At 43.2% G+C, this 72089-nt stretch overlaps 1 protein-coding gene across 1 annotated transcript; it reads left to right on the forward strand.

Annotated features, from left to right (window-relative positions):
- Positions 1–29233: 29233 nt before the first annotated feature.
- LOC121280904 (stanniocalcin-2-like) lies at positions 29234–36714 on the forward strand. Its single transcript, XM_041193289.1, has 4 exons — positions 29234–29598; positions 30870–31012; positions 31295–31506; positions 35385–36714. The coding sequence occupies exons 1-4, from the start codon at positions 29439–29441 to the stop codon at positions 35794–35796; spliced, it is 927 nt and encodes a 308-aa protein (XP_041049223.1). The 5' UTR covers positions 29234–29438; the 3' UTR covers positions 35797–36714.
- The last annotated feature ends 35375 nt before the right edge of the window (positions 36715–72089 follow it).

Below are 72089 nucleotides of genomic sequence, written 5' to 3' on the forward strand. Positions count from 1 at the left end.
CCATTGAAATAAAGGCCAACATTCCATTTGCCTTCCTATTACCTGCTGAACTTGTGTGCTAGCTTTTTGGGATTCGTACACGAGGACCCTCAAATCCCTCTGTGCTGCAGCTTTCTGCAATTTTTCTCCATTTAAATTATATTCAGCTCCTCTATTCTTCCTGCCAAAGTGCATAACCTCACACTTTCCCATCTGACACTTTTCTGCCCACTCATTTAATCTGCCTATATCGCTCTGTTGACTCTTTGTGTCATCTTCACCACTTGCCTTCCCATCTATTTTTGTGTCATCCTAAAACTGGGCAATAGTAGATTCATTTCCCTCATACAAGTCATTAATATATATTGTAAATAATTATGGCTCGAGCACTGATCCCTGTGGCACTCCACTAGTTACAGGTTGCCATCCTGAAAATGCCCCCCCCATATCCCAATTCTCTGTCATCTATTAGCTAGACAGTCCTCCAGCCATGCTAATATACTACCCCTAACACCATGGGCTCTTATCCTATTAAGTGGCCTTATGTGTGGTACCTTATCAAACGCAGTTTGGAAATCCAAATACATTACATCTACTGGCTCCCCTTTATCTAATATGCTTGTTATCTGCTCAAAGAATTCTAATAAATTTGTAAGGCATGATTTCCCCTTCATGAGATCATGCTGTCTCTGCTTGATTAGATTATGCATTTCTAAATGCTCTGCTATTACATCCTTTATAATAGACTCCAACATTTTCCCAATGACAGGTGTTAAGCTAACTGGCCTATAGTTACCTGTTATTTGCCTCTGTCCTTTTTTGAGTAAGGGTGTTACATTGGCAGTTTTCCAATCTTTCTGGGACTTTTCCAGAGTCTAAGGACTCTTGGAAAATTACTGCCAGTGCATCCACTATCTCTGCAGCTATTTCCTATAATATCCTAGGATGCAACCCATCAGGTCCAGGTGACTTATTGGCCTTTAGCCTCATTAGTTTCCCTAGTACTTTTTCTCTAGTGATAGTGATAGTTATTGTATTTATTTCCTCCCCCCATTCTTTTGCCTCATGATTATTTAGTATTTTTGGTATGCTATTAGTGCCTTCTATCGTGAAGACTGATACATAGTATTTATTCAACTCCTCTACCATTTCCTGGTTCCCCATTATTTTTTCCCCAGCCTCATTCTCTAAGGGGCCGATATTCACTTTGGCCTCTCTCTTCCTTTTTATATAGTTTTATACTACATTCTAGTTTACCCTCAAAGTTTATTTTCTCCCACTTTATTTTTTTTGGTCAGCTTCTGTTGGTTTTTAAAACTTTCCCAATCCTTTGGCTTACCACTAACCTTTGCCACGTTGGATGTTTTTTCTTTCACTTTGATTCTATCCTTAACTTCCTTGGTTAACCACAGTTGGTTGATCCTCTTCTTACGATCCTTCTTCTTCACTGAGATATAGCTTTGTTGTAAGTCATGAACTATTTTCTTAGACATCTGAAATTGTTCATCGACCATCTTTTCTGCTAAACTCCTTTCCCAGTCCACTCCAGCCAACTGTCCCTTCATTTCTTTGTAATTACCCTTATTTAAGTTTAGCACAGATGTTTCCGAACTAAGTTTCTCACTCTCAAACTGAATGCTAAACTCCACCATGTTATAGTCACTATTTCCTAAGGGATCTTTTACTCTGAGATCATTAATTAAACCTGCCTCATTACACATTACCAGATCCAAAATAGCCTGATTCCTGGTTGGATCCACAACATATTGTTCTGGTAAACTGTCTCGAATACATTCTATGAATTCTTGCTTGTGGCTACCTCTTCCAATTTGATTTTCCCAATCTACATGGAGATTAAAGTCACCCATGATTAATATACTGCCTTTTTTACATTCCCTCATTATTTCCTAAGTTATTCACTGTCCGACAGCATAGCTACTGTTAGGGGGCCTAAAGACTACTCCCACCAATGTCTTCTTCCCCTTGTAATTTCTTACCTCCGCCCATATGGATCCTACATCTCCCGATCCAAGATCCTTTCTTGCTATCAAACATATTCCGTCTTGTACTAACAAAGCTACCCACTACCCTTTCCTTCCAGTCCTTTTGAAAAGTCACATATCCCTGAATATTTAGTTCCCAGCTTTGATCTCCTTGTAACCATGTCTCCTATAAGATCATACCCATTAAACTCTATTTGTGCCATTAATTCATTTATTTTGCTCCAAATACTACATGCATTTAAGTAAAGAGCCATTAATTTTGCCTTTTTACCATTTTTTCCCGAATTGACCCTATTTGCTGTTTTTTTTTATGTTTATCCCCAATCTATCCCCTCCTGTCACACTCTAGGTAACATTACCTAAGTAGCTGCCCTGCAATGCCACCATATCCTTTTGCTTTGTAAGCCTACTTATCCCCTCTCCAGAACTCTCGCTTCCTCTATTTAGTTTAAAGCCCTCTCTACAGACATAGTTATTCAATTCGCCAGGACACTGGTCCCAGCATGGCCCCCATATCTGCCCCACCTGCAGTCGCACCCTCCTGTCCCAGATCACAGACAAAATTCGAATTATCTAACCTCTGAGATATGACCACCTCCTGGAGCAAAGTGTCCAAGTAACTTTCCCTCTCCCTGATGTGGCGCAATATCTGCAACTAAGACTCCAGCTCCTTAACTCAGATTCGAAGTTCCTTGAGCTGTAAATGTTTACAATAGGTGTGTTTGCTCCAGATCACCTTGGTGTCCAGCAGGTGTCCTTTCTCCTAAAGGAGCCAGGGAGGGATCATCAGGCACCAAAAGGAAGGAGGAGTGCCAGCCAGACACCCTGGGGGCATCCACCAGGACACTCCAAGGGTGCCCTGCAGCTCCAACTCTCCTCTGCCAATGACCCCATCAATGCCAACAGGTCCGACCAAGGAGGGTGTACCTGCCCCAGTTCAGAAGACCTTTAGCAGGCTGGGGCCCTCAAGGTCCCAGGCCAGAGGACACCTGCTGTAGTCATCTCAGACAACAGGGCCTTCACCTCTGCTGCCAATGTCGGGGCTGCCCTTAGATGTAGCAGTAGGGTTAGAAAAATTAAGAAGTTTTCAATGCACACTGGTGGCATGTGTGTTCACTCATTGTACATACTTTTCACTTCTGTAATTATATTTTGCATGAATCCATCTCCATGTCTCAAGGATTCAAGGGCTAATCTATATGATTCAATGTCCCACATTTATTCAAGGATCTAACATGTACCCCCCACAATGAACTCCCATCTGGATCCTCAGTTGCATTAATTCTCATACAATCTCACCACAGTCAGTAGCCTTTATTTCCACACCTGTGGCATCAGCAAAGGCACATCATAAGTGACAATGATGCCTATCCAATACACCTGTTGCTCTTAAATCTCAGACAGACACTATTTGGCCTCAGGAGAATTGCTCATCAGAGTCAGTTATTATCCTGCTGCTGTTGCACTGATGTCTATTATTTGTGGATGGCACAATTAATTTTCACAAGGAACATTTTAATCGTTTCTCCAAAGTGCACTTTGCAATGACGTTTATTTTATGAGTGAGTTTTTGGAAAAATTGGTATTCAATGTTGAGCACCATAGGCTTCTATGCCTCTCTGCAGCTTGTTATCATCTCTGCATTTAAGGCTGAATGTCACTCCACGTTTGGTTCCCACTCTCCCCATCCATGATGCTGAACTGGGAAAATAAGGATCAACTGGGCACAATACAAATGTCTGCAAGAAGGGTATGACTGTGTGATGTAAGAGGTTTGTGCTCATCTTGATTAAGCCATCTCCTTACCTGTGAGGATCTTACTTTACTCCTGGGTAGTTGCTTAACGGTGCTTTACGTGATCCTTGCGTAAAGGCACAGCACACAACACAATATGAAATTCATTACATGATAGTGCACTCATTGACTTAGGGTATGTCGAAAAGATTGGCCTTCGTGAGCTGGACAATGCCAAGGACTGTCTTTCTTTGAAAGTGATGCTTTTGCACATCTCCTAAGTCCACAGCAAGGTAAATGAAGGGAAGAAATTGTCATTGACAGCTAGGTCAATACTGACAGGCCACGCTTCTCCCTAAAGCAAAGGTCACCCAGGACAGAAATTTAGCAGGCTTCCAATAAATGCAAGGTCCTGAGTGTTTGTAATTAATCAAACCATTGTTCTGGTGAGGCATTCTCTGTGAGGACAACACAAACAAGGCTCATAGCTTTGGATGCATGATGTAGATTTAAAGGTCACTGCACCCTGATGTGTGAAGGGCAATTGGGGGTCAGTAGCAAGATGATGCCTCTTCGTTATTCATTCATGGGAGCTGGTGATTGGAGAGATCGAGTTTTCCAGATGCTGCTCCCTCTTGAGATGACCAAGCACAAACCATTGATGGATTTTCTTTTGTTCGAGCCATCTTGTTAAGCTGGTGTCATTCTGACATGAGTGTATCCATGTGTGCATTGACTTTTCAGCCGTTTGAAAGCTGCTATGCCCACTGACTTGGTGGTGCCATGTTTGAAAGGACTGTACCAAGTAGAGTTGCTTAAGAACACGTGCTAATGGAGTGTTAATCACATTTCACGGCAGCCACATGTTGCCAAGGCTACTATGCCTTCCGAGGGTGACCCCCACCATTAGGGGATAAGGTAATATATGCTGCTTCCATGATCATTGTGTGGTTTCTGACCTTTCCTGAGCTGTTCACACTAAGAATGAAAGTGTTGTTGTGACCCCTGCATCAAAGGATGAAGAGAAGTTCAATTGTGAAATCCTGTCACCAACATATTCCTCTTGGAATCTTGTAGCTATGAGGTTGTCAAGGACACATCTGCCATATCATGCCTGTGCAATGGCATCCATATGTGGCTCATCTGAATCCTTGCCCCTTCAGAATCATCCCCTTCCAATCTAGCTCCTCAATGTCTCCCTCTGGCAACACATCCCCTCTTTGCAACACAAGGTTGTGCAGGGTGCAGCAAACGACAATGATATAGTACATACTCTGTGGTGAGTATTGGGGTGCCCTGCCTGACCAGTCCAAATTTCAGAAATGCATCTTCAGGACACCAATTGTTTGCTGTATTAAGGACCTTGTGGCACAATGTGCTGCATTGTGTCTCTCCTCAGATATACTCTGTGGCTGACAAGCGGGTGTCATTAGGCATGTCTTCTTGGTGTACCCCTTGTCACCGAGCAGCCAACCTTCTAAGTGCTCAGGTTCCTCAAATATCTGTGGCATCTGCAAGTGATGTAAAATGTTAAATGTCAAAATGTAGAAGTCGTGAGAGCTCCCTGGATGTTGGATCTGCTTTCTGTGATCACAAATTAGCTGAATGATCAGAAAATGAAATCCTTTTCTATTAATGAATCTCACAGGCTGCTCCATGGGGCTCTCAAGGCTACATGTGTGCAGTTGATGGTTCTCTGGATTTGCAGAAAACCTGAGAACACAGCAAATCCAACAGCTCTGACAGCCTGGCTTGCCTCATCCATGTGGAACTGCACGTAATGGTGAGATTTATTTAAAAGGCCATCTTCCACCTCCCTGTGCATTTCTGTGTTGCCAATTGTGAGATTCCATTAACGTCTGCAGTGGAGTCCTGGAAGGATCTGCTGGCATAAAAGCTCAGTGTGATGGTCATCTTCAAAGCCTTCAGCATGGGATGGCCTCCAAATCGTTGAGGCATTAATTCTTCACAAAGAAGTGACAAATGTGAGCTGTCTGAGCAGCGGCTTCTGTAGACCTTGGTCGTACCAAATATTTTTGTGGATCTTGTCCCACCTTGGGAACATCTGGGACATCCAACAGCCCTGTTGGCTCTTACACCTCAGGGCAATGGTCTTCCCAGAGCTGTGCTAATCAGCAATGGGCCCTTCTCCTCATTCTGTTCACAGCTTATCAACAAGGCAGTGTTCTCTGCAACCAGCATTCTCCACTCCTCCCTGTATGTGAATGGATACAATTAAGCAATCAATGGTAGTTCCTCTTGAATGGTCTCCCTCCATGTCCTAGGCAGGCAACAGGTAGCTGAGAAACCCCCTCAGACATTACTGCACATTCATAATGAGGGTCTTAATTAGACTCAATAAACCCACGTGCTATAAACCTCTGTCAGGCTATTGTCAGCTCGCCTCCAGTAACCTAAACACCAACTATTGCCACCCAAGCTTTGTACTTATGTCTTGACTGTAAGCATGGTGCCTTGAATGCCATGACCAGTACATTGGGAACATTGAGATTTGTAGGTCCATTTTGCTTCTGTGTAGCAGCCTTGGCCCTTGATTGTTTGACCTGACATCCTTTTTCACATGACTCCGTAAGAATCAGATGGCAATCAAGACCACTGCCCCACAGCACCTAAACTTAATGGTTCCCACCTGAATATGCAACTTTAGTAAAGAAGCAAAGCTTGTTCATTATGCATTGGCCTTGAGTCCAGCAATCAGCTGAGCCGTGCTTTCCATGATTTGAGCAGGAATTTAATAGGGTGCCCTTTCAATTGGCCCAAAATTGTTGTGCTGAACTCCTTCCACACACCCTAAAACCCTCACCTATTGATTTTTTTCAAGCTTGTTTTACCAACTGCATAATTCTTCGGTGATTGCAAAAATGGTTCTCTTAACTTTTGTAAGTGGGACCAGCTCCCAACCTCCTCCTATCACCCATCAAGTTCTTTCCGTCCTCCTCCATAGTCACTACCTCCTAATTCCCATTCGTTCTGTAACTAGCCAGCCTCCCCTGTTACCCTTGACCCCATCATTGCTCATGTGGATGTTCCTGTTCTCCCCCTAAACTCTTCAATATTGATGCCCCCATGCCATTTGTCAACCTGACCCCTCCACTTCTCAAGGCCACATGCACGCTTACTTTTCGAGACACCCCCAACCCCCCAATTAGACCATTAATACCTGCCCCATGACTTTACAGCTACCAACAAACAGAATACAAATGCCTTCCCTGAACGTTGCTGTGCCTTCTGTCTCCTAATACCATGACTCAAACCCTCTGGGCCAAATGCCTTAGTTCACTGACCATGCTCTACACACCATTCTGTGCACAGCCATCACTGTCCAGAGAGGCTGACCCCATCCAAGACCAGGACCAAGAGATGTGTAGCATGCAGTGCTACATGGCTGTAGGCTCATACAGCCCCAGGACAGCCTCTTAAATATGCCCCTGACAGTGTGGCCTCAGCCCCGTGTAAGCCTATTTTTTATTTATTTATTCTTTCATGAGATATGAGGATTGCTGGCAATGCCAGTATTTCTTGCCCATCCCTAATTATCCTTCAATTGAGTGTCTGGCTAGGCTATGTCAGAGGGAAGATAAGACTCAACCTCATTGTTGTGGATCTGGAGTCACATGGAGGCAAGACCAGATAAGGACGGTAGATTTGCTTTCCCAAAGGGCATTAGTGAACCAGATGGGTTTTTACAACAAGTGATTAAAGTTTCATGGTCACCATTATATATTTTTTTATTAATTTATGGGATGTGAGCATCTCTGGCTAAGTCAGCATTTATTACCCATCTCTAATTGCCCTTGAAGTGGTGATGGTGAGCCGCCTTCTTGAACTGCTGCATTCTACGTGGTGTAGGTACACACACAGTGCTGTTAGGGAGGGAGTTCCTGGATTTTGACCCAGCGACAGCAAGGGAAAGGCAATATAGTTCCAAGTCAGGATGGTGTGTAGCTTGTAGGGGAACTTCCAGGTGGTGGTATTCCCATCTATCTGCTGCCCTTGTCCTTCTAAATGGTAGCGGTCATGGGTTTGGAAGGTGCTGTCTAAGGAGCCTTGGTGAGTTCCTGCATTGCATTTTGTAGATGACAATAGCTTTCAATTGCAGATTTCATTTTTATTAATTGCATCTACAATTTGCATTTTTTATTAATTTATTTTAAATGCCACCACCTGCCGTAGTGGGATTTAAATTCTTGCCCCCAGGGCATTAGCCTGGCCCTCCAATTACTTGATATTACCACAAAGGTGTGTTGATGATGGGGCATTTGACGATGATAATGCCATTGAACATCAAGGAGATGTGGTTAGATTCTCTTTTGTTGGAGATGGTCATTGCTGGCACTTATGTGGCACAAATGTAACTTGCCAACTCACAGCCCAAGTCTAAATGTTGCCTCGGTCTTGCTGCATGCAGACATAGACGGCTTCAGTAACTGAGGATTTGCAAATGGAACTGAACACTGCAATCATCAGTGAACATCATCACTTCGGGACCTTATGATGGAGGCATGATCATTATTGAAGTAGCTGACAATTTGATAGTATAATCAATCCTAAATTACTTACCCCATTCTTATGGCTCAAATAATTCATGTTCAATATCTGTTTCGTTACACTTTTTTGCACTGTCGCAATTTCTTCATGATGCATGATTGCTGGTATTATACAGAGCACCTTTCACATACTCAATGGGTGGAATTTTCTGTTCTTCCCTCCACACATCCGCCACGCCGCCCCTCCCATTGCACCCAGAGACAAGTTTGGAGGCAGATCCCGCTGCCTTCCTGACTTCCCCAGTTGAGCCTCTGGGTGGGAACTGCGACCCTTAGGTAACCTCTTATGGGCCATTTAAGGGTCTCATCCCGCTGCCGCAGGCTAGCTTGCACATCCTGGGGCGGGAGGGTGGGAGTTGTCTCTTGTGCTTAGGCACTCAGGTGAGAGGCCGCCACCTACCCTCTCTATTGATACCCCTTTTCCACCTCATTGGCACCCTCCAACCCTGTTACCCCCATCTTATCCACTCCTACCTCTCTCCAGCGTTCCATCAGCAAACCCTGGTGAAGGCCCGAGTGCAGTGGTGACAGTGGCCACCATTCCCCAAGGTACTGCCAGTACTGGAGAGGTGCCAGCTTCTGATTGGCCAGCAGCTCTTGGGGTGGGACTTCTGCCCACCTCAGGGCTTAATTCGACAGGAGGTCAGACATTGTCCTGTGCCTGATAACCAAAAAATATTGTGCCTCCTGATAAAGAGCAATGTGAGGTTCCCACTGGATTTCCAACCAGTCAACAGGCATCCCCATTGCAATCATTGAATTCTGCCCTATGGCCAGAATCCCTCCAACACCTTGAAGTTGAGTTTGGAGGTGGGGGGGTGGGGTGGGTGGAGGGGTGCGTAAGAGGCAGAAGAACAGGTCGGGCCAGATCCCTGGTGTGTTTCTGCCTCCACACACTTGTGCCTGCTTTGAAAAGTATAAGTTAGACCCGAGTTTCAGCTCAAACTTATTTGCACATTGCCGAATGCTAAATCTGCCATGAACCGTTGCAATCAGGTAGTGTTGTAGAATATAACCTTGTTAAACAATAATTTTGCTTTAAAAAGTATTCCTTGATATATTTAAGAGTGGCAACTTGGTAATTTTTGAATAATACAGCTGGAAATGGCTTTATCATAAAAATAAGCATTTAAAACCACAGCATCAACTCTTCACCGTTGTGTAACCTGATTTTAAATTACTGAGAATGACTTTACATATTAAAACAATATATTTAAACCTTTGAAAACACACCTTAGTGTCCTTCCATTCAAAGGCTCCAGCTTAAATTTTAAAGACTCCTTGAAACCCTGCCAACCAGTGCAATTAGCAGAAACTCCCAATAGCGATTAATTCACCCTCGAGTCATGGGCAATTTGGTTGGCAGGGACTGCTTCCGGTGCAATGTTTTTTTAAAACTAGTGCAAAGTATCATGGAAACTTAATTTGCACTGAATCCAATTTGCATTTAAAATTCCGCAATTCTTTGTGTTGGCTACTCCAATATCAGAGAATTGCACCAAACAAAAACAACATGATTGAGCAGAACCCCCAGGTCATTAAACTATTCCCCACTGTTGGTGCAGTACCTAGTCTGTTGACGGTGCCATCTTTTGGATGAGATGTTAAACCACAGCACCTTCATCTCCCTCAATTGGATGCAAAAGATCCCAGGGCATTATTCGGAGAAAACCATGGGAATTCTCCCGGTGTCCTGGTCAGCATCCATCCCTCAACCAACACCTAAATTAGCTTAAAAGCAAAATATCTGCGGATGCTGGAAATCTGAAATAAAAACAGGAAATGCTGGAAAAACTTAGCAGGTCTTACAGTATCTGTGGAGAGAGAAACAGAGTTAACATTTCAAGTCCACATGAATCTTCTTCAGAGCTAAAGAGAAGTAGAAATGGAGAAGTAGAAAAAGAAATAGAAATTTCTACTTTAAAATAACATAAATATTGGCTGAAAAATTTCTATTCCGTAGTGACACCTTATCACGTCAAAACTTCAAGCAACAAAGTTGAATATTCCAAATATTTCAGTTAGAAACTGGCTGGGATAGAATAAAAGAGTCCACAAAAATTACAACAGCAATTGTAAAAAGCATCTGCAATCCATGTTGATTGCAATCCACAATTCTCCGCATTGCAACCTTATTCAGAAAATAGGTTTTAACTTTCACATTCTAATACGCCAATAACTTTCTTTTAATTTTGTATCTTCATCATTGATTTTGTAAATAAATTAGACAGGAAAAATACTTGATCATAAATCTAAAGGTTATTTTGCAAAGTTATTACAAAACAATTTCCTCCCAACCATTTCAAAGACTTTTTTTCAGATTCTGCCCAGTGGAAACCAATAGGTAAAATGGCTTTCCCTTTCACCTTTTAGTGTAGTATTAAAATTTGATATCTAGCACAGCTGGGTAAAAGAAAAAGGTTAGGTGGCTGAAGCAATGAGTTATATTTGCCTGGGCATAGAAGACGGAATGAACCTAGTAACGCCCGCACAGTAAGCTGATGTAAATTATATTAAATATAATCCCAGTAACATTTCATGAAAGTGAGAAAGAGGCCAATGTGTGCTTAACCAAAGAACAGGGCTTGCTTTTCATCACTTTTCTTAATTTTTCTGTTTTATAAAAATCCATGAATTTAAAAACACAGAAATGTTTGTCTCAGGACATTCAGTGCTGTGAAATAGTAAAAACAACTGAATCTAAATCCAATCAAAATGGTGATAATTAAAATTCCTACTAATGTGAAACTTGATCAAATTGTGTGCAGAACAACTGTAAAGAATCAGTATTGATGCATAGTTTTTGGATAACCAATATTATCAGCATGTGCTTTGTGGCGCCAGAAGAAATTAATCAACAATCACGATTAACAAAATCCATATGGACTCCATTCATTTTTGTTTAATTTAGTTTCATCCAAGAGTTCTGCCCTTGGTTTTTCATTGAGCGTGATTGTGAAATTGGTCTATTCAAAAATGCAGGAATGTAATTAATTATATTCCAGTAAATTTCCATTTGGTCACAATGTGAAATAGGCACATAACTTAGAAAATACTTTATTTAGTAATTCTGTTACAAATATAGCCATCATAAGAATACTTGTCACATTACAACTGTTCTTGATTATGAAAAACAGTCATCCTGCAGGAATCCATAATGTTAATATTCTTACACTTCACTGAGAAATACACAATAACACACTGGTCTTGGTACAAAACACATTTAAATAAACAATGAACTTAGTGATATGTCATACAAACAAACCCACGCTATATGTGTTGTATTGGGCAGAGTCAACGGATTGCACAATGTCCTTGTTATATCAGCAAACCAATACATCTGGGGTGAGGTTGTTTGATATGTCCCGATAGCCCAGACTCTGCAAATGAAAAACACTGGGCTCCTCTGAAACTTGGAACAACATTGTGAATCCACAAGCATGTACCATCTGCATCACATACCATGTCCCATTCCTACACATACATGATGGCATTCTGAAAAGCTGGAACGTCTGGTGTCCATAGCCAGCATAATCTGGCTGGTATAGGTTATACTTACTGTGACATGAGCCTCAATATCACTGTCCTTGGCACTTGGTGAATGCTCATTTTCTATGCGCTACTGAAAAGAGAGCAGAGGCCTTTGACCATTTATCTCTTCCACCAGTACATTGCCCTGGGGTGTTCATGACTTCCCCGGACAAGCCGTCCTGGCCCTGTGCATGAATGAGGTTCAGATTCAGAGTGCTCATGATCTTTGAGGTGGGTGGATCTAATTTTCCTTTCAGTGTCTGAAGAGCACGATTTTTAGGAGCACATAAAGAAGGTGCCCATTATACTATCAGATTAGAAGGTTTGATGAAGCCATGCAAATGTAAGCATCCATTTCTCTTGTTGCTCCTAACAGAGCTTCTGATCTGGAGGCCTGCTGATTATATTTTTCAAATAGCAGCCAGAAGTCCCAGGAACCAGTGACCACTCCTAAAAAAGCAGGACTCTAAGGTTTGTGGCTGATCTCTATTCCTTCACCTGTTTCCCTGATCAAGGCCTGACCATGGAGCAGCCCTATGTCAGGAGGTGACTAGACCATGCTAATAGCCTGGCCTATTAAATTTCAGCAAATGAGGCCTGGGGGGCAGAATGAACTTCTGGTGTGATTCAACACTTTAGTAGCTGGGCAGAGATGGGGAGCAATATCAGGTCCATCACCTGTTCGCCCAAATAGCTTAATTCATACTAGGAAATAACTATGAATGAATGATGCTCTGTAAGTGCAGCAGGCAATTTGGAAGGCTAATGGAATGTTAGCCTTTATCACAAGAGGATTTGAGTACAGCAGTAGTGAAGCCTTGCTTCAGTTGTACAGAAGCTTGGTTAGTCCGGACCTGGAGTACTGTGTGCAGTTTTGGTCCCCTTGCCTCAAAAAGGATATTAATGCCATAGAGGGAGTACAACAAAGGTTCACCAGACTTGTTCAAGGGATGACGGGACTGTCTTATGGGGAGAGATTGGGAAAACTGGGCCTGTATTCTCCAGAATTTCGAAGAATGAGAGGTGACCTCATTGAAGCCTACAAAATACTTAAAGGAACAGACAGGGTAGATGCAGATAAAATGTTTCCCCTGATTGGGCAGTCTAGAACCCGGGGTCAGAATTTCAAAATAAGGGGGAAGCATCTTAGGACCAAGATGAGGAGAAATTTCTTAGAGTGTTGTGAATCTTTGGAGTTCTCTACCCCAGAGGGCTGAGGAAGCTCAGCTATTGAGTATGTTTAAGGTAGAGATTGATAGGTTTCTATTTAACAATAACATAAAGGGTTATGGGGATAGTGTGGGTAAAAGGCATTGAAGTATTCGATTAGTCATGATCATATTGAATGGCGGAGCAGGCTCAACAGGCTGAATGGCCTTCTCCTGTTCCTATGTTCTTATGTTCCAAATGCTACAAACACCTTGTGTATTCTTTTTATTCATTTCAGCTTAATGGTGACCTCCACCATGATTGTTCACTGTTCAACCAGGTTTCACAACATTTTTTTTTTAAAGGTGATGATGTATCCTGGCTTATAGTGAGCTATTTCTAATGTAGAAACAACACAATGCTGCATCACCTTCCATATCACCATCCTTGGTAACTCTTGAAGAAAGCAGCACACTTGGGAGCTGTACAAAAATGATGGCTTTATAATAGAATTTTTGAGCTGCTTTTTAAAGTAGCATTTATATAAACATAATTTGTGACCTTAAGGTGAAAAATGTTTCACATCCAACGAATTGTTTTTGAAGTGTATTCACTGTTGATCATTTTTGCAATTTGTAAGAAGACATAATTAATTCCACACCGGCAGATGTAACGGTCATTAAGATTGTCAGGCATGTATGATAAAGACAGGCATCAAAGCCAACTCACAGAAAGAAAGCTGATAGCAGGATAGCAACCTAATCAAAAAGAAGAAGGTATGTGAAGAAAGTTAATTGATACCAGCATAGAATAGATAGAAAAAAAAAGTAACTAGAGGGTGAGAGTGAGAGAGGAGTGAAAGCAAATGGAGACCAGAGTGATGGAAAAGTTCTTTTCAAGGAAACCAAAGACAGGTTGAAATTTCTTTTAACATGTTCTTCTTCCTCTGTGTTTCTCACATGTCGGTGCAGACTCGATGGGCTGAATGGCCTCTTCTGCACTCTGTGATTCTGTGATACTCTCTGCAAGGCCATGTTGAGCCTGAAATAAATGGTACAATTCTAAAGGGGGCACAGGAGCAAAGGGATCTGAGGATATATGTGAAGAAATTATTAAAGGTGGCAGGGCATGTGGAAAAATGGTTAAAAAGGCATACAGGAACATGGGATTTATAAATAGGGTCATAGAATATAGAAGCAAGTAGGTTATGATGAAACTTTATAAACTCTAGTTCAGCTTCAACTGAAGCACTGTACTCGACTCTGGGCACCACACTTTGGAAGCATGTGAAAATTTTAGAGAGTGTGCCAGAAAGATTTACAAGAATGATTCCAGGGATGTGGGACTTTAACTACATGGCTAGGTTACAGAAGCTGGGGTTGTTCACTTTACAGAAGGGATGGTTGAGAGGAGATTTGATAGAAGTGTTCAAAATGATGATGGGTCTATAAAGAGCAAATAGGGAGAATCTATTCCCATTGATGGAAGGGTCAAGAACCAGATGGCGCAGATTTAGAGGTGATTGGCAAAAAACCCTAACGGTACATGAGGAAACAATTTTTTATCAAGTGAGTGGTCAAGATCTGGAATGCACTGTCTGATATTGTAGTGGGCGTGGATACAATTGAAGTTTGCAAAAGGAAATTGGATAAGCACCTAAAGAGAAAGAAAAATGCAGGCTATGGAGTGGGACTAGCTGAGTTACTGTTGCAGAGGCTCAGCACAGATATGATGGGCTGAATGGCCTCCTCTGTGTTGTAGCCATTCTATGATTCTACAATTGTACAAGCCAAAGACAGCCATATCCCTCTGAAATTTCTTTCAAATATTTAAAATTTTCAACTTCTATAGGTGCTTCATTTCCTCCTTGGTTTATTAGTATTTATGTAGAGTGAATGTTTAATGTCTTTGTTTTGATCTGTAACATCTGTGGAGCAGTAAGATAGTGATGTATTGATGCCAGTGCCTAGTCCTGTGAGAAGTCCAATTCCTCTGGCATTATCACACTGCACCAGAGACCATGGCCATTGTGTAACTTATCAACAATCCAACATCCCAAATGACTGTAGTTTTGTAATTCCCATATAAATGCATATATTTTACACTACCTTATAGCAGTGGTTCGCACATTCTTCTGTGTATGGGGCCTTCTATAACATGAAAACACACCCATACCAAAGAAGGTCTTCAAAACTTGTGTTACGATCAGGTGAGGCTGGGTCAAATGGCTTCCCCTTTTCCCACTCCTTGTTTGTCTGCAACAGGGTTGGGATGTGCTTGCCAATTCAGTGAGTCCTTAACTGTTCTAACCTATGAAAGGCAATATCAGATATGGAGGAACAACTGTGATATAATTATAAAAATAATATTTAGAGCAACAGCAACAAATAGAAATTCTGATGGCAGAGATGTGACATGATCCAGATCCTCTGGGACTCCTTATGACCTTTCTATTTCAGGGGAATCGCCATAGAAACTTTGGGGGCTTGATAGCTTTGTACAATCATTGGCTCTCACACACTAAACTTCATCTGGATAAATATAGTGTCTGCATTCTTTGGGGAGGTCAAACAATATTATGAATACTGTTCCTACCTTTCACAATTATTTAATGAGTTCTCTGCGGTAATGGAGAAGCAACGGCGGTGAACACGTTGTCCTGGCCAACATTGATCTCTCCACCTAAAGTATTAACACTGCTGATCCGGCCATTATCATACTGCTATTTGTGGGACCTTGCCCTGTGCAAATTGGCCTCAGCATCTTCAACAACAATGACTACACTTCAAAAGTATTGGCTGTAAAGTGCTTCGGGATGCTCAGAAGGCCTGAAAGCTAGTCTAAATTTCTATTTGAGAAACGGGCCTTAAACCACTTTAAACTGTTGAGGGAAACCGGTTTGAGATGTTGGGAGATAGTGGTGTAAGGGAAAGGATCGACTAGTTGAGTTTGATGAGCTTGTTATCACTGGCCAGGATTTGGGTCTCTACATTAATGCATGGCGGTGATTAGAAATATCGAGAACACCTCAGAAACCGAGTTCTCTGATCCACTGTCTGGTGTGTTCTGACCAAGAGTCTACACCTTAAGTACGTGACCGACTGGTTATCTTCTCTCCACAGATGTTGATAAACTTGCTGCGTGCAAATATCACTTTGTGGTCTTGTTTTAGATTTCTAGCATCTGCAGGGTTTTATGTTTGCTTTTTTTAACACACGAAACCCTTTCTGTTCGTTACAAAGTAATATTTACATTCCGCAAATTCCTCAAAAGCACTTTCAACTCCCAAAACCTTATCAATTTTCCATGATTTCGCAAAACACTCCACAGCTTCATCCTCCCTGCAAAAATCACAATTTGCGGCAAAACTTCCTATCCGTCTCAAAAAATATTTGTAGTTGCGTGTGTATATATATATATATATATATTCTGTACTGCTAACCTGAACACAACAGAAAATCAAGTACAGTTAATAACCATTAAGTGCAAAAATTCTCAGCGTGTAATTTGGACAGTTGTCAGTGTTCGAACAGGACAGTTTGCCAATAGAACTTTATTTTTAAGTTATTTTCTGCCATGATATGTTCTCAGAAATGGCTCCTAGCGAGGCAGTTTATAATTACTGTCTCGAAAAACTGTGCCTGAAGATTAATAAAGGACAGCAAGCTAGTTAAGTACAGAGTCTAAGTGCAATTTTAGTTGTGTATATCATTGCCGGGGACCATTAGTCTTGCGGTCATGTCCGAAAAAAACGCTCTGAAAGCTTTTCTTGTTTCGAAGCTCTTAAATCAAAATCCCTGGAACAGAAGTAATCTACAAAGTATGTATTCGACATGTCACTCGACAATATTTATTAAGTGCTATATTCCAGAGTGGAATTTCCATTCGCATCACTATAAGCATTATGCCAAGGAATGCAAAAAATTGAACATTTGCCGTTTAGATTTGAAGCTTAAGTCAAATGTGGGCACGTGCACCTTGATAAATTATTTCTGTGCGCGATATGATGGGGAAGAATATGGTTATGGTCTGGATGGGGCTGTTTCCTTACTTCCAACTCCCTTCAGTCGCCTAGCAATCTGTCACTGGCAGAGACTAGTTCAAAAACAGTAACTAGACTTTTAAAAAGTCGTGCATGATAATTGTCCATAAATGGTGCATAGTACCCCAAAATTTTAATACTAATGTCCCCAGAGGCCAAAGGAAACTTTGGTGACATGAATTATTGACAAATGTCAATGTGAAGTATCTGAGAGTGTGGATTGAGGATATTGGTGCGGACTACAGCCTGCTCTGTTTCTGATTGTGTGGGTTGAGTGTGAACTGTTTGCAGTTTCTGGGTGGATGGGACATGGACTAAAAACTCGAGCCTGGCCTTTTGGAAGTGAAGTTAGGAAACGCATAAAAAAAGTTTGCATTTATATAGTGCCTTTTAGGATCATAGGACATCCCAACCTGCTCCACAGCCAATGAAGTACTTTTGAAGTGTAGTCATTGTTGTAATATAGAATAGGGGGTCTGTTCCACACAGCAGCTTCCCACAGACAGCAGTGTGTTAATGACCAGATAAGCTTTTTTGTGGTGCTGGTTGAGGGATGAATATTGGCCAGGACACCGGGGATAACCACCCTCCTCATCTTCCTAATGGTGTCTTGGGATCATTTACATCCACCTGAGAGAGCAGACGGGCCCTGGGTTTAATGTCTCATTTGAAAGACAGCACATCCGGCAGTACAGCACATCCTTAAAGCTGTACTGCAGTACCAGTCTTGATTTTTGTGTTCAAGGTCCAAATTGGGGCTTGAACCCACAGGGTGGTAGGAGTTTGTAACTCCCTTCAGCAAGCAGCAGTTAATGCTGCGTCGATTGTTAAATTTGATTCTCAGACTAATAGATTTTTGGCCGCCAAAGGTACTAGAGTGATGTAGAGCAAAAAAGGATATATGGAGTTCAGTCATTGATCAGCTATAATATTGAATTGTGAACCAGGCTCGGGGGTGGGGGGGGGGGTTGCTGCTAAATGTCCTTTACTTCTTTCTATGTGCCAATGAGAGTGATTGTAATCCAATGGATTTAGAGGGAGCATTATACAGGCTGGTCAGATTGTGAGCCAGTGGATTGAAAGGTAGCAGTATAAGGCTGGTCTGATTGTGCTCTGGTGGATTCAGAGTAAGCAGTGAGCACAGTGAGCAATGGTGACATGAGGAACTTCTTTGCACAGGAAGTGGCTGGGATCTGGAATGCACTGCCTGAGCGTGTGCAGGAGGCAGAGTCAATCAAGGCTTTCAAAACATATGAACATACATACAAACATACGAATTAGAAGCAGGAGTAGACAATTCGGCCCCTCAAGCCTGCTCCACTATTCTATAAGATCATGGCTGATCTGATTGTGGCCTCAACTCCACATTCCCACCTACCTCCAAGAATCTTTATTCTTTGTTAGTCAAGAATCAATCTACCTCTGCCTTAAAAATTGACCCTGTCTCCACTGCTTATTGGGAAAGAGAGTTCCAAAGATTCACAACTCTCTGAGAGAAAATACTTCTTCTCATCTCTGTCTTAAATGGGAGACCCTTTATATTTAAACTGTGCCTCCTAGATCTAGTCTCTCCCACAAGAGGAAACATTCTTTCAGCACTCAACCTGTCAAGTTCCCTCAGGATCTTAAATGTTTCAATAAATCAACTTTCAATCTTCAAAGTGACAGATCATTATCTGAAAATTTGTTGGGTTACAGGGGAAAAGGCAGATGAGTGGCTGTAGGTAAGATCCTCTTGCAAATAGCCAGCGTAGACACAATGGGCCAAATGGCCTCCTTTCATGCGGTAACTATTCCATGATTCACTTTACAGGCTGGTCAGATTGTGATCCTGTGAACTCAGAGGAAGCAGTTTAAAACTGGTCAGGTTGTGATCCTTTGGTTTGAGAGGGGTTCACAGGCTGGTCAGATTGTGATCCTGTGGTTTGAGAGGGAGAAGTTGATAGGCTGGTCAAATTATGATCCTGTGGATTCAGAGGAAGCAGCTTACAAACTGGTCTAATTGTGATCCTGTGGGTTTAGAGGAAATCGTTTACAGGCTGGTCTAATTCTGATCCTGTGGGTTTAGAGGGAATAGTTTACAGGCTGGTCTGATTGTGATCCAGTGATTTGAGAGGGAGCAGTTTATAGACTGGTCTAAATGTGATCCTGTGGATTGTGAGGGAGCAGTTAACAGGCTCATCTGATTGTGATCTTGTGGATTCTGGGGGAGCAGTTCACAGGCTGGGCAGATTGTGATCCCATGGATTGAGAGGAACCAGTTTATATGCTGGTCTGATTGTGACCCTGTGGATTGAGAGGGAGCAATTTACAGGTTGATCAGATTGTGATCCTGTGGATTGAGAGGGAGCAGTTTACAGGCTGGTCTGATTGTGATCCAGTGGATTGAGAGGACACAGTTTATAAGATGGTCTGAATGTGATCCTGTGGATGAGGAAGCAGTTTGTCAGCTGTTCTGAATGTGATCCTGTGGATTGTGAGGGGGCAGTTAACAGGCTCATCTGATTATGATCCTGTGGATTGTGAGAGAGAAGTTGATAAGCTGGTCTGATTGTGATCCTTTGGATGAGAGGGAGTAGTTTAAAGGCTGGTCTGATTGTTATCCTGTGGATTCAGAGTGAGCAGAGTGAGCAATGGTGACATGAGGAAATGCTGTACACAGGGGGTGACTGGGATCTGGAATGCACTGCCTGAGCGTGTGCAGGAGTCAGAGTCAATTAAGGCTTTCAAAACACGTGAACATACATACATACATACAAATTAGGAGCAGGAGTAGACAATTCGGCCCCTCAAGCCTGCTCCACTATTCAATAAAATCATGGCTGATCTGATTATGGCCTCAACTCCACATTCCCACCTACCTCCAAGAACCTTTATTCTTTGTTAGTCAAGAATCAATCTACCTCTGCCTTAAAAATACCCATTGACCCTGCCTCCACCGCTCACTGGAGAAGAGAGTTCCAAAGATTCACAACTCTGAGAGAAAAAAACTTCTTCTCATCTCTGTCTTAAATGGGAGACCCTTTATATTTAAACTGTGCTTCCTAGTTCTAGTCTCTCCCACAAGAGGAAACATCCTTTCAGCATCCAACCTGTCAAGTTCCCTCAGGATCTTAAATGTTTCAATAAATCAACTTTCAATCTTCGAAGTGACAGATCATTATCTGAAAATTTGTCGGGTTACAGGGGAAAAGGCAGGGGAGTGGCTGTAGGTAAAGTCCTCTTGCAAAGAGCCAGCATAGACACAATGGGACAAATGGCCTCCTTTCATGCGGTAACTATTTTGTGATGCAGTTTACAGATGGCCCCGATTGTGATCCTCTGGATTCAGAGGAAGCAGTTTACAGCTGGTCAGATTGTAATCCTGTGGACTCAGGGGAAGCAGTTTACAGCTGGTCTAATTGTAATCCAGTGAATTCAGAGGAAGCAGTTTACAACTGGTCTGATTGTGAACCTGTGGTTTGAGAGGAAGCAGTTGATAGGCTGCTAAGATTATGATCCTATGGATTTAGAGGGAATCGTTTGCAGGCTGCTCAGATTGTGATTCTGTGCATTGTGAGGGGCCATAATCTTATGCTGGTCTGATTTTGATCTTGTGGATTGAGAGGGAGCAGTTCAAAGGCTGGTCTGATTGTGGTCTTGTGGATTGAGAGGGAGCAGTTTACAGGCTGGTCTAATTGTGATCCTGTGGATTGTCAGGGAGCAGTTCAAAGGCTGGTCTGTTTGGAGTCCTGTGGATTGAGAAGGAGCACTTTACAGGCTGGCCTGATTGTGATCCTGTTGATTCGGAGGGAGCAGTTCACAGGCTGGTCTTATTGCGATCTTGTGGATTGAGAGGAAGCAGTTGACAGGCTGGTCCGATTGTGGTCTTGTGGATTGAAAGGGATCAATTTACGAGTTGGTCCTATTGTAATCCTGTGGATCGAGAGGGAGCGGTTTACAGACTGGTCTGATTGTGGTCTTGTGGATTGAGAGGGAGCAGTTTACAGGCTGGTCTGATTTTGATCCTGTGGATTGAGAGGGAGCAGTTCCTAGGCTGGTCGATTGTGATCTTCAGGATTGAGAGGGAGCAGTTTACAGGTTGGTCAGTTTGTGACCCTATGGATTCAAAAGGAACAATTTACAAGCTGGCCTAATTGAAATCCTGTTGACTGAGAGGGAGCAGTTTACAGGGTGCTCACATTGTGATCCTGTGGAATGAGAGAGTGCAGTGTAGAGGCTGGACTGTGTGTGACCCTATGGATTGAGAGGGAACAGCTTACAGGTAGGCCTGATTGTGATCTTGTGGACTGAGAGGGACTAGTTTACTGGTTGGTCAGTTTTTGATTATGTGGATGCAAGGGGAACACTTCACAGGCTGGTATAATCTTGTAGATTGAGAGGGAGGAGTTTATGGTTGGTGAGATTCTGATCTTCTGGATTGGGAGAGAACAGTTTACAGGCTGGTTTGATTGTGAACCTGTGGATTGAGAGGTAGCAGGTAACAGGCTAGGCTGATTGTGCTCCTGTATATTGCGATGGAGTAGCTTTCAGGCTGGTCTGATTGTGATCCTGTGGACTGAGAGGGGGCAGTTTACAGGCTTGTTTGATTGTGATCCTGTGGATTCAGTGGAAGCTGTTTACAGTTGGTCAGATTGTGATCCTGCGCTTTAAGATGATGCTGTTTACAGGCTGGTCCAATTGTGATTTTGGGGATTGAGAGGGAGAAGTTTACAGGCTGTTCAGATTCTGATCCTGTGGATTGAGAAGAAACAGTGTACAGGCTGGACTGTTGGTGATCCTGTAGATTGAGAGGGAACAGTTTACCGGCTGGTCCAATTGTGATTTTGGGGATTGAGAGGGTGCAGTTTATAGGCTGTTCAGATTGTTATCCTGTGGATTATGAAGGACCATTTAACAGGTTGGTGAGATTTTGATCCTGTGGATTCAGAGGGAGCAGTTTATAGGCTGGTCTGATTGTGATCCTGTGGATTAAGAGGGAGCAGTTCACAGGCTGGTCTGATTATGATCTTGTGGATTGAGAGGACCAGTTTACTGGCTGGTCAGTTTGTGATTCTGTCGATTTTAAGGGGAACACTTATCAGGCTGGTATGATTGTGATCTTGTGGATTGAAAGGGAGGAGTTTACAGGTTGGTGAGATTGTGATCCTATGGATTGAAAGGGAGCATTTTACAGGCTGGTCTGTTTGTGATCCTGTGGATTGAGAGGTAGCAGTTAACAGGCTAGACTGATTGTGATCCTGTATATTGTGAGGGAGCAGCTTTCAGGCTGGTCTGATTGTGATCGTGTGAACTGAGAGGGGGCAGTTTACAGGCTTGTCTGATTGTGATCCTATGGATTCAGTGAAAGCTGTTTACAGCTGGTTAGATTGTGATCCTGCGGCTTAAGATGAATCAGTTTACGGGCTAGTCGGATTGTGATCCTTGGATTGAGAAGGAACAGTTTCTAGGCTTGTCTGATTGTGATCTTGTGGATTGAAATGGAACAATTTACAGGCTAGTCTGATTGTGATCCTGTGTTTTGCAAGGGAGCAGTTTACAAGCTGGTCAGACTGTGATCCCGTAGGTTGACAGGAATCAGTTTGCGAGCTGGTCCAATTGTGATCCTATGATTTGAGAGGGAGCAGTTTGCAAGCTGAACCAATGTGATCTTGTGTATTGAGAGGGAGAAGTTTCTAGGCTGCTCAGGGTGTAACCCTGTGATTCAAAAGGAACAATTTACTAGCCGGCCTGAATGCTTGTTTCAGAGAGTGCGGTTTACAGGCTGGTCCAATTGTGATTTTGGGGATTGAGAGGGAGAAGTTTACAGGCTGTTCAGATTGTGATCCTGTGGATTGGGAAGGAGCAGTGTACAAGCTGGACTGTTGATGATCCTATGGATTGAGAGGGAGCAGTTTACAGGCTGGTCTGATTGTGATCCTGTGGATTAAGAGGGAGCAGTTTACAGGCTGGTCTGATTGTGATCTTGTGGATTGAGAGGGACCAGTTTACTGGCTGGCCAGTTTGTGATTCTGTGGATTTTAAAGGGAACACTTATCAGGCTGGTATGATTGTGACCTTATCGATTGAGAGGGAGGAGTTTACAGGTTGGTGAGATTGTGATCCTGTGGATTGAAAGGGAGCATTTTACAGGCTGGTCTGATTGTGATCCTGTGGATTGAGAGGGTCCAGTTTACAGCTGGTCAGATTGTGCCCCTGTGGATTCATAGGAAGCAGTTTAGATCTGGTCATAGTTTGATCCTGTGGATTGAAAGAGAGTAATTTCTAAACTGGTCCTATTGTGATCTTGCGTGTTGATAGGGAGCAGATTACAGCTGGTCAGATTGTGATCCTGTGGATTCAAAGGAAGCAGTTTACAACTGGTCAAAGTTTGATCTTGTGAATTGAGAGGGAGTAATTTCTAAACTGATCCTATTGTGATCTTGTGGATTGACAGGGAGCAGTTTACAGGCTTGTCTGATTGTGATCTTGTGGATTGAGAAGGAGCAATCTCTATGCTGGTCTGATTATGATCTTGTGGATTGACAGGGAGCTGTTTATAATTTGCTGAGTTTGTGATCCAGTGGATTAACAGGGAGCATTTTACCAGCTGGTCTGATTTTGATTGTGTGGAATGAGGGGTAGCAATTTACATTCTAGTCTGATGATGATCCTGTGGATTGAGGGACCAGATTACAAGATGGGCAATTTGTAAACCTGTGGATTGAGAGGGAGCACTTTACGTGCTTGTCTGTTTGTGATCCTGTGAATTGGGAGGGAGTTATTTACAGGCTGGTCTGATGGTGATTCTGTGGATTGAGAGAGACCAGATTACAAAACGGTCAGATTGTAATCCTGTGGATTGAGACGGAGCAGTTTCCGAGCTGGCCCGATTGTGATCCTGTGGATTGAAAATGAGCATTTTATAGGCTGGTCTGATTGTGATCCTGTGGATTCAGAGTGAGCAGTGAGCAGAGTGAGCAATCACAGTCAATCAAGTCTTTGAAAACATATGAACATACATACAAACATACGAATTAGAGCAAGATTAGACAATTCAGCCCCTCAAGCCTGCTCCGCCATTCAATAAGATCATGGCTAGTCTGATTGTGGCCTCAACTCCACATTCCCAAATACCTCTAAGACCCGTTATTCCTTGCTAGTCAAGAATCTATCTACCTCTGCCTTAAAAATACCCATTGACCCTGCCTCCACCGCTCACTGGGGAACAGAGTTCCAAAGATTCATCAGTCTCTGAGAGAAAAAAAAACTTCTTCTCATCTCCATCTTAAATGGGAGACCTCTTTTTTTTAAACTGTGCCTCCTAGTTCTAGTCTCTCCCACAAGAGGAAACACCCTTTCAGCACCCAACCAGTCAAATTCCCGCAGAATCTCAAATCTTTCAATAAAATCAACTTTCTATCTTCAAAGTGATAGATCATTATCCGAAAATTTGTTGGGTTACAGGAGAAAAGGCAGGGGATTGGCTCTAGATAAAATCCTCTTGCAAAGAGCCAGCATAGACACAATGGGCCAAATGGCCTCCTTTCATGCAGTAACTATTCCATGATGCTGTTTACAGACTGCCCTGATTGTGATCCTCTGGTTCAGAGGAAAGTGTTTACAGCTGGTCAGGTTGTGATCCTGTGGATTGAGAGTGAGCATTTCTAAACTGTTCCGATTGTGACCTTGTGCATTGATGGGGCAGTTTACAGCTTGTCAGATTGTAACCCTGTGGGCTCAGAGGAAGCAGTTTACAGGCTGGTCAGATTGTGATCCTGTGGCTTAAGAGGGAGCAGTTTACGGACTGGTCGGATTGCAATCCTGTGGATTCTGAGGGAGCAGTCCAGAGGCTGATTATGTTATGATCTTGTGGATTGAGAGGGAGCAGTTTACAGGCTAGTCAGATTGTGATCTTGTGGATTGAGAGGGAGCAATTTACAGGCTGGTCTGATTGTGATCTTGTGGATTGAGAAGGAACAGTTTACAGGCTGGTCTGATTGTGATCTTGTGCATTGAGAAGGAGCAGTTTTCTGGCTGGTCACATTGTGATTCTTTGGATTCTACAAGAATATATTTACAGACTGGTTTGATTTTGACCCTGTGGATTGAGAGTTAGCAGTTGCCAGGCTGGACTAATTGTGATCCTGTGGATTGAGAGAGAGAGAGAGAGAGCAATTTACAGACTGGTTTGATTGTGACCCCGTGGTTTGAGAGGTAGCAGTTAACAGGCTGGACTGATTGTGATCCTGTGGGTTGAGACAAAGCAGTTTACAGGCTGGTCCAATTGTGATTTATGGATCAAAAGGGAGCAGTTTACAGGCTGATCCGATGTTGATCTTGTGTATTGAGAGGGAGCAGTTTATAGGCTGGTCTGATTGAGATCCTGTGGTTTGAGAGGGTGCAGAATACCAGCTGGTCTGATTACGATCCTGTAGATTGAGAGGGAGCAATTTACCAGCTGATCTGATTGTGATCTTGTGGGTTAAGAGGGATCAGTTTTCAGGCTGGTCTGATTGTGATCCTGTGGTTTGTGAAGGATCAGTTTACAGGCTGGTCTGATTGGGATCCAGTGAATTCTGAGTGAGCAGTGAGCAGAGTGAACAATGGTGGCATGGGGAACTTCTTTACACAGGGGGTGACTGGGGTCTGGAATTCACTGCCTGAGTGTGAGCAGGAGGCAGAGTCAATCAAGGATTTCAAAACATATGAACATACATAAATACGAATTAGGAGAAATAGTAGACAATTCGGCCCCTCAAGCCTGCTCCACCATTCAATAAGATCATGGCTGATCTGATTGTGGCCTCAACTCCACATTCCCACCTACCTCCAAGAACCTTTATTCCTTGTTAGTCAAGAATCAATCTACCTCTGCCTTAAAAATACCCATTGACCCTGCCTCCACCGCTCACTGGGGAAGAGAGTTCCAAAGGTTCACAACTCTGAGAGAAAAAAACTTCTTCTCATCTCAGTCTTAAATGGCGGACCCTTTATATTTAAACTGTGCCTCCTAGATCTAGTCTCTCCCACAAGAGGAAACATCCATTTCAGCACCCAACCTGTCAAGTTCCCTCAGGATCTTAAATGTTTTAATAAAATCAACTTTCAATCTTCGAAGTGACAGATCGTTATCAGAAAATGTGTCGGGTTACAGGGGAGTGGCTCTAGGTAAAATCCTCTTGGAAAGAGCCAGCATAGACACAATGGGACAAATGACCTCCTTTCATGCCGTAACTATTCCATGATGCAGTTTACAGGCTCAGAGCAAAGAATTTACAGCTGATCAGATTGTGATCCTGTGGATTGAGATGGAGCAGTTTACAGGCTGGTCTAATTGTGATCCTGTGGATTGAGAGGGAGCAGTTTACAGGCTAGTCTAAATATGATCCTGTGGATTGAGAGGGAGCAGTTTACAGGCTGGTCTAAGTGTGATCCTGTGGATTGAGAGGGAGCAGTTTACAGGCTGGTCTAAGTGTGATCCTGTGGATTGAAAGGGAGCAGTTTATAGGCTGGTCAGATTGTGATCCTATGGTTCGAGAGGGAGCAGTCTACAGGCTGGTCTGATTGTGATCCTGTGGATTGAGAGGAAGCAGTTTACAGTCGGCTCTGATTGGTTGGGCCGCTGCAGATCCCTGCCTGCTCGTCACAAACGCTCCATTGTGATGTTGTTTGGTTGCCCAGGAGCTGGCCGAGCTGGGCTGGACTATGATTGGCCGCCGCTGAGGGTGTGTCACTCGCTCTGGAGTGAGGTTGGAGCTCGACCAGTTCAGTGGAAGTGAAACTCTAAACTCGTCCTGCTCGGAGAGAGCTTTCACTCGCCTTAAATACACTCCGAGTTAGTCGTTAAAAAAACTGTCAGCACAGCTTCTCTGCAGATCCATGTTGGAACGATCCCTTTTTCGGATATACCTAGACTGTGCTCTCTGTTCCAACGCCGCTGCATATCTTTTAAAAAGACATATTTCTGAACGGTACTCTTTCAAAGATTTTGGATAGAAGCAACATAACATTTGTCAGTATCGGTCTCACTTGATAATGAACAGAATGGCATATTGAAAAGCGTGAAGATAAACTCAGAAATCTAAAACATTTTGGGAAAAATTCAGCAAGAAATAATTTCAATTTTTGACTCATCGACGCTTCAAGTAAAAGGATTATACTTGGTGTGTTCACAGAACTGTTACGGTGCAGAAGGAAGCCATTCGGTTAACCTTTTGATTTTCAATAAGCTTGTTCGATAGCATTTGGATAGGCAATAAAAACTGACAAAAGTTAATTCAGTCAATATCGGGCAGCAATAGCTATTTTCTGCATTAACTATCACTATCAGTGGTCTGCACCAGTACTTTCAGAATGCACTTTATCTTATTTTCAAGACAGCTTTATTAATTGAACAGTGCAATTAGAGGGATATTCATGTATACGGGCGATGTTTCTGCAACTTTACACAAACATGCACATATTATATGATAAAACATTTATATCAAAAAGTCTGCTGAAAGGTAAACTATTTTCTACACCTGTTGGTTGATTTAAAATGAAAAGGTTGTAAAATGCAAATGCCAATGGATTATTCACAAGAGGATCATTAACAGAGCCTCAGACTGCATCCACGTGAGCCACAAGGTTCAGTAACATCTGCTGGACACATGTTGACCACTGCCAGACAAAGAATTATAACGGTCAGCTACTGTTTATCAAAAGCACATTGTTCAATCTGGTCCAGTGCTAAATATTGCATGTGTCTAGAATCGAACATATTTATGTCAGATACGATATTAGAAACATTTCATGAACTCCCACACAAATCAGAAGTAGCAGCAACTACTCGTTGCAACTCGGTTCACAACAGTGCTAGTCAGTGATAATATTAAAAATATACATTATTTTATATGTTCAAGAGGGCATGTGCCCAGACTGAAATGTATACAAATGTTTCCTTCATCCCAGCCACATGGCCAGCTTTGCAAATCTCTGAAGAATTCTTTCTGTCTGTTCTCTGAATGGAGCAGCTGTTGATGGATGAATGATGTAACTCCTGCCAGGAATTACTAGTGCCTTTCGTGTCTCTATGGTTTCAGCCTGGCGGCATTTACTACAAAGTACAGAACAAATGGGGTGGGACAGGATGCTCCCTTTTAGCACAGGCTTCAATGCACAAGAGCCTGTCGCATATTTAGTTATGTTTTTTTTATCTGGACCCAGTTTAGGATATTACATTTATGCTGTACGAGCTAAATATGTATACCTTCATTGCAGCTACATTATAGAGCGACTAATACATATGGTCTTCACTTTCTCCATGTATTCAATCCAATGCAGTAGAAAAGCTGGACCGCAGTATGCCATCTACAAGTGATCAGTTAAATAAATAACCAAATTTAGGGAAAGCACAGACACGCACACACACACACAGCCGGGATTCTGCATTCATGCGGTGGAAGTTCGCACACACTCACGGACACAGTCAAGTTCTGCCACATTGCTGCGACACAGCGGTGCATAAACTGCAGAAAGATTCTCGCTTTCTTTCCTCCATCTCCGTCTGTCTGGGATGTCTAAGTGTGTGACTGCCAGCGCATTCAGCGGCCCCTACACCAGCCAGTTTAAACAGCCATATAACAGGCGACGAGGTGGGGGGGGAGGATTTCTTGCTGGTTTAAATAATGGGGAATCTGTGAAAGCATGAAATGCACGGCCTGAAAGAGGACTGGAAGCAGATCCAATTAGCCGCCCTCAAACAAAAAGGAATTCAGTGCAGGCTTGACAAGGAAACGGGAGAAATCGCAGAGCTACTGAGAAAGAGCAAGGGGAGTGGGGCGAATTGAAAAATTCAAAGAGCCGGCATCTGCCGCTGTGGGCCGAACGGTCTCCTCCTGTGCTGCATAATTTGATGATAAAGCTGGGTGAGAGCCGCTTTAAGCAGTCGAGTTCCCGTTCCAAGAGACGTCAAACTCACATCAGGAGGACAAAAGGGGGGTTTGGGGTGGAGAGGGATAATCCGCCTGTGAATTTACAGCAGTAACATTCTTCCTGCTGCAGGAAGTGAACTAGAACGATACTTAAACATCGGGACACGTGCTCCTGTTGTAACGTTACAAACGTGTGCGGAAAGTTGACGGGACCACCTCTTAGTTCTCCCCCCACCAAGGTCCCAGCCTGGAATCCGCGGAGTCTTGGCCATGCGCCTCCCATCCCCTGATTTGTCAAACTTGGGCATGGTTTCTGGGCGCCTGATTGGCCCGAGCCAATGACAACACCTGCTTCTTGCCTTCATTCAAGTGACAGAAACGCCAGGGGCTACGGTTCTGGTATATTTAGTCATCCCCCCTCTCTCGATTTCTGTTCAGATACCGTGTGCAACTGAAGCAACTAAGCCGCTCGTGTGGTCAGTCAGAAAGCGTTCCTCCTGCCCACAGCGTGGCTCCCTGGCCCCAAGACAGTGCAGCTATGGACACAGTCATGATAGCGAGTCTTCTAACAACCTTGCTCATTGTTCTGCCGCCTCATCTCGTTCTTGGAACGGACGAGGCTGATTTACCGGAAAGCCACCACGAACGGGACAAATTGGCCAACCAGCAGAAAGCTCGCCTTTCTTTGCAGAATACAGGTATGTAGGTCCGAGGCAGCAAGCGCTTGCCTGCGCCGATCTAGTGTGCAATCGCGTCCTGCTCCTGCCTGTGCCCGCATTTCCTAAGGACTGGGTTGTCCACACTCAAAAATGAAAGTCACTGGCAAAAGTGTTGAATGAGATACATAATAGTGTGTGATTAAACGTGGAGCCGATCTCAAATCTGCCTTTACTTTTTGATTAGGTTACATGCTCTGCATGAACGGAACTGAAACGGAATTGAAATTGACTGTAAGCAGCTTGATCAAATGCCCTTTGAAATGATAAAGTGATTAAGAGAATGTGATGGAAAAGCAAGATTTCGGTGGCCGCTTTGATACTGAAAAAGTACCAGTATAAGTAATCCGGGATCAATTATTTATCATTCCCATTTCTAATGCATTAAGATACGGTTGTGCAGTATAGCATGATCAATTCCAAGGGATCATTGTCCCATGCTCGGATTGCATTGTATTACATTGGGAAGACTCCGTGTCGACAGCCACGCACTCCTCGTTAGCATATTAACCCCTTGAGAATCTGCAGGAAAGAGAGGTGGGTGGTGACTTGCAATGTCTCCACTTGGGGAGGAAGGAAGAAATAGCATCAACGCGGGCCCTGGAAAGATAAAGCAAGCAAGCACTCTGCTGAAACTAGGCGTTTAGAGGATAAAGTGGAAGGAAATTAACGGGGTTCAGAGGAGTTAACTGGTGGCAACAGTGTGTCAGGGAGGGTGCCGGAGGCACAGAGGGGAGCAGAGAGGCGTGAGGACCAGCAGAACAACGGCCTCTCGGAGAGTGGGAAGTGAAAATACATGGGTGCAACAGAAAGCAGCGGAGATAAATATTTCTCATGGCCTGAGGATGTGGAGCCAGGCAGGTTTTCACGCACAATATATTTTAGGGGAGGCGGGGGGGTGGGGGGGGGGGGAGGGGACATTTGGTCCATAAATCTTAATCAACCAAAGCGTTTGTCGAAACTTTCCATCAGCCAACAGGGAAGCTGCATACATCTAGATCATCCGCGCGGCAATTTGGATTCATATCAGAGATCGTGACCCTCTGACATTTGCAACTGAACATATAAAATTCGCTTTATTATTTGATAGAACCGGGGTGGGGAAATGAAAAGGTCGAACTTGCATTTATATACCGCCTTTCCTGAGTTACGACCCTCCCAAAGCGCGCAAGGGCAAATAAAGTACTTTGGAAGTGTAGTCCCGAGTGAGCTGCCAGCTTTTTAATTGTTGCTCCCCGTTCACATGTTTCCAGCTGAAATACAGCACTGCCTGGTGAACACTGGCGACGTTGGATGTGGAGTTTTTGAATGTTTTGAAAACAATTCCTGCGAAATCCATGGACCACATGACATATGCTTGGCTTTTCTGCACAACGCTGGGAAATTTGATGCCCAGGTAATAAATCAGATAGAAGAGAGAGAGCCAGAACAATAAAGGACAACCTATAATCCCTCTCCCACCAAACATATTTTGTGTAAATTAATGCAACTGTTTTTTCACTACAATATTCCAAGTTATATTCGTCCAAACCGCCCAAGTTTTTTTTTGATATATTAAAAGAACTCTGAATTGTATGGTTCATGGCCCAATCTCCTAAACTAAGCTTTTATTTTTTTAAAATTAATGCAACTGTTTTTCATAACTATATTACAATTTATATCCTTACAACCTGTCCAGGGCAAATCTTTTATTAAGGACACCCTGAAGTGTATGGCTCATGGATTGAGAATAAAATTCAGCTGCATCAGTCGAAAATGCTCCACTATCCAAGAGATGGTGTCTCAACTGCAGCAAGAGTGCTACCTCAAACATGACCTATGTTCCACTGCAAAGGAGAACATTAATGTGGTCGTGGAGATGATTCACATTCGGCATCTACTTTCAAAAGGGTAAGTAGTAAAGGGGGTTGCCTACGATTTGCCTACTCTGCAACATACACCAAGTTGCATCATGTGTAAATATTTATGGGCAAAATACTACTATTCTGTGTATTCTGCTCAAGGACTGCACAGATAAGACAAACACACAGTATTAATGTGCTTTGAAAGGTCATGGGAAGCACATTCAACTCATGGACAGTGTATGGGTGTCATTTTTAACATTAGACATTAATTGATGTAGATTAATTTGAATATTTCCAAATCTTAAATATAGGTTTAATTAAAAGAGGAATATTATTTACCAGAAATGCTTAACATTAGCTGATGACAGTACTTAACATAAAGCATGAATAGTGGGAATGAATGTGGTATAGTGGTAATATCACTGGATCCGAAGCCCAGGCTAATGCTCGGGGCGGGGGCATGGGTGCAAATCTCACCATGGCTGGTGGAATTTAAATTCAATTAATAAACCTGGAATATAAAGTTAGCCTCAGCAATGGTGATCGTGAAACTATCATTGCTTGTTGTAAAAACTCAACTGGCTCACTAATGCCCTTTAAGGAGAGAAATCTGCCATCATTATCCAGTCTAGCCTACATGTGATTCCAGATCCACAGCAATGCCCTCAGAAATGGCCTAGCAAGTCACTCAGTTCAAGGGCAATTTGGGATGGACAATAAATGCTGGCCTTTGCCAATAATGCCCACATCCCATGAAAGAATAAAAAAAAATAGGATATTATTAATCCATAAATAATCTTAAAGTTTATTTAAAAATGTGTTTCTGCTATATATTGCTGTCATTGAAAATTGGGTTCTCAATTTTGTCACTGAAGTAAAGTAAGAGCTGAAAGGAGAAGCTAACGAGAGTCCTGCAGTTAATCTCTGCTTTGTTTTTACTTCATGTTTAAGAGCTCTTAAGAAATAAAACTTTAATTATCTTAAACTTATGAGGACATAATCAGGATTTTCCCCCAAAAGATGGAGTTATTCTGATGTCATATTATTCATATTTTAACCAACCTTTGCAGATTAAAACATCTGCAATACTTAGCAAGTTGGATATCATGTTTAACTTAATCCCATAAGTAAGAACTGCAAACTTTTAGTCTATCTGTCAACAAACAATTGAATAAAAGTAAGTGATTATTTTGCAACTGCCATATGTGAAGTTAGATATGTAGGATCATGGTGGCAGTCTGTTGAAGTAAAATAGTCTGTGAGATGTTTCCCTTCATTTGGAAGTAGGTTTGTGAAATTTAATTAACATTTTCAAAATTGAATTCCCCATGCAATTAGCTTGTGCAGTACTGAAAAATACATATTAGAAAATCCTGGATATGTTCCTCATTCAATGTCAAATCACTTGGACACTATTTTGGATCCAACAGTTAGTACTTCAAGCTCATGAGGGATATTAATCTCTCTCAACTCCAGTGATCTCAAATGGAACATGTATGCTTGTGTGGGCATTTGTTAAGATTAGGATGGAACTCAGTTGTTTTTAAATTGAGAAGCCATGGTGAAAAGCCAAGGCTTAAAGAATGGGAAACTATCAGTGTTTTCACCACTTCTTTGGAATGTTGCAGAGTAAAAAAAGAGATTGGGTAAAGCGAGAAATAGAATTTAAGTAATGCCTAAGTTATAGGCTGACTGCATAAACTGGTGATCATACCTTAGATTTGTATGTATTGTTTGTATGTGATTCTGTATGGTTCAGCACTACATTGGGTGTATAGTCAAATGACATTTGGGAGCTTTCATTTTGAAAATCTGTTAATTAGTTTTAACTTTGGGCAATGGTCGAAAATGGGTGATATCAAATTGGCAGACAATTTACTGCCCATCCAATTCACCCCTTATTGCCTTCATTGGAAACAAAACAAAAGTAAGGCATGATGTACATTGAGCGATTAATTTGATATCACCCATTTTACACAATCATTCAAAGTTAAAAATAAAGGTTGAGAGAGTTGAGAAGTTTTAAATTTGGGGCCTTAGAAAGAATGAATTGGGTGGGAAATTGTGCAATAAATCTGGATTTCAACTCTCTGGGGAGAGTTCGGAAGGAGAAAAGCTATACAGGCACATTGATGTCTTCAGCCAAGAGAGAATAGGAAGAATGCTGTCTGAACAACGAGACAGAGAACCAGTGAGAGAGAAAAAGTGCACTGTAGGAAGGGTTCAGAGGTCAGAGTTGAGAATGAGATTGCTTATCAAACAATAAGTTATTTAAGGAATCCTGTCCAGTAGTAAGGGAGATGTTAGAAAAGACTCTTGATTTAGCAACCGTATAAAAATATTGGACATACATTTATACAGAGCCCCTGAGTAGAAAAGGAGCATTTGGTGTGAAAGAAGAAATCAAGTTTCTTGGAGGCAACTTTAAATTAAGGAAATGTAAGATTTCTAAATTACGGTTAGAAGAGAGAGAGGCAAAAACTGTTGACATGAAGAAGAAATAAGGATAGAATCTTCAAAAGAGAGGATAATAATTACTACAAAAGCAAAATACAGCACAAGTTAGAAATCTGAAATAAGACAGAAAATGCAAGAAACATTCAGCAGGTCTGGCAGCATTTGTGGAAAGATAAACCATTGTTCCTCTTTCCAGGTGCAACCTACTGAGTATTCCCACCATTTTCTGTGCTTATTGCTAATAATTGTTGATTAGACTTTAGAGAAACCTTTCATTGATATTAAATTGACTGAGTGGACAAGAAAATCTAGTAAAAAGAAACTGTCTTTAAAGAATTTTAAAAATATGATTTAGATTGCTTCGCTAAAGGACATAGAGGAGATGAAGATATTGTGATTTAATAATTGAACTGTTGGAGAACTAGAGGTTGTGTGCACTGAAAACATGATCTGGAAGCACTTGAGGTAGAGTGGAATCATTAACATAAGAATGGATATAAGATAAGGTTGGATTAGTAGAGGAGTGATTCAGCGATTGAATTGAGAAAGGATTATGCATTGAAATATCCACTGACACTCTCGTATAAGTTACCTGTGATGGATCCTTGTAGGATAAAACTTGCTGTAACAATATTTAATGGATAAATGCATTTATATAAAATTCCTCTGTTATTCATTTCAACAGGGATGTTAACCCAGTTGTTTATCTATTTCCTTTATTCATCCATGGCACATGGATTTCACTGGCAAGGCCAGCATTTAGTTACCATCCCTAATTGCCCTTGAGAAGGTGGTGCTGAACCACTTTCTTGAATAATACTGATGGCTTACTAGACCATTTCAGAGGGCAATTAAGAACCAAACAAATTGCTGAGGTATTGAGTCACATATAGGCCAGACTGGGTAAGGACATTCCCTAAAGAACATTAGTGAACTAGGTGCATTGTTCCAACAATCCAGAAGTTTCATGCTAGTTTTTATTTTAAATTCCAACTTTTATTTTATTAAATTTAATATCCCCAGTTGCTGTCTCCAGATCATTGGTCCAGACCTTTGGATTACTTGACCAGGAACATTGCCACTATGCTGCTGTACCCCTCAAATATTGTTTGCCTGTTCTACCTAAATACCATATTATACTGCATTATTATTTTGTAAATGGCATTATACATTTTTAAAATTCAAGAGAAACATGTTTCTCAAACTAGATTAGATTACATACCTATGCATACAACTATAGAAATATGTTGAATTCTGCTTATTTACAGTCAATGGATGGAAATTGGTACCAACTCAAATATAACTTAAAGATGTTCATGTTGAATTTTGTTCAACCAGGTTATTTTAAGCTCTACAGTTAAATTAAAACTCAATCTTCTTAAATTCTCTATTTCCTATTGTGGAGAATAACTATATTTGAAAATTGAATGCATACTCATACATCATTGTATTTATCTTTCAAAAAAGGTCATACTTGGAGTTTATAAAGGCTCTGTTCCATTGTCATGAAGACGTTATGGAAGCTGTAAAGAAAAGTGTGCGATCCAGATTTGGACAGAACCTTGCATTTTTACGACAGATCTTGCAAGAGGATTCCTGCTCTTCTCGCAAGCAAGCTGACCAAGTTACCCCAACAACTGCAGCTCCTGACAAAAAACAAGGGGACAGCCGTAAAGGCCACAAGGGTAGCACAGATATAAATTATCTTGAGATTGACAGGGAGAATGCTAGGAACCCAAAAGGAGAAAAGGAGAAAAGTGGAAAAGTTCACCCGAATGCTCATGCACGTGGCCGAGGTACTGGTCAGGCCTCACGGCGAATAACCGAGGAACGTACTCATATTGGTGATGCCGTTGAGTTATCCGATATCAGAAGGTGAAAGGCCATTAGTCTTAAGGACTTTCCATGCACCCATTTCCTTATTATGGACATTCCAAAACACATATCCTAAAATGGGATTTGTGCTACATGCAAAATATTCTGGGAATTGTAGTTCACCTCAGCAGTCAGCTTCCATACTTCACTTAAACTCAACTCCTAGAATGCAGTCCAACATATATCCCATATTCACTGTACTTGAAAGTTAACATTATATCAATTATCTCACTCAACAAGCCACCTCAGCATGCATGAAAGTTTCCTTTTTAATTTAAAAACAAAATCAGAACATCTTCTTTACTTCAGGACAAAATCTTTATTATTAGATATATCTTGGGTAATTTTGTACAGGGCAAAGCTTTTGTGAAGGTCTACATGTTCGTCTACTGATTACATTTATTCTATATTGTAAATATTTAACATTACTATTTATTGTAGTTTCTGTATCAACAATATACCAGTTGGATAAGGTAAATTAAACTATTTCATTTCCTGTGTTGTACATATTCATATCACTAGTGAGTTTTCTTATGCAACATACTGTAATTTTATATCATTCTATAATTTTATTGGTAGTTGTTAATTATTTATTAAACACCTTATTCAAGTCTAACAAAAATTGCTTTTTTATTGATAGTTTTAACTAGAATATCATTAAATCATTTCGTTATCTGCTAACACATTGTTTTCTGCTAATTATTTAGTGAAGTTATTCTTTCTGTCGTAGGCACATGATTCTGGCAAAATCATACTAGTGAATAGTAAATTAGAAAAAAATAGTCAAATATATATTGTGTAGCATTCAATGAATTATTTCTTATTACCACCAAATGTTCATTATATGTATAAATGCACACATTGATTTTTTTCCCAATATACATGGCAAAATCATCTGATTAAAAGTATCCCCACTGATCACAATTTTTTATAGAGATTTTGTTTTTCTTTTGTTTAGTTGGTATAGCCTACTTAAGACACACAGTTTTATAATTTTCCACAATCAGCATTTAATGCCAGACTGTTTCCTTCTGTCCGACCACAGTTTGCATGGTGAGATCAGGTGGTTGATGTGCAACAGCTGGCCCACAATGTATGCATGTCTGTCAACATCAAAAATATATGAACCATCCAACATGACCATGTTAAGACAATCTTAAAAGATATGTCTTTACTTTCAATAGTAGTCCCCACAGTAAGAACCAACTAACAGTTTGACTTAACAGTAAAAAAATATTATTTCATATTCAATGCTCAAGACAATACATTTTGATGATCTGATCAGATATACAGAACTATACTATCCAATGCAATATCCAGATATGAAACTCCTGTAAGTTTAATTGCTACATAAGGTAGCTTAATCACAAAAATGAAATATGTGTTATCATTTGCTAATAATTGATACTATTAAGTCCCTGCAGGAAATAACTAAGCCTGTTTCTAGGCTCGTGCAGAATTGAGCATATCTTTCCAGAAAAGATAATCCAGTTTGCATTGCCCATGTTTAGTTATTTTGCAAGCTGCCCTGAAAGCGTTCTTCTGATATTTAATTTTCTGAAGGTACCTATGTGACACACCATTCAAAATGTAGATCAACCTATAATGTTCATTTAAAAACCTGCTACATATAAATAGCTCAGGAGCTAATAGTCCATTAGTAGTGGTTAATTTTCCTCACAAAATTGTTAGAAATACCTGTGCTCTAAACAAATAAAATGTAAAACCCTAAGTCCTCAAAACAGGAACAACTTGATCTCCTCTCAGTTGATTAAAGTGCAGTCTGCTACCTCACAGTTCTGTTTCACTACCTTTTAAGGGACATCTGATGGTAAGTCATACAATATAATCCTTATTGTAAACAATCTAGCCATCATTGTACTAGCTCCATCATTTGGTGATGTGAGGATTACTTTTATTGTATCTTGTTCTCAGGCTGGCATTCATGACCATATTTCATTTGGAATGTTTCCTGCATGCTTTTTTGTACTCTTACTGCTGTTTAGTTATTTAGTGAAAAGTTTATAGTCACCCTGTCTTTGTGAACAATATATTGTAAAGAGAAAATAATAAATATAAAATTGCAGTTGAAAGTACTTCTGCATCACAACTAGACCATATATAATTAAAAAGGTGACAATAGTGACCTGTTCTGGTGATTATATAATGTATAGCGTTCCATGAAACCTAGTGCTGCACCACCAGAGTTCAGTGAAATATTCCAAAAACTTGACATTTCTAGAGTCCTTCAATTGTCTTAGATTCCAAAAAGGAGTTAGCACTTATGCACATTGTGACAATAGTATTTCTATTCACAAAAATAGAATTATCCTTATTTAAAGGGAAATCAGGACAAGTAGTACACTTTTTGGAAGATTGAATTTACAAAGAGTTAACTTTTAACCTTCAGACCATCTCAAAAAACTTGATGCTGAAAAGTGCTAATATCACAGTAATACCAACTATCAAAAATCAGAAGTAAAAAACTGCAACTACATGAAACTAATGAATAAATACATAAATTATATACATAAAATAATGGTCAGGATATTTCAGATGATAGAGTTTCCCATCCTGCCATCTGAAGAGTCGGCGGGAATACATCCCTGCCAATTCTGACTGCCCCGCCACCATTTCACACTCAAATGAGCGTTAATTGGCTGCAGGCAGAACGTCCACCCCTCACTCAGGAGTAAGTCCCACCTTAGTAAGCTGCCAGCCACTCTCGTTCCTGCAGCGCCAGACGATGCAGTGGACAGAAGAGGACGTTCATGAGATCCACAGAGCGTCAGTGCCAGGATTGCAGGGAAAGGTGAGTTTTCAGAGTCTCAGGGCAGAGAGGGTAGGAAAGGCCTGGGGAGTCAGGTAGTGGGGGATTGGGGTGCTGTGGGAGAGGCTGGGGTCAGGGGTTGGGGAGAGGGAGGTCCAGCAGCCACCAGAGCTTAAGGGAGCTGAAGTTAGAAGCGGGCTTCTAATGGACGCACGCATTCCCACCCCACACGAAGCCTAAACTCATTTATCTTGGGCTTCCCCCACAGCCAGGAAATCCTCCCGCCAGCCTAAAAATTGAGGCTGGGCAGGAAATGGCCCTTAAGTGGCCAATAATCAGCCACTTAAGGGCCTCAACTGGGGCAAGGGCAGGTGATCCAACAGAGGCCTCGTCTGCCCCAGCATAAAATGGCTGAGAGGTCAGGGCGGGCAGGAAACCCATTTGTGTTATTTGACGCACACCCCACAGATCCCCGCCACCTAAAAATCCACCAGTGAGGAATCATGAAATTTAGGCCAATGACTTCAAAATACTTCTACTGCTCACCTTACCCTTTTTCTTAATTTTCTCTTCCCTATTTTATGTAAACAACCATGTTGTTGCCAAAAAAATCGAAAAGAAAAAAAAAGGAAATTAAAGTAAATGATGAGTTTTTGCAACTCTTTAATACAGGTTGTTCTGCACCAAGGTTCACTCTTGAATCTTTTGTTCCAACCAAGAGAAAAATGAACAACCTCGACTAAAAATTAAGAATGAGCAAGGAATTCTCCTGGTGTCTTGGCCAACACTTATCCCTCAAACAACACGACTAAAGCAGCGTCTGCTCATTTAGCTCACTGTTCTTTGAGGAACCTTTCTGTGTGCAGATTGGCTCTCTGTTTCCTACTTTACAACAGTGACTATATTTCAAAAACATTTAATTGGTTCTGAAGAGAAACAGGACATCATGGGGTTAACGGCAAATACTAATTTGAAAGAAAGAACATGCAGTGATATAAACAGAAAAATATTCCTAAGAGGATAATGGATTGCCTTTTACATTGAAATGTGACTTGCTGTGTGATGGTAATCAGCTTTCAACTGGGAATTTAAGGCTTTTACCTGAGTTTTATTTATAAATAAGATAAATAATTAAGCCGTCTCTTTTTTGCTAAATGCCAAAGATTCAATTTGCTGGGCTCAGACTGATTACAAATTAGTTTAGGTAAAGAAAAATGTTACATCATGGAAAACAACAGGTTTAAAATATGTATTTATTTGCTTTTATTCCATTAACTGATCTGAGCTGTAATCAGTGCAGTTCATTGTGTTATGTTTATAACTATAAAGGAGGATTGCAGAAAACAAACTCATGTTTGGTAAAGGCAAATAAAATAGATCCAACCTCTGAAAGTAGCGGTCAACCCATTCCAAGCATTTAAATCCAGTTAATGTCAAACCGCTACAAGGTCACCAAAACTCAGAAAGGAGGAAAAGACTATTTAAGCTGTTTGATGTAGTTACATGCCTACAGTGTTTAGTGGGATTGCATCGTCTTTATACACACATTGATTTGTAATTTCCAGCATGGTTATAAAAAGTGCTATCACTTATATAACTGCAATACACTATTAAAATGTTATCAGCTTTAAAATGTCCATTAGCTTTAGCGGCTACCTCATTACCTGGAATACCTTCAATTGTTTCCAGTTTCTGCTTTGCTTCTGCAAAGCCTAGTTTAAACAGTAAAAAAAGTCAATGCTTGCCTTTCATAGTTCAATTAATTATGGTGGAATGTAAGAATGCACAGTGTTCAGTTTTACTTGAGCATTAAATTGGAGGCTAAGAGTCAATTTGTTTTGCATTCAACCATCAACCTTAGTTCAACAACAGCACTCTCACCTTTGAGGCACAAGGCTGTGGGTCAAAACCCCACTTCAAGATTTGGGCACATATGAAAGATCTTGTACAAATACTGAGAGGGTGCTGCATTGTTGGAGCCAGCAGCATTAAATTTTGGATGAGACATTAAACCAAGATCCTATCTGGCCTCTCAGAAAGATGTAAAAGGTCCCATGGCTCTATTTAAAAAACAGCAGGGGTGTTCACTCAATGTCCTGGACAATATTTATCTCTCAACTGTGTGCTATTAATTCTGTTCACTGAGAAGTAATTTGATCTTGGCTGTATAAACTTCACAGGGCTATTGAATTAAACTAATCTCAGCATAGTACATTGCGCCATGTGTATAAATAATTGCCAAAGCAGAAAATTCCCCATTATAATAATGAACAAAAGAACTGCTGGAAAGATAATGGGTATTCAGGAGTGCATTACAGGTCCATAACCTATCATGGTGATGTGACTGCCAAACAAAATTCCTATTGGAACGTAATGATGCAAGAACTGTTTCAGTAGGTGAAAGGACAAATTTGCGCCTTACATCCAAAGAATGTAAGATAAGGCAGGGGCACTTATTAGGGTCAGGAAACTCAGATTTTAACCCTGATTCCCACTAGATTATTCTGAACTATCTGGTCAGATACATTCTGATTTATATTGCTCATTTTGACGTTCCCTCCTACTGTAAATTTAAGATCGAATTACCTTCCAATGATTAATAACATGAAAGCTTTATACCACATATGTTTTTACTATGACCTATGATGCAAATTTCCATGCCATTTACAAATTCTTTTGCACATTCTCAAATATTACAAGTTAAAGGAAACCTGTATTTACGTGCCAGTCATGATCTCAGGATGTGCCAAAGCGCCTTACTGCCAATGAAGTACTTTCGAAGTGCAGGGCGGGCTTATCCACTCCCGCCAGCAGCAGGAATTGTGGCAACCGGGGTAGCTTAATTTGGCAGGAAGCAAAAAAGCTGTTTCCTGACAGCGGAATAAACTTTTGGAATGTTGTTTTCTCGACTTTCAAGGTGGGTTAAAGTTGGGTTGAGCTTCCAGCCAAACAATGTCCAGAACCCCATTTATATGCATTAGCTTCTTGTGCTTGCTAATTAAAAGCCCTCCTCATCGGAATTAAGTGTGTCCTCCAAATTAAGTTCACTAGAGAATCTAGTGCGTTCAGTTTTACAACTGTATATCAGGGGCATGCAGCTGGCAAGCTTCACCTCTTCCGTGACTTTGAGGTCCATAAATGTTGTTTTCTCCTTCTTGGGGACCTTGCTTAACTTCACTCGAGTTCCGTTAGCAAACATTGTGCCAAGGCTAGGCAAGGAGGGCAGGCAAAGGCTGGAAGTGGGGAGGGTAGGTTGGAAGGGTGGACCGAGGGCTGGATAGGGGAGGCAGGCTTATGGGGGAAGGGTGAGGGGAGTGTCTGGGGAAGTGGGGGGAGAGGATGTCTGGGGAAAGGGGGGAGAGGAACGTCCAGGAATATGTCTTAGAGGGCTGGATCGCTGGTGTCGACAGTGGGGTCCTAGTGGGAGAACTCATGGTACCGGTGATAGGGGGAATAGTCACAGAGTAGGGAGTGGGATGTGGCAGGGTGCAGGTCCAGGGTGAGAGTCTGGTAGATGAAGGTCTCATCAGATGGATCACGGAGGAGGACAAGACTGGTGGCAGGGTCAGGGTGGCCAGGGGGACGGTAATGGCTGCTGGCTCTGAGGGAAGGAAAGGCATATAGAAAGAATGGGGTGGAAAGGATTGTGCTAGTGTCCAGGGTAACCGTGGGGGAGTTTCAAGGGTGACAGAGGGGAGAGGAATGATAAAAACAAAAAACTGCGGATGCTGGAAATCCAAAACAAAAACAGAATTGCCTGGAAAAACTCAGCAGGTCTGGCAGCATCGGCGGAGAAGAAAAGAGTTGACGTTTCAAGTCCTCATAACCCTTCCACAGAACTGAACGAATATAAGGAGGAGTGAAATATAAGCTGGTTTAAGGTGAGAGGGCGGGGAGGGGGGGGGAGAGAAGTTGGGGAGGGTGGTGTGGTTGTAGGGACAAGCAAGCAGTGATAGGAGCAGATAATCAAAAGATGTCACAGACAAAAGAACACAGAGGTGTTGAAGGTAGTGATGTTATCTAAACGAATGTACTAATTAAGAATGGATGGTAGGGCACTCAAGGTACAGCTCTAGTGGGGGTGGGGTGGAAAGACTAGCGGGGCATAAAAGATTTAAAAATAATGGAAATAGGCGGGAAAAGAGAAATCTATATAAATTATTGGAAAAAAACAAAAGGAAGGGTGAAGAAACAGAAAGCGGGTGGGGATGGAGGAGGGAGTTCAAGATCTAAAGTGTTGAATTCAATATTCAGTCCAGAAGGCTGTAAAGTTCCTGGTCGGAAGATGAGGTGCTGTTCCTCCAGTTTGCGTTGGGCTTCACTGGAACAATGCAGCAAGCCAAGGACCGACATGTGGGCAAGAGAGCAGGGTGGAGTGTTAAAATGGCAAGCGACAGGGTGGTTTGGGTCATTCTTGCGGACAGACCGTAGGTGTTCTGCAAAGCGGTCGCCCAGTTTACGTTTGGTCTCTCCAAAAAGAGGAATGATGATGTTCAGTGGGTCTATGGTGATTTGGGATGCTGGCGGGTGACAGGGGGAGGTTAGAAGGTAGTGCACCAAATTTGAAAGGTGATTCGCACCATTTTTTCCAAACTGACCTTGAACATGCAGTAAGTCAGTCAGTGAGATCCCTCAAGGTGGGAGGAGGGTCTTTTCGGGTGGGTGGAATTAAAGGTCAGAACAAGTTGCCGACTAAAAGGACACCCTAATAATTATCAGGCAATTGGATGTCAGAGATTCCCACTTGTGTCCTCCTCTCTGTGGTGAAGCCTGCGCTGCAGCAGGTTTGTTCCTGATTCATGGGTGTCAAAACATCAAGATTCCAGCAAGGTGTGGAGCTGCCATTCGTTCTGTGCCATTTGGCATCGGCTGCAGTCAGGGGCAAGGATGAATGGAGGGCAGCAGGTGGGTGCCTCCAAGGGGCGCAGTTGGTGGAGGGTAGCCAACTCACGACTCCAAACCTCCATCCTCCTAGGTGAATCTCCCACAAACAGCAATGTAATAATGACAAGATAATCTGTTTTAGTGATGGGGGTTGAAGGACAAATATTGAACAGGACACCAGGGAGGACCCTGCTGCTCAAAGTAGTTCGATGGGATCTTTTATAACCCCACCCAGGGAGGGCAGACTGTGCCTTTGTTAAATGCCTGACTTGAAATGTGGCATCTCTGACTTTGTAGCACTCTCTCAGTGTTGTATTGAAGTGTCAGACTAGATTATGTGCTCAACTCTGATGCTTGAGTCCCGAACCTTTTGACTCTGAGGTAAAAGCCCAACATTGAGCCACAGCTGATATCTTATCAAAATGCATTACACAAAACCTTCAAAGTGTGCTAATTCTTCTCTGGTTAGAGTTCGTTAAAGGGCACTTGTGAAGTTTGGGGAGGTTTTTCTCAGGATAGTTTTAGTAGATGAGTTGAAATTCTCCATTCTTAAGAGTCAAAAAGCACCCAGCCCCTTCTTTTGCAAATAAGGAATTGGCTGTTCAAGAAGAACAGTGAATTCTATGTCCTCAAAGAGTCAATCATTTTGTAGAAAATTACAATGTCAAAACAAGACCTATACCTTTTTGCATCGTATCTGTGTGAGAAATTGTCCATGTAAACACCTGACTTTTACCCACACTTGTTAACACAGAAAGTCTCACTTTACCACTGTTATTTGAACATGAAAAGATATAACTTTGATCAACATTTATACATATTCAATTGGCAGGGAAAATAATCTGGACATAATTATCCCTTAATTAATTTTCCACAGCCAAATATGTGAATAGATAATAGTGGAAGAAGCCTTTGAATAATTTAATAGTTATAACCACGTTTCATATATATATATATTACATTTTTGTAAACATACAGCTGTATTGTTGATTTGTCATTGCTTTATTTTTCTGGGGCTGAATTTTCCGCTTGTTGGCGGGTGTACGCCCAACCTGAACGATCATAAAATGCGCAATAGTGGTAGGAGACTCGATAGTAAGGGGAACAGACAGGCGTTTCTGCAGCCCTAAATGTGACTCCAGGATGGTATGTTGCTTCCCTGGGTCAAAGATGGAAAGCAGACAGAAGGATTGTGATATAATTAAAGAAATTAGCATAGAAAGGGAGGAGGTTCTAAGTGGTCTGGCAGGCTTAAAAGTAGATAAATCTCCAGGCCCTGATGAAATGTATCCCAGGCTGTTGAGTGAGGCAGGGGAGGAGATAGCAGGGGTGCTGGCAATAATTTTCAATACCTCTCTGTCCACAGGAGAGATGCTAGAGAACTGGAGGACAGTCAATGTGGTGCTGTTATTCAATAAGGGAGGAAGGGATAAACCAGGGAACTACAGGCCAGTCAGTCTAACCTCAGTGGTGGGGAAACCAATGGAACAATTCTGAGGGACAGAATTAATCTACACTTAGAGAGGCAGGGTTTAATAAAGGGCAGTCAGCATAATTTTGTTAAGGGGAGGTCATGTCTGACCAATTTGCTTGAATTTTTCAAAGAGGTAACCAGGTGTGTAGCTGAGGGCAATGCATTTGACATAGTCTACTTGGACTTTGGCAAGGCTTTTTATAAAGTCCTGCATGGGAGACTGATAACGAAGGTAAGAGCCCATGGGATCCAAGGCAATTTGGCAAATTGGATCCAGAATTGGCTGAGTGGCAGGAAACAGAGGGTGATGGTCAAAGGGTGTTTCTGTGATTGGGTTCCTGTGTCCAGTGGGGTTCCACAGGGATCGGTGTTGAGCCCCTCGCTGTTTGTGGTATATATAAACGATTTAGACTTGAATGTAGGAGGGTTGTTTAGTAAGTTCACAGATGACACGAAAATTGGCAGGGTGGTAAATTGTGAGGAGGATAGCCTTAGATTACAGGAGAATAGAGATGGGCTGGTCAGATGGGCTGATCAGTGGCAAATGGAATTTAATCCGGATAAGTATAAGGTGATGCACTTAGGCAGGACAAACAAGGCACGGGAATACGCGATGAATGGTAGGACACTGGGAAGTACCAAGGACCAGACGGACCTTGGTGTGCATGTCCACCGGTCCCTTAAGCTAGCAGGACAAGTAGTTAAGATGGCATATGAGATACTTGCCTTTATTAGCTGAGGCATAGGATATAAGAGCAGGAAGGTTATGCTGGAACTGTATAAAACACTGGTCAGGCTACAGCTAGAGTACTGCATGCAGTTCTGGAATCCACATTTTAGGAAGGATGTGATTGCACTAGAGAGAGTCCTGAGGAGATTTACCAGGATGCTGCCTGGGCTGGAGAGTTTTAGTTATGAGGAGAGATTGGATAGACTGGGGTTATTTTCCCTGGAGCAGAGGAGATTGAGGGGGCACATGGTTGAGGTGTATAAAATTATGAGGGGCATAAATAGGGTAGACAGGAAGGAACCTTTCCCCTTGGTGGAGGGATCAATAACCAGGGAGCATAGACTTAAGGTAAAGGGCAGGAGGTTTAGAGGGGATGTGAGGGAGAATTTTTTTCACCCATAGGGTTGTGGGAATCTGGAACTCACTGCTTAAAAGGGTGGTAAATGCAGAAACTCTCATAACATTTAAGAAGTATTTGAATGTGCACTTGCGATGCCATGGCATACAAGACTATGGGCCTAGTCCTGAAAAATGGGATTAGAATAGTTAGGTACTTGTTTGATCAGCGCAGACCCAATGGGCCGAAGGGCCTTTTCCTGTGTTGTAGACCTCTATGATTTTATGACATGCGATGACGTCGGGCGAGCATCCTGTCATCGCTCACTCACGCGATATTTCAGTTGGCTGGCACGCACAGGAGTTGAAGCTGCGCCCGCCGCTAATTAGGAGGCCAGCTAAGGCCCTTAACAACGAAACTGATGACAATTTAATGTTGCACGTGCGATTTTTCACTCATTGCACGAGCAAAATGAGCAGGCGGGCAGCCCACAATTTTCAAAACTTCATCCATGGGCAGGATAAAAAGGGCAGCAGCATTGCCAATTGAGTAGTAAGTAGTTTTGGTGATAGTTTGCCACTGGTGGCTTCTCGGTACTTGGGAGCTTCACCTCTGTTCGGGGCTTCAATGTTAGCATTTCCAGGCTTCATTCCTGGACCCATTGGTGTCTCCAAGGCCCCTCAGGATTCGGTCTGCGTGGACCCTTCCAGGTATCAGACAGCCTTCCCTTACCCTGGTAATGGGGATTGTGCTCTCTGCTGGAGGCAGCTCCTAAGGAGGAAAAGAAGGGCTGAAGGGAAAGGAGACCAGGTATCCCAATGGAGCTTCCCTGGAGCGATCTGTGGGAGGAGAGGCGCTGGCACAAGGGGCGCAGGGCCAGCATGTAGCCTAAGGTGGAAGGGGCAACAGAAGACGCCACTATCCCGCTGCCAGGGTTTACAGGCAGCAATACAGCCACCTCAATATATCCGAGCTGCAATGTCGAAGGAGGCTTCATCTCTCAAGGGAGACCATGACCTCCATTAGTCAGATGATAGGGCCCTGAGATCAGCTCCGGCTGTGTGGGTGGACACCCCATGCCAATGGCTCTGAAGGTCAGAGCAGCCCTCGACTTCTATGCCTCCAGCTATTTCCAGAGCTCAGGAGGGGATCTGTGTGGAGTCTCCCAATCAGCTGTCCACAGTTGCGTCAAACTGGTGACAGAAGCTCTGTTCAGGTGGGTATTGACTTTCACTCAATTCCATGTGGATGAGGCCAGCCAGGCTGAGTGACCCAGAGGATTTGCAGTGATTGCTGGGTTCTCCCTCATTCAGGATGTAATCAACTGCACACATGTGGCCATCAAGGGGCAGTGGGTCAGCCGGGTGCCCTCGTCAACAGGAAGGGCTTCCACTCGATGAATGTGCAGATAGTGTCTGACCACAGGATGCAGATTCTGCAAGTCTATGCAAGGTGCCCTGGTAGCTCCCATGACGCCTACATCCTCAGACACTCTCAGGTGCTGAGTCTCTTCAGTGCTCCAGCCCAACTGGATGGATGGCTTCTGGGTGACAAGGACTATCCCTCGAAAATGTGATACCCCTCTGCCACCCATGAACAGAGGCCAAGCAGCAGTACAACAGGAGCCACGATTCCACAAGGGCAGTGGTAGAGAGAACCATAGGTCTTCTCAAGAAGCGATTCTGGACCATTCAGGGGGAGCATTGCAATACCCCCAGAGTGCGTGTAACTGACAGTGGTTGTATGTTGCGCCCTCCACAATCTGGCACTGGCAAAAGGGGACGCACTGGAGGAAAAGGATCTTGACACAGCTCCACAGGCCACAGAGGATGAATCCAGTAGTGAGTCAGAAGAAGGGCACGGTGAGGAGAATGCTGAGGGCATGGGGGCAGACTTCAGTAATCTCCAAGGAGGCAGGGATGCTTTGATCCAACGCTCCTTCGGCTAAGCTGCCAAATAGGCGCTACCACCTCATGCCAGGGCTGCCGCCACCATCCTGGATCATAGAAATGACCCTCTCCTTTGCACCCAAGATACACTCAGTGCCTGTGCAATAAAGTTTCGAGCCACCCATGTCCAGCATTACATGCTGGCTTACCCTGCACCTACAAAACAAATGAAGCATACTCAGGCCAATAACGCAAAAGCAAATGTAATATAATTTGGCACTCACAGAGTATGAACAGAACAATATCAGGTGTTGATGGTTGCGCCACTTAAAAAAGGGGAAATAAAATCAAAAGAACAAAAGATCACCCGTGACCAGTCCTTCTTGGGATTAAGGTGCTTTAAACTTACGTTTACAGGTGCTACGCCCTCCTGGCACCAACATTGTCTTGTTGGCCTTGATGACCTTGGTGGTCGTCCTCTGGCCAGTGGAGCCTGTGCTGGCCCCGCCTGGGAGGGAGCGGCCAGTGCCACGACTGGCACCTCCCCAGTGGCCAAGCCTCATCAGATGCATCAGATGACCTGCTGCCATTATCACAGCACTGTGAGAGGAGCCCATGAAGATGACAGGCAGCCAACATGACGTTGCTATGGACCTCCCTGCTTGCCACTGATGGACGGGCATCTAGGTGAGATACTGGATGCCCCATCCATCTCACACAAGGACACTGACCACCTGAAGGTAGTGCCTGTGTGAGGGCTTGCAGATCTGAGCGTAACCCCAGGAACCCCTGATTCTGCTCCTGGAGTAGCCTCTCCATGAGATTCACCACTCTTTCCGTGGAGGAGGCATTGTGCTCGGCCATGAGGGTCAACGCAGTGCTCATGCTCTGCAGGGACTCCTCCACAACAGAAACCAAGGCACGTATGCCCTCTTGGATCTCCGCCAGACCCTCCTGCACATCCTGCTGGACTTCCAGCATCTGCTTAATGGACGACTCCAAAGGCCCATCATCAGCCTTTGACTGAGCATCGTTCTGGTCTCCAGCAGTCCTCTGACTGGCCGGCACCCCGGGCACTCTCTGCCTCTGCCTGCATCTCAAGCGAGTGTGAAGTGCCTTCACCAATTTGCACCGAAATACTAGCCGCTGATCTAACGCTCACCGAGGTGCTGGTATCTGATCTGGTGCCTGGTTCAGAAAGTGGGTGTGACGCAGGTGCTTCTGGAACCGGGTGGTCCTCCGGTGTCAGGGGCAGCTCCTGGAGGTCCTGCGTTTGGCTGCTTGGTGGCAGACCTAAGGGAGAAAAAGGACATGTCATTAGTTTAAGTAATCACACTGTCACTGTGCATGCCAGGCACTCTGGTGAGACAGTGGAGATCTACATCATGGTGCCATTGTCTTTCAATGATCTATAAGGAATCCAGTCTGGAGGCTCCAATCAATGACGAGGCTACACAAGAATGTTTGCACCGTCCGAAATTCTCACCTCTGCGTTCTGCACTCTTACCTTCATCTGACACCCCAGCCTCTCCACAGCAGGTTGACCGAGGTGCATGGTGCCCCTCGAGCTTCAAGGCACTCTCTTGTATCTGGAGAGGATGGGGAGGTGTGGGGGTCCCCCGCAAGTCCACGGCCTGTCAATATTGTTATGGGAGGTCTCTTCCTGAAAGGACAGAGGAGCATTGAATAGTCCACTCTCTACCTGCAGCACCATTGCAGCCTGGCCAACCCCACGTGAGGAGCACCTTGCAGGGCACTTCTGAGTTGCGGCCCTTGAGCCGCAATGCTTTCAGTCAAAGCAACCGGGGCTCACCCACTGGGCCAGCTCCGGCATGATTGCCAGTTGACACTCAGACTCTAACACCCCTGAGCTCCACAGGGAGATGACCACCCCTGAACTCCACGGGGAGATGGCCAGCCCAACACACTGACCCATGACAATATGGTGCTCACCCTCCCTGAGTGCAGCAGGGCATTAAATCTCTTCCAGCGCTGCACCCAGGTGCGCCACACCACATTATGGCTGCTGACCCAGGCTGTCACCTCATCCCATGCCCTCTTTGTGAAGTGTGGTGGCCTCCTCCTCCCATCTCTGGGGACAAGGGTGTCCTTTCAAGCAGCCTCCGCCTCCAGGAGGGCGACAAGGCACTCATCAGAAAAACGGGGGGAGGGCCCGAGCACCCAGCCAACCTCACCTCCCTCCTGGCATCTACATCTTCATTTGTAGCCTTGTCGTTGCAGCAACTCCAATGCGGGCAGCCTCCCTGGAGTTGCCTGAGCTGCTTTTGAACCAGCCGCTGGGTCGCCATTGGATCCGGCAGTCGACTGTCCCCTGCCCTACGCCTGAACCCCCCCTTCGAACATTCTGCAGCCAGCGTTCATGCTGGTCGGGCCTTAATTGACCCGGCAGCATGAAATCATGGTCACAACCCGACCACGGGCAGCTCTCCGTTTCACAGCGGCTCCCACTCACCCCTGCCAAGCCTGCCTGATGAGGGCATAATTCTGCCCCTGTTCTCTGATGAAAATATGGTCAGAGAAAATAAAATAAAACTATGTCAAATTTGCAGATGAATTGCTCCCCAAAAAAGGCATAGGATTCTTTGGGATTCTCACAGAAAAAAGAGGCACTGATAATACAACGCAATAGAGCCATTTGCAGGACAACTCAGGAAATCTCTCGAGGTCCCATATGACCAGCCCACTCTCAATCAAATCTTTCCAAGAATATGAAAGAAAATATGTCTGGGAAACTAAAATTCACTAAAAAAAAACATGCAGGAACATGTTGAATCAGAAGTGCTTTCAAAACAGGAATTGAAACAGAGAAAAAAAAATTTTAACTAGCTACATTCCAGATTTGAAAAGAAGCAAATATACCGGTCACAAGTAAATTACATGGTGTTAAGCCAAGTTAGGATAATGGGAAGTTATCAGCGCAAACTATTTTTCTGTTTGACCAATAACCCCAGCATTTCCTGTTGATGCAGTAGCAGCATGTACATTCATGAAGGCATATCCCACTTCATTGCTTAAGTGCAGGTCAACTATTGATGGCATGATTGCACACTTGAGTCCTCCTTCAACTGGTCACCTTTAGTCCACTGACAATAATATGAATGCACTGCCACTTTAACACCTATCTGACTGGCAATATTGCTTTATAGTCTTAGTGCTCAGCTTCCAGTAGCTGAAAAAGTGATTCCCTCGAATTGCTTTTAAGCTATCCTTCCTGTGATGTTTTATGCTGTCCTTCGTGTCATGCCATTGGCATGTACAAAGGCAGCCTGTACATTGATTTAAAGGATATGAATTAATCTACAATGTCGAAATTATAAAATCACTGAAGCATTCTGGCTTAATAACAATACATCCTGTTACCTTTTTCCAATAATGTATATAGATTTTTCTTTTCCCACCTATTTCCATTATCTTTAAATGTATTTCCATCCATTGTTTTATCTCTACCTTTTAGCCTTTTGCAATTCCTTCACCCCACCCCAGCCCCATTAGGACTATCTGTACCTTGCTTGTCCTGCTTTTTAACCTTAATTAGCACATTCCTTAACTAATATCACCACCTTCAACACCTCTTTGTCCTTTTGTTTGTGACATCTTTTGGTTATCTCCACCTATCACTGGCCCTTTATCCAGCTCTACTTGTCCCACAACACGCCACCCCCTCCCCAAACCAGCTTATATTTCACCTCTCTTTTATTTTTACTTAGTTCTGTTGAAGGGTCATTCGGACTTGAAACGTTAACTGTGCTCCTCTCCGCAGATGCTGCCAGACCAGCTGAGTTTTTCCAGGTATTTTTGTTTTTATCCTGTTACCTTAATGTGGCTTCTTCACATAAACTCCTTCAAGTCATATCTCCTTGATGAGGGTAAAAGATTATTTCAGCAGAAATGAGTTGAAATCACACTTTGTAGTATTAGCATCTTAGATCTTGTTACAGTGCCAATAACTCATTAATTAAATAATTTTGATTTATTTGTTACTAATATATGTTCAATCCAAAAAGAAAAAAATCCAAGAAGGGTTTACTTTTTTAGAAAAGAAAAATTGATCATGACGCTCGGCTTTTAAGGAAAGGCAGGCTTAATTTGTGAAGAATTGTGATTTTTGACTGTGTAGTTATGTTTTCAGTAAACCAAGGCTGATAAGAGAGCTAAAAATAAAAAACTGCGGTGCTGAAAATCCAAAACAAAAACAGAATTACCTGGAAAAACTCAGCAGATCCGGCAGCATCGGCGGAGAAGAAAAGAGTTGACGTTTCGAGTCCTCATGATCCTTCAACAGAACTGAGTAATATAAGGAGAGGGGTGAAATATAAGCTGGTTTAAGGTGGGGGGGGGAGTGGTGGGGGGGGTGTGGTTGTAGGGACAAGCAAGCAGTGATAGGAGCAGATAATCAAAAGATGTCACAGACAAAAGAACAAAGAGATGTTGAAGGTGGTGATATTATCTAAATGAGTGTGCTAATTAAGAATGGATGGCAGGACACACAAGGTACAGCTCTAGTGGGGGTGGGGTGGAAAGAATAACAGGGCATAAAAGGTTTATATTTAAAAATAATGGAAATAGGTGGGAAAAGAAAAATCTATATAAATTATTGGAAAAAACAAAAGGAAGAGGGAAGAAACCGAAAGGGGGTGGGGATGGAGGAGGGAGTTCAAGATCTAAAGTTGTTGAATTCAATATTCAGTCCGGAAGGCTGTAAAGTGCCTAGTTGGAAGATGAGGTGCTGTTCCTCCAGTTTCCGTTGGGCTTCACTGGAACAATGCAGCAAGCCAAGGACAGACATGTGGGCAAGAGAGCAGGGTGGAGTGTTAAAATGGCAAGCGACAGGGAGGTTTGGGTCATTCTTGCGGACAGACCGCAGGTGTTCTGCAAAGCGGTCGCCCAGTTTACGTTTGGTCTCTCCAATGTAGAGGAGACCGCATTGGGAGCAACGAATGCAGTAGACTAAGTTGGGGGAAATGCAAGTGAAATGCTGCTTCACTTGAAAGGAGTGTTTGGGCCTTTGGACGGTAAGGAGAGAGGAAGAGAAGGGGCAGGTGTTGCATCTTTTGCATGGGCATGGGGAGGTGCAATAGGTGGGGGGTGAGGAGTAGGGGGTGATGCAGGAGTGGACCAGGGTGTCCCGGAGAGAACGATCCCTACGGAATGCCACTAGGAAGGTGAAGGCAAGATGTGTATGGTAGTGGCATCATGCTGGAGTTGACGGAAATGGCGGAGGCTGGTGGGGTGATAAGTGAGGACACGGGGGACCCTATCATGTTCCTGGGAGGGAGGAGAAGGCGTGAGGGCGGATGCGCGGGAGATCGGCCGGATACGGTCGAGGGCCCTGTCAACGACCATGGGTGGAAAACCTCAGTTAAGGAAGAAGGAGGACATGTCAGAGGAACTGTTTTTGAAGGTAGCATCATCAGAACAGATGTGACGGAGGCGAAGGAACTGAGAGAATGGGATGGAGTCCTTACAGGAAGCGGGGTGTGAGGAGCTGTAGTCGAGGTAGTTGTGGGAGTTGGTAGGCTTGTAATGGATATTGGTGGACGGTCTATCACCAGAAATTGAGACAGAGAGGTCAAGGAACAGAAGGGAGGTGTCAGAGATGGACCACGTGAAAATGATGGAGGAGTGGAGATTGGAAGCAAAATTAATAAATTTTTCCAGGTCCCGACGAGAGCATAAAGCAGCACCGAAGTAATCATCGATGTACCGGAGAAAGAGTTGTGGGAGGGGGCCGGAGTAGGACTGGAACAAGCAATGTTCCACATACCCCATAAAGAGACAGGCATAGCTGGGGCCCATGTGGGTACCCATAGCCACACCTTTTATTTGGAGGAAGTGAGAGGAGTTAAAGGAGAAATTATTCAGTGTGAGAACAAGTTCAGCCAGACGGAGGAGAGTACAAGTGGATGGGGATTGTTCAGGCCTCTGTTCAAGGAAGAAGCTAAGGGCCCTCAGACCATCCTTGTGGGGGATGGAGGTGTAGAAAGATTGGATGTCCATGGTGAAGAGGAAGCGGTTGGGGCCAGTGAACTGCAAATTGTTGATTGTAAGGTGTCAGAGGAATCACGGATGTAGGTGGGAAGGGACTGGACAAGGGGAGAGAGAAGGGAGTCAAGATAACGAGAAACGAGTTCCGTGGGGCAGGAACAGGCTGACACGATCAGTCTGCTGGGACAGTTCTGTTTATAGATAAGAGATAAGAAAGCTGTCTAGATTACACTTGCCTATTGCAATTACTGTAACATACAACAGTCTAAAAGCTAAGTATTTGCACTTTATACTATAATGCAGATCTGTCAATAGAGAAAACCTTAGTTATGGACATTTTAAGGATCCATCAATGAAAGTAGCCTTACACTTCTCAATGGGCGGAATTTTCCATGCAGCTGGTGTTGGGCATCATGGTGGGCATGAACGGACAGTATGGCAGGAAGGCCAAATATCGGTTTCACATCCACTCCGTCCATCAACGGTGGGCCACATTTCCCGCTGCCACATTTAGAGAACTTTATTGTAATACATCTGCATATCATTGGAAGCCAAGCTCGCCAGAATCATCCCCCCCACGCTGGATCATCCAGGCACATTAGTGTGACTGCACAACTGAACATAAGTGACGAGCACCTGGCAAGCTGCACTTGCCTTAGAACTTCAAGGTTTGGTTGCCTACCATGCTTCGAGTAGCGCTCGCAGTCATCAGCGCCAGGTTTTGCAGGCAGCACCAAATCACTTTTAGCGGCAGTTCACGGGCAAGTCACTACCTACCACATAAGGCGGGGGTGGCTTTTCAATGGCTACAGGGTGAAGGCTGTACTGGGGAAGGGGGTATCCCAGGATGAGTATGGGGGTACATATTGCTTTGTGCAAGTGATCTCAAGATGGTGAGGGCTGAGGAGGGAGTCTCCAGAGGAGATGAGGACAGATGGAGATGTGAGGGTGTGTGAGAGAAAGTGAGTGGTGATGTCCTTTGAGCTGACAGTTAGTGAGATAAGACCTTAAGACCATAAAACTTAAGAGCAGAATCAGGCCATCTGGCCCATCGAGTCTGCCCCACCATTCAATGAGATCATGGCTGATCTGATAATCCTCAACTCCACTTTCCTGCCTTTTCCCCATAACCTTTGATTCCCTTACTGATTAAAAATCTGTCTATCTCAGCCTTGAATATTATTAATGACCTAACTTCTACAGCCCTCTGCGATAAAGAATTCCATAGGTTCACTACCCCTGAGAGAAGAAATTCCTCCACATCTCTGTTTTAAAAGGGCAACCCCTTACTCTGAGATTATGCCCTTCTGGTCCAAGACTCTCCAATTCAGCATTTACCCTGTCAAGCCCCCTAAGAATCTTATGTTTCAATAAGGTCACCTCTCATTCTTCTAAACTTCAATGAGTACAGGCCCAACCTACTCAACCTCTCCTCATTAGAAAATCTCTCCATACCCGGAATCAACCTAATGAACCTTCACTGGACTGCCTCCAATGCCAGTACATCTTTCCTTAGATGAGGGGACCAAAACTATTCATAGTTTTCTAGATGTGATCAAACTAATGCCTTGTAGCAAGGCTTCCCTATTTTTATACTCCATTCTCTCTGAAATAAAGACCAACATGCCATCTGCCGTCCCTAACACCTGTTGAACTTGTATGTTAGCTTTGTGGGATTCATGCACGAGGACTCCCAAATCCCTCTGTGCTGCAGCTTTCTGCAATCTTTCTCCATTTAAATAATATTCAGCTCCTCTTCTTCTTGCCAATGTGCATAAGCCTCACATCTTCCCACATTATGTTCCATCTGCCAAACTTTTTGCCCATTCACTTAACCTGTCTATATCCCCACTCATCACTTGCCATTGCCAGTGAATGTGTGATGGCCTTATGACTATGTGAGTTTAGAGTGATGAGATGGTTGCCTTACCCTGCAGGCATGTATGAGATCATTCATCCTCTTCCTGCATTAGATGGCCAACCTCCTCTGGGCAACATTGGCAATGATCACCACTTCCCAAGCTGGAATGGTAAGATTACTGGATCTCCTGCAGCCAGGGCAGGGGTTGAGGGCCTCACAGCAGGTCTCTGAGAGGCATTCCAATGATGGGTTACTGAAATCTTCTTGGCTTTCAGGGCCATGTCTTCACTGAGGCAGTCCTGTGCTGCAAGCATCGAGAACTGTGTGTGCGGCTGCAGTTTAAACATGACACCTGGAGTGAGGAAATGACAAAGTAACAGTGTGGCGGGCAATTTGGAGGTTGCCCGCCAGCGAGATGGTGTGTTTCCTCTAGCTGTCTAATTGATGAGATAGGATTGGGACAATACGGCATGAAAAACTGTCAATGCGGCCAACGGGTAACATGTCCTTTTTCCAACCCACTACCACACTTTGGGCAGAATCATCCCAGATTTGCACTATATTTTTCAGCAAGTTGGATAAGCAATGCATTACAAGGTTGTAGATGTTTTCAACGAATACACATGACATCATAAGCCACAAGAGGAAACTTTGAATGATTCATGGAGATATATTCAATTCTCAAGAGGAGAGTGTAGCCCCGAACACATTCCCACAAACTTTTTTATTCTTTTCAGCAGAATCATGTTTGTGTTAATGAACATTGCTTACTTGCATTTTGCTCTCCCCACTGCAAGCCAATGTTCATGGCTACAGTTTTAGCTTCATGAGAAGTCTTTTTAACATTCAAAGATGTAGTGCTCTTAAACCAATGTTAATCAGGTCTGTTGTGAGGACAGCGTTTTACCAAAACGTCACCTCAGTTCTATTAAGTTTTAAGTATCTATTACAGCAGAGTACCAAATAAGCAGAATTCTTTTTCCAATAATTTGCTTTTGTTTCATTTCTTCCAGTTCAGGTTACAAATCAAATGCCTGGTTTGGCTTAAAGCTGGAGACAAATGCTAAAATGGAACTGGTACAATGCAACAAACAGACAGTTCCATTCCTGCTTAATTATAGATATTGGCCATGATTTTATGGCTCCTCCAGCCCGGCAGGATTTTACAGTCCTGCTGAACTGAATGTAGATTTAAATGGCTCGCCGCATCCGCCGGGGGAGGCACACCATGGCGGGGCTGTAAAATCCTAGCCATGTAGATTGTTGGAACTTAGGAATTCTTATTTCTTTTCTCAATTTCCCCAGTCAGAAAAGTTTCCAGACCAGGTTTCTGCCACATAGGCTGGAACTGAGTCCATGGCAAAGTTCAGTGGACAAGGTAGTGCGCTGCTGTTGCACAGAGTTCTCAGATAGAAAAAAACAAACACAACACAGAAGCATTCCACAGAAGCATTTCTGGCACAGTATAATATGTTTCTTATACTGAATGAAACTGTGAGTGTATTATGCTTTGCATCCACATGTATAATTAAAGAGTAAATTCATCGGAACCATCTCAGTTAGGACATCCGCCATCTTTTAATGTGACCAAATATAAAAAGGGTTTCTATTGTATGGCAATATAAGTCCATTCATTGCACTCACATTTGAAAACATATAAAATGCAAAATTCACTGGGTTAGTGCTACAAAGGCCAGATGTCCTCAAAATGGCTTATGGCTCCAACATGCCATCCCCTGCTGGGAAAGGTGCTGGTGCAGGAGTGGGCCGCAAGTAGCACAGTGAGCAAATCGTGATGTGAAAAAGCCTTTCAGGCTGATTTGATGCATGCTTTGCAAACCTGAACCAGTAGCATTCCACTATCGGCGGTGTTGTCGGGAATGGTAACTTCTTAATATTGCACTTGGGACTTGAAGAGGCAAGATGTGCTGAATCGGGGACTTGATACATGTTTTGGGGGTCTCACCGTGCCCCAATGAGGGGTTGGGGTGCCAAGGTTTGACAGGCTATGATGGGGCGGGGGGGGGGGGTGGTGGTGGTGGAGGTGTGGTGGTAGGGAACATCTTGGGGAGCCCTCTGATGGGCCCTGGAGCCTGTTGAGGAGGGACCCTCACTGCCTGCCACCAGCCTGCACAGGGAAAACTGTCAGGCTGCCTGCTTGGCATGGGCCATGGTTAAATCCTGATGGCAGTAGGATGAGGCCCTTATGTGGGCATTAATTGTCGACTTAAGGACTTCAATTGGCCCACTCGTGGGCGGGCAGCCCAATGCTGATGAAATTGTGGTGGAGACAGGGGATTGGGTAGGCCGCCCATTGGATTTTAGGTGCCCCCTGTCTTGAGACCCGCTGGCAGGGGTGCATAAAATCCAGCCCATGGAGCGGGCCACCAATTCCATGCTGAAAAGGATAAGCTCCAAGCTCAAGTGAGGCCCTGTGCTATGTTGGAGCCAGCTTCCTCCATGCTCCTAGACAGTGACAAGAGGCTGTCTGGCAGGCCTGGAAATGCACCGAGTATTTTGATATTCATGCTCAACATTATTCCCTTTCAGGCCATCCCATCAAAGTTCCTCATCTGATTTCCCTGTAGTAGAATTCATCTGCAACCTTGCCCTCCAGAGAGCTGGTACATGAACTGTCCTTTCCCCTGGTCAGCCTGCAGCCCACTTGGGCCTAGTGGCTCACCACATGTAGATCCTGACTTATACTATCCTCTCAAGTTGATGTAGTGTCTTTATCTGAGCTGGTGGCTGCGGGTCTCAGATCCAGTGACAGAGTTTCTTCCTCAGTGGTCTTTAGGAGCTCTTGCCCTTCCTCATGAGGCTACAGTAGCTGTTTTCCCTGAAAATGAAAAAAATGAGAAGAGGGTTAGGGTGAGGGAGGCCAACTGGGACGGAAAGCAAGAAATCTATGGTCACAGCCTCTGCAGTTTGAATTTCATGTCAGATAGGTCGAGAGTGAGGTGGGTTTTGAGAAGGGCATAAAGGCAGCACAAGTTTGCATGCCAATGAGAACACACACAAGGGCCAAGGAGCGGCAATTATTGTCAGAACAGAGACAGGGGGAAGACAGGACACTTACCCCTATTTATGGCACTAGCTGCTGTATGGTAAGTTTAAATTTCCAGTTTGAATGTTAGTGAATGGATGAATGGATGAGTGGATGAATGAGTGAATGGGTAGGGCAGTAGCGTGAGTAAATGGCTAGGGTGGGTGAGGTGGGTAAGGTGGCAGGTGGGTGAGGCAGCAAGTGAATGAGCTGCCAGATGGGTAAGGTGGTAGGCAGGTGTGGTGGTTAAGTGGGTGAGGTGGTAGGGGGTGAGGTGGTTAAGTCAGTAAGTGGGTAGGTGGGGTAGGTAGGTAAGTGGGTGAGGTGGTAGGTGAGTGAGGTGGCTGATGGGTGAGGTGTAGCCAGGTCCAGGGGATAGTCAGGCAGCCAGGGGTAATTGGTTGGTCGGGGATTAGTTGGGTCTGGATAATAGTCAGATGGTTGGGCGGTAGTTGTGTTGAGTTGGGGGGTGGTCGGATGGTCAACGATTAGTTAGTTTGGGTTGAGCAGTCAGGTGGTTGGGTGATAGTTGGGTTGAGTTGTGGGGTAGTCAGGTGGTGGGGGGGGCAGGGTGGTCCGGTCTGGTTGGTGATACTCAGATAGTCGGGGCTATTTGGGCGGTTGGGGACTGGTTGCATCTGGGGTAGTCAGGTGGGTGAGTTGTGTAGTTACCCAGGAGTTAGATTAGGTTTTAATCCGTCTAACATTTCCTGGGTAACTACCCAGGTAAGTTCTGCAGAACTGTCCAAAGTCTTCAGCTCTAACTCAGAAGCAGAGATATTCAGGAGGACCCCAGGGATCAGGGGAATTGCCCATTGGAAGGTGAAAATTCACAGGCAATTACCATGGAGGTTTCTTGGTGAGCTTTTCTGAGGGGTGATTTACACTGCTGTTTGAAAACCAGTATGCGCCCCATTTCCTCTGTCATTTGTGGACGTGGCTTCCTCTGTGTTGCAAGATTGTAAACAAATTTAGGAAATTGTTCTCATGTTATTACTTCTAATAAGCACACTCAAACCAAACACATCTATGATTTCACTTGGAATATGATTAGTTGAAATCTCCCTAAATTTGGTTACAAGGTTGTGACATGTAACCCCAAGAACAAATCATCTCCATCAAGTGACGGTGTCAATATTCACAGCTCTTCACCAGTTGAATTCTAACAGATCTAAAAAGATACTGTTAGGAAATAGAGATAGTTTAAGTTCTATTGGTATTTGTAGGTGTTAAGAATGAGTTTTAGCTTTAAAGTTGAAGTTTGATTTGTATTTCTGTATGTGTTTTAAGAAAGGTCAAATTGAGTTTTAGTTTCACTTTAAAAAGGTGCTTGCATTTCTAATGAGAGTTTACGACTTAAGAAGTTAAACAAACAGGAATAGAAGAATTGGGCTGTTGCCTAGCAACAGGGTTCCAGAGAGGCAGGTCCCTTCCATAGACATACACAGAAAAGCTAAGAACAGCAGTTTTGATTTGGAAGCTGTTGGAGTTCAGCTGGTTTTGAAAATAGCTGCCAGGCAGGAGCAGCCTAGAAGGGGCAGACAGCCAGTCCCAAGCTAAAGAAAAACCCCAAAATCCAGGGGAGTGGAAGAAGGGGAAGTCCAAAGCAGGCATTCTAGTCAAAGGAAGGACAGGAACTTGGAAAAGTGAAGTTAAGAATAAATGGCAGAGAGAAAGTCTCCAAGCTTCAAGTTTAAAGCTTTAAGCTTAAAGGGAACAGCATGGAAGAGGCAAGGAAGTCCACAGAGATGGCTGAAGGTCTTTTCTATGGGCATGTGAAGCAGTGGTACTATTGACAGCTGAGTCAGTGAGAGAGAGTGCATGGAATACAGCTTGAATGCATGTGGTGACCCAGGGAAGAGGAACATTAGAAGGAGAGTTCAAAACTCTGGAGGTGAACCTTTTTAGAAGATATCTGAGAGAAAGTGTTGGTTTGGGAGAAGATTCCAAAGGAAGTCCATGGAGATTGGAGATTGGAAACCTCATTGAAAGACGGAATTCAGTGAGAATGGTTGGCTCATGGTGTGGCAAGCGTCTGAGGGGGAGTTGAGGGGAGATCCATAGCATCTGTTTGAGGTGGCATCTGTCATTTGATTTCAGAATGTGGGGTGTCTGACCACAGGGTGCAGTTGTTATTTCAGACATTAGTGTTGACCTCGTGCTGGCTGATTTAAACTATGGGAAGAATTTTCCCATTGGCGAGTGGAGGCGAGGCCTGCTCGCTGACATGCAAAATGGCGTGCAGTGACGTCAAGCGGGTGTCCTGGCGTCACCGCATGCCATTTGGATTGACAGTTCGGCAGGCACGCAGCCGCGTCAGTTGCCCGAACTGTCAAAGGCCTATTAAGGCCATTAACAAAGTAATTAAGGCTGTTAAGAATGCTGCCCGTCCAACCTTAAGGTTGGCGGGCAGGTGAAGAGCCCAGGTGGCCTTCCCATTTTTCAAGAAATCTACAGGCGAGATGAGGTTTCATGAAGGGTTTATTAATTAAATAATTTTTTTTGGAAAAAATTAATGGACATGTCCCAGCTCATGTGACAGTTTCACATGAGGGGACATGTCCTTAAGAGTTTTTTTGACCTTTATTACACTTTTCAAGACTTAAACTAATCTCCCCGAGGCACCTCCGTGCTTCAGGGAGATTTCTGTGCTCTTTCACATATGCACGTGAAAGACCTCAGGCCTCGTCTCAAGGAATCCCCCAGCCCGCACAGGGAGAGCACAGTGCTTCCAGGTGTGCATCACGCTGGGCGGGCCTTAATTGGCCAGCCCACTTAAATTGGCGGCGCAAAACCAATTGGGGATGCCGATCGTGTTTGCCCCCGCCCACCCCCGCACAACCACCCCGACGGGGGCATCATTCAGCCCTATGAGAATAAGGAACTCAGGTTCCAATTTGCTTTACTTACTTACACCTTTCAATTCTCACATTTTACAATGAAGAGACGAGTCCCTCTATTTTCTCAAGCCACCTGATACGTGGAGTAAAATAAATATTGCCGCCACAGAGAATTGGTGGAATTCATTGTACCTTGGTAAGGCAGTGATCATTATGTCAGCCATTTAGGAGCTGGCAAGTGAGGATGTCACAGTGGCAAAGTTAAGTCAGCACGTGGTCATCTAAAGCACACTTATAAATTCTTCAGATGTGAGCTGTCCTGCTGTGTAACAGAACCAAAGTGGAAAGAAGCAAATCAAAGCCATGTGGATGGGCTTCACTCCAGTGATGTAAATATGGATTGTTGGTATTTGGCAATGACCACACACATACACATACACTAAATAGAGAGCTACACTTTAAGGCTGTGGTCATACCGCACTGCTGCTCTAAGACTGGTAACTGCAGAATGCAAAGTGCAGCTGGTAAGACCCAGATAAAATTGCAGGCTGCCCATCACTGCCATTCCATTCTGTGCATTTGCCAATTTTTTGTGATATGTTTTAAGAGCACAGGTGGAACTGTTCCCTTTCTGAAAACAACAATGACTCTGCAATGATTTTATATAACACCCAGGAAATACAATGGACTGTCTGAGCATATTTTTAAATTTCGGCATCTCATCACACTGGAGTCACACTGCAATGGTATAACTGAGCCTAAAAAGTTAGGCATCACTTTCCCTCTAGTTACCTTTTGTCTAATACTTTGCAGCTGTAAACAGAATGATACATCTGGCACGTGACTGCCATTTGCTATGTGCAGGTGAAGCAATCACAATGGAAATGTAAATACCTGCTGCAAGCCAATAGTTCAAATGATTTCATTTGATTCCAAAACAGAAGGTTAAAAGTTCAAGTCCCAAGATTGACTGTGCTCTAAGTCATTTGCTTCACTGAAGTAGTTTTATCAGTTCTAAGGCACAATGTTAATTTTTCCTGTTTCCCAAATCTCAAAATGTAACACTCTCCTGATTCTGTTTGATGGCAACAGCCTAGATCATTTAAACATACTGGTCAGTAAGTAGATGCTGGGCTCTCAGCAGCATACAAATGGCTGAGATTGGGAATTCAGTGCATTAACAAAAAGTCAGGCAATGGTCCAGATTTTGCAGTCAGTGGAGAGGGATCAGTGCTCATCGGTGACCTCAGAAGAAAACTGTCCACAAAGGTATTGCAATCTCTGTAGCATAGATTTTCCCTTTCTAAGGTTAATTTCATTCCAGGGCCTACTCAAAGAGATCTCCAGTGTCCAGCAATAGTGAAGTTATCAAATAGCCAATGACATTGTAGAATTCTCACAGGCAGCAAACCAGGAAATAAAAACAACATACTTTTCAAAATTATTTTACAAACAGCAAAATAAAGATTGGAACATACCCATTGGATTAAATTAGCTGAAATATCATTAACAAGCTTAAAAAATTGCTTTAAAAAATTGAGGATTTGGTTATCTTGGTAGAGAAATTTAACGTCCTACAATTACGAAAATTTGTTCATCAGGGCCAGAGAAGTTTTTCAGCAGTCATTATGAACTTAGCGCAGCATTAAAACTGAGTTACACCTCAGTCAACAAGATGCAACTTTTTCAAGGGTTTTTACAGTGAAATGGATAGTGTGATAATGAAAGTTCATATCAATTGAAGTGATTTCAAGAGATTTCCATTTATAGGGATTTCAACAGAGCACCAAGTGAAAGAATTGAGAATTACTGACTGCAATTTCTGGATTTGTGTGTTTAGCTGCGCATATGCAGATGCCAGAAGTTGCTGACAGTTTCACAACGGTAATGACAAAAAATGCTGACAGTTTTGCCACCATTGCAACTACAAACCTCAGGCCATTGTATAGGCTTTTGTTCCTTTGTGTAATTTACTGTTACTGTGCTACCCAGCACTAATCTCCTAGCTAATATTTCTAACAGCAACCTATCAAGATCAAGTGCAATCCAGGTGCTAATTGCACTGGTTTTGATGAGTTTTTTGCTCAAGCTTCCACTCAAACTCATTTCCACATCTCCAAATGCAAACTGTTTCATTAATCAACACAATCAGGCAAAAATTATCCCATTAAAAACATATTCCTTGATATATTTGAGTGGTAACCAAATGCAATTTTATTAATACAACTGAAAATGGATTAATAACAAAAAGGTAAGCAGCAGCATGTGAGTAACCTAATTTTAAATAACTGAAAATGACGCCACTTAAAACTGAAAAGTTTAACTTATAACTGAAAAGTCATCACTTACTAGTGCCACTGGTGTATAGTAGTTGAATTTTTACTTTTTAAAAGTTATTAAAATGTATAACAATTAAAATATTAAAACTTCAGCTCAGAGTTGGTGATTTGAAGCCTGAGCTTCAGATGCTGCTATGCATCAGGGAGGGAGAATGTTACCTGGATGTTTTGTTCCAGGAGGCAATCACACCCCTTTTGTTACTATACAAGAGCTTGTGGTTCTTTCCTTTCTATATTCTTGGAGATGGGTAGAGGGGGTGGGGGGTAATATATAGCATTGATAAGGGATTGACTAACTAACTGGAAACAGGATCAGGATAAATAAGTCATTTTCAGGTTGACAAACTGTAACAAGTAAGGTGCCACAGTGTCTAGTGCTGGGGCTATATTTGATCAATTTATATTACAATTGATATTAATGATTTGGATGAAGGGACAGAGTGCATTGTCGCCATTTGCTGATGACACAAAGAAAGATAGGAAAGCTGTGAGGAGGACACAAAGGATCTGCAAAGCCATATAGACAGATTAATTGAGTGGGCAAAAAATTGGCAGATGGAGTATAATGTGGGAGGAAATGTGAGGTCAACAATTTTGGTAGGAAGAATAGAAAAGCAGAACATTATTTGAATTGAGAGACTGCAGAATGCTGTGGTACTGAGGAATTTTCATATATGAATCACAAAATATTAGCATGCAAGTACTGCAAGTAATTAGGAAGGTAAATGGGCTTTATAGCAAGGGGAATGGAGTATAAAAGTAGGGAAGAACATCTCCAGATTACTACCTAACTTTGGTCTTATTATTTAAGGAGCAATATATTTGCATTGTAGGCAGTTCAGAGAAGGTTTGCTAGGTTGATTCCTGGGATGAAGGTGTTCTCTTATGAGGAAAGGTTAAGCACGCTGGACCTAAACTTATTGGAGTTTAGAGGAATTAGGGATGATCTTATTGAAACATAAGATTCTGAGGTGGCTTGACAGGGTAGATGCTGAGATGACGTGTCCCCTCATGGAGAATCTAGAATTAGAGGACACAGTTTCAGAATAAGGGGTCTCCCATTTAAAATGGGGGTGAGGAAGAATTTCTTCTCCCCAAGATAATCATTGAAAATATCCACCCCTGAGAGCAGTAGAGGTTGGGTCATTGAATATACTCAGGGCTGTGTTTGGCAGATTTTTGATCTACAAGTGTGTCAAGGGTAATAGGGAGCAGGCAGGAAAGTGGATTTGAGGCCACGGTCAGATCATCCATGATCCTATTGAATAGCAGACGGAGCTCAGAGGACCAAATGGCCTTCTCCTGCCCCTATACATTTTGTTCTTACATTCAAAGGATTGTGGAAAATCAATTTGCCCTGAACAAAATTTGCGCTTCAGTAATTGAAGGTCTTGTGTGGGGAATGGGAGAGGGAATGTCTGCAAGAACAGGTGGCCACATGCTGAAAATAAGATTTGTGTAACTGTGGCTGCAATTAAAAATGGTGAAACCCAGGCATCACTGAGTGCTAACAAATTCGAGGAGAATCCAGCAAAGGAAAAGACCTGTACATGTGGAAAAATAATGAGGTCAGGTGTCTTCATCAGTCTATTATGCATTTCTTGGTGGTTAGCTAGAAGCAGTATTGATGCAGGCCTGAGACAAGGTCATTCACAGTGCCCTCTGAGCCAAGGAAGATATGCGATCCAATAGGGGCTGGGAGAGGAAAAACAGAGATAAAAAAAAGTAGTATACCCTCAAGAGAATACTTTGCATCAATCCTTCCCCATCAACAAGAGCCACTGTATTCTCAATTTTGTGCATTAAATATTCTACTCCTTTCCCTAAAAGCCAACCTTTATCTCAGCCATAGCATTGAGAATTCAGTGATACCTGTTAACATGACAACTGCAATTTCCTACGTAACTGTACAAACACCTTTAATAGACCTTTGGACAATATGAACATTCAGCTCCACAAACAATTTAATAACAACTATACAAAATGCAATAGCATTTTTGAAAAAATTTTGATAAGTAAACACTTCATGTTCCTATTAGCAAATATTTGCACAATATCATTATCCAAATTAGTAAGTTTTTTTTTTTTACACAGTACAATTACAGATAAAATTTCTGTACCTTCACTGTTAACTTTAAACATTACACTTCACTACTGCAATGTGGCGCCATCTCGCTGCAATTTATGTGCCACTTTATTGCAGCACAACGTACTTTCCAGTTAAAATATTGCTTCACTGTCATTTCACTAAAATTTGTGAGCTCTGCTTATGATTGCCAGCAGCAGAAATCCATCACTTGGGCTAGTTATGACAAGTTATATGACTCATAGTTGGCTCTCCACCTAGTGACATTGAAAAACAGAGGTAGAAGATTCAAAACAAAAGGAAACAAACCAAACCAGAATAGAAGTACTTAACAAGCTTATTAATACTGTCATGTGGAGATGTTGTGCTGCAGTTTTTACATAAGGTAAGTACATTGTACACAATTTGCATACTATTAAATAAAATCTTCAAATGAAAATGCGAAGGCTTTCATTAGGCTTTGCAACTCACTAATCTTACAGCAGAAAACACTACTTTGAAATCCAAAAGACCTGAGTTTTGGTTCGATTCAGTGTGAAATTTCTTTAGCTGATGTTGGTCAACCCTACAAGTGATTTAGTATTTTTTATTTTGAGTAACAATGTTATCAACCACCTGATTGTCTCAATCATCAGTGATCAGTTTTTGCCAACAAGTAACAAATTAACTTCACAAAGTCAGAAATGGATTCTTCAACGTGAATTTTTAAAGTCTTCTACTGCAACCTACAAGAGAAAATAAAATGGATTCAACGCAACATGAAAAGGTCATCTGCCTCAAACCGACTTATTTCTTTCCCTTTCTCACCTTTCACCTCCCTCTCATCCTTGGAATCCATTCCATTGACCACACTTCTGGTCATATTTCTAAATCTGTTCCTCTTTGGCTTAGTATGTTTTTAACTCATACCTTTCTGGTGTACCTTAGGATATTTTTCTACATTAGAGGCAAGTTGTTTTTATCTATTCCTCATCTGTCCATCCCTTATTCAATGGCAAAACAGTGCCGAACAAAGAGTGTGTGGCGAATCGGTGGTCAGAAATTTGGATTATGTCCAAACCAGGTGCAACCCCAGTTCAATGCATACTGGACAAACCTCAAGAACAATTAGGGATGGGCAACAAATGTTGACCTAGCCAATGACACCCACATCCTGTAAAAAAAATAAAAACGTAAGGAGGCGAGTGATCCAACCAATTTGTGGCCCAGATGCAGCTCATTCATCATGTGAGGTAGCAAGATCAGTTGGTATGGACACCAGTGAGGTCCCAGGTGATCCTAAACTGGGCTGGAGATACATAACAGGTGGGCTTAAGAGGAAAGGGGTGGTCAACAATGGTCCATGGATTTAATGTGGAGTCAAATGAACTCTCCTGTTCCTCCTGACTCCACAATAAGATAAACAAAAATTTAACACCTATCTTTCAGGTGGAAACCTCCAACAGTTTCCTTTCAGACCACTGGTCTAACAGCTAAACACCTGAAGAAACTGACTGCTACCCACAGGAGACACATTCAATGTCCAATTTGGTACAGGAACCTGAAAAGACATTTGGCCCTGATTGGTATATGGAATGGGACCAGTGTTAATTTCAGGAGTACATGGCGGATGCCTATATAGGAGTCATAACCAATAGGGTGGGTGGCACATTTCTGGTGCACAGTAAGTGCAGGCACACTGCCCACTATATTGGAATTTTAGGCACCCATTTAATGCTTGTTACAGAAGTACAAAGCAATAAATTTCTGGACCTTTTGAGTGCAAACTCACCGGCTACACTCTGAGATACGCTGCTTTGGAGCATCACTTGTTTATGATTTGTTCCCCTCCCACCCCACCTTGACTTTTCCCCCCAGTTCCCCCTCTCAGGAATGCTGACTAGAATGTAATTCTATGGAACCAACAGCTCTTCAATGATGATTAACCTGGGGCAGAATTTTACTTCCCGTGGGCGGGCATGCGCCCAGCCCGAATGTGCATAAATCACGCGAGATGACATCTGGCGAGCGTCCCAACATCATCGCACACTTGCGTGATATTTCACTCGGTGGGCATGTGCAACAGCCAGAAGAGTGCCCGTCAACAATTAAGCAGGCAATTAAGGTCATTAATGGCACAACTGAGCGTGATTTTTCGTGGCCCATCCAACCTTTTGGTTGGTGGATGGCCGAATCGGCCAGGCAGCTTTTACATTTTTAATGAAACCTCATCAAAGGGCGGGATGAAATCTCCATTAGGGTATAAAATTAAAAGAAATATTTGGGGACAGCATTTTTATGAGGTATGCTTTCAGGTGATTGTGCTGCATGGACATTTTTTTTTTGCAGCATTTTTGTGCTTTCTTTTATCATTTGGAGGTCTGCAGCTCCCTGAGATAGCTGTCTTCTGGGAGCTCAGTGGGAGCGCTTGCCAGCACCCACGGTGACGTTGGTGCCCGCCCTCTTCCTGCCCCCATTAGCAATGCTGAGTGTTTCTCAGTGCGCGTTTCATGTTGGTGGGCTGTTAATTAGCCAGCCAGCGTGAAATCGTGGTTGGGGGCAGATTGCGGTCAGGGACCTGTTCCCCATCCCCACGGGCCCGCCAATCGAGCACGTCCGACGAGTCAAAATTCAGACCCTGGACTAGTTTAGATCGCTCAAGGGGTCAGAGAGGATGTTCCTAGATTTGATTTAGGTTTTGTTTCACCCTTGACAGTGAATGTTGAAAGTTGTGTCTTTATGAGGGGTTCCACAGCCAAGCTGATCCTGTTCTCACCCAATATCCATACAAGTGTACTCACTAGCATGAAATTCATTTGATTGGTTCCAATGCCAATTGCGGTATCCATTTACTAGCTTGGCTGAGATCAACAAACTTCACAAAAGCAGGAACTGTTGAGACCTGAACTTCCTTGAAATTTATGGCTCATTGGGTGATCCATTTACTCAGTAAACTGTGAACTTAGTTTGTCTTTATTAAAAACATCAATATTAGCCAGTCACTTGGTGAGGGATAACATATCTATACCAATGCCATACTGCCTTGTTATATGCCAGGCATCAACAATTCGCATTTATATATCACCTTTAATGTAGAGGAATGTCCCAAGGTGCTTCACATAACCAGACAAATAAAAAAAATGACAAGAGGTGTCATTAGGAGAGTTAACTGAAAGCTTGGTGAAAGCCATAGATTTTAAGGAGTGTCTTAAAGGAGAAGGGAGAGTTTTAGGGTGAAATAGTTAATCTAGCAAAGGAGAAATTAGAAACTATTTTTAAAAATAGTTTACATGGAATGCAAATATTTCATATTAAGTCACCTTAAATACATATGTAACACTCAAGACATTTCACCATGTCAAGGAGGTATATAAATAGAGTTATATAAATCTAGACATGCTTAGACCATTTTAAGAACTTTGTGATAATTAAGATTCATGATACTGCATTGTTAAAGACATATTTTGAGCATTTTTTCTGAACTGCAATTCCAGGAATATAATGGATCTGACTTTGAAGACAAAATTAAGCATTCTGATTTTCCCTCAGTGATATAATTGCAGTAAGAAATGAATTTAAAAGATAGACAAGGCTAAAAATAGTTTCTCTCTTTTGCCTTGTTCACCTTCATTGCTCTCCATTTCTCTCCTGGTGTTTGACAAGGTGTTTACTAAAACCCACTTTCACAGCTATATTTACTTCCTCAGTGACTGTCTCCGTCTCCAACTTACCCCAAGTGGATTTCAACTGAAGTTCCATCCCTCATGTTTCTAACCCACCCAGGATTACAGGTATCTCCGGGACATACAACGCTTCTCGGACTGCTGTTCTCATCACATTCTGAGATCCACACTCAGTGCCATGCGCCGCCATATGAACACACTCGACCTCTCCCTCCAGCAGCACTGCCGCACCCTTTTTCTAAGCTGCGCATGCCCCCAGTTTCATTTTATTCTTCGTCTCATCCGACGCATCAACAAGAAACTTTGTATCTTTCTTTCAGGTGCAAAGGAACGCAAGCTCCAGCAACTCATCGACACCAACACCCATCCAGGACCCTCCACCCCTGGCTGTCCCTATCCTGTCTTCCAATTCCAGCCCCAGCCATGTATTCACCATACCCCCTGACCTTCCTCTTTCCGATGCTGAACATTCAGTGCTCAGAAAAGGACTCAGTTTCATACCCTTACGCCCTTACCTCAATGAATTTCGGGCTCGGCACAATGCTGAACTCTTCTTCCGCCACCTTCGTCTCCATGCTCACTTCTTTGGGCAGGAGTCCTCTCCCCGTTCAACGGATTCTTTTACTCGCCTCCAATATTCTCCCTCCACCTGGACCCCTCCCTCTGGATTCTTACCTTCTCTTGATCTTTTCATTGAGAACTGTCGGCGTGACATTAGTCGTCTCAATTTCTCTGCTCCTCTCACCCGTCTCTCCCTGAACTTGCTGCACTCCATTCTCTCAGGCCCAACCCTGACATTGTCATAACTCAGTTTCATACCCTTACGCCCTTACCTCAATGAATTTCGGGCTCGGCACAATGCTGAACTCTTCTTCCGCCACCTTCGTCTCCATGCTCACTTCTTTGGGCAGGAGTCCTCTCCCCGTTCAACGGATTCTTTTACCCGCCTCCAATATTCTCCCTCCACCAATTGTTGTCTGGCACACTGACCTCTACCTCGCAGAGGCTGAGCATCAACTCGCAGACACTTCCTCCTACCTCCCCCTGGACCATGACCCCACTACTGAACATCAAGCCATTGTTTCCAGGACTGTTACTGACCTCATCTCCTCTGGAGATCTTCCTTCCACAGCTTCCAAACTGATAGTCTACCAACCTCGGATGGCCCGCTTCTACCTCCTACCCAAAATCCACAAACAGGACTGTCCCAGCAGACCGATCGTGTCAGCCTGTTCCTGCCCCATGGAACTCATTTCTTACTGTCTTGACTCCATTCTCTCTCCCCTTGTCCAGTCCTTTCCCACCTACATCCGTGATTCCTTTGACACCCTACATCCTATCAACAATTTCCAGTTCCCTGGCCCCAACCGCCTCCTCTTCACCATGGATGTCCAATCCCTCTACACCTCCATCCCCCACCGGGATGGTCTAATGGCTCTCCACTTCTTCCTCGAATAGAGGCCCGAACCATCCCCATCCACCACTGCTCTCGTCCGTCTGGCTGAACGTGTTCTCACACTGAACAATTTCTCCTTCAACTCCTCTCACTTCCTCCGAATAAAAGGTGTGGCTATGGGTAGCCGCATGGCCCCAGTTATGCCTGTCTCTTTATGGGGTATGTGGAACATTCCTTGTTCCAGTCCGGCCCCCTCCCACAACTCTTTCTCCCGTAACATCGATGATTGCTTCGTTGCTGCTTCATGCTCTCATCGGGACCTGGAAAAATTTATTAATTTTGCTTCCAATTTCCACCCCTCCATCATTTTCACATGGTCCATCTCTGACACTTCCCTTCCTTTCCTTGACCTCTCTGTCTCAATTTCTGGTGATAGACTGTCCACCAATATCCATTACAAGCCTACCGACTCACACAGCGACCTCAACTACAGCTCCTCACACCCCACTTCCTGTAAGGACTCCATCCCATTCTCTCAGTTCCTTCGCTTCCAACACATCTGTTTGGATGATACCACTTTCAAAAACCGTCCCTCTGACATGTCTTCCTTCTCCCTTAACCAAGGTTTTCCACTCACGGTGGTTGACAGGGCCCTCAACCATGTCCAGCTCATCTCCTGCGCATCCACCCTCACACCTTCCTCTCCCTCCCAGAAACAAGATAGGGTCCCCCTTGTCCTCACTTATAACCCCACCAGCCTCCGCATTCAAAGGATCATCCTCCGCCATTTCCGCCAACTCCAGCAGGATGCCACCACCAAACACATCTTCCCTTCACCCCCCCCCCCCCAGCGGCATTCCAGAGGGATCATTCCCTCCGAGACACACTGACCCACTCCTCCATCACCCCCTACACCTCAACCCCGTTCCACGGCACCTTCCCATGCAACCGCAGAAGGTGTAACACCTGCCCCTTCA

This window comes from Carcharodon carcharias, chromosome 8 (assembly GCF_017639515.1).
Source record: "Carcharodon carcharias isolate sCarCar2 chromosome 8, sCarCar2.pri, whole genome shotgun sequence".
NCBI lineage: Eukaryota > Metazoa > Chordata > Chondrichthyes > Lamniformes > Lamnidae > Carcharodon > Carcharodon carcharias.

What these genes read in the sequence shown, in the direction of transcription:
- LOC121280904 (XM_041193289.1), top strand. Translation starts at nt 29,439, where the DNA reads ATGGACACAGTCATGATAGCGAGTCTTCTAACAACCTTGCTCATTGTT. An exon ending in CCTTTCTTTGCAGAATACAG is followed by an intron (nt 29,599 to 30,869) that starts GTATGTAGGTCC and finishes ACATGTTTCCAG; the next exon opens with CTGAAATACAGCACTGCCTG. An exon ending in CTGGGAAATTTGATGCCCAG is followed by an intron (nt 31,013 to 31,294) that starts GTAATAAATCAG and finishes CAACCTGTCCAG; the next exon opens with GGCAAATCTTTTATTAAGGA.